This window comes from Ascaphus truei, chromosome 4 (genome assembly GCF_040206685.1).
Source record: "Ascaphus truei isolate aAscTru1 chromosome 4, aAscTru1.hap1, whole genome shotgun sequence".
NCBI classification, from domain to species: Eukaryota; Metazoa; Chordata; class Amphibia; order Anura; family Ascaphidae; genus Ascaphus; species Ascaphus truei.
The window spans coordinates 282,054,992-282,127,080 of NC_134486.1; the positions used below are offsets into that span (position 1 = coordinate 282,054,992).

Genomic DNA, 72,089 nt, shown 5'->3' on the forward strand with positions numbered 1-72,089 from the left:
ACATTGCGGTAACTATCGACCGATCTCCCTTCTAAATTCAGACTTAAAAAATTACTGCAAAATCCTAGCAAATAGGCTAAACACAATATTACCAAGCTTGATTCACAAAGAACAGGTGGGTTTCATATCTGGAAGACAAGCTTCGGATAATACTCGTAAAATTATAAATATTATTGACCATGTACATCTCTCGGGAACAAAGGCCATCCTGTTAAGTCTAGATGCAGAAAAAGCATTTGACAGGATTAAATGGTCCTTTTTAGATCAAACAATGATTACATTTGGTTTTAAGGGCTCATACTTGGTAGGGGTTTGAGCCCTATATAAAACACCAACAGCATTTGTGAAGCTCCGGGAGGAGACTCAAATCCCATAAAAATCAAGAATGGTACGAGACAGGGTTGCCCCTTGTCCCACTCCTTTTCGCTCTATCGATCGAACCCCTTGCGGCGACAATCAGGAGTAATATAAATATAAAAGGCATCAAAATTGGAGACAATGAGTACAACATTTCTCTATTCGCCGAAGATGTGATTCTGTCTCTGTCTTCTCCTCTGACATCCCTCCCGAATTTACAATTCCAATTAGAAAAATGTGGTAAGGTTTCGGGTTATAAAATCAATAAAGATAAGCCAGAGGCCCTGAACCTATCCCTTTCGCACCCTGAAGTAAAATTATTACAAATTAACTTTAGTTTTAAATGGAGCTACTCAGAAATCAAATATCTGGGAGTCAAATTATCTAATTCATACAAATCTTTACATAAATGTAACATTCCTTCCCTCTTTGCCAAAATTAAAGACGACCTAGAATGTTGGAACAGATACCAAATATCGTGGCTGGGGAGAGTAGCATCGGTTAAAATAAATATTCTCCCTAGACTCTTGTACTTCTTCCAAACTCTACCAGTCAATGTACCCTTCTCGGAACTCAAACATTTACAAAATAAAATTTTCCAATTTATATGGAGAAACAAAAGACCAAGAGTGGCAAGGTCGGTAATGTTAGCGTCTAAGGCCTAGGAGTACCAGATATTATTAAATACTACAGTGGCGGCCGCCTTTATCCTAATGCGGCCGCCACCGTGGGAATTTTAAAACCACGGAGGCGTGCGGCTTTTTTTCGACAGGTTTCCCGCGCCTCGGGCGCTTTCAATGATAAGCGCCATTAGCGCTTATCTGATGATGCGGCCGCCGCGCGGAAACTCCGATAGAAACGGAGAAAAGCCCCGCATTTATCCGGGTAAGTTGTAGAATAAAGGCGGCCGCCACAGTATTACTCAGCCCACTTAAAACAAGCGGTGGTTTGGTGTAACAATCCAGTGTCGTGTTGCTGGTTGGAGATTGAGTCCTCCTATGTCTCTCCCCTCACTCTCGCAGCGATACTTTGGTCCCGAGGGGGGTGAGGAGGTGGTTCCGGGCAAGACAGGCCTGGGAGCAATGAGGTGTACGTGGAAGATATGGACCAAAAACAAAGAAAAATATAAATTGACAACCTCTCCTTTCATATTGACTCCTATTGGATTTCCCTCCAGGTTGCACCACCAATGATTTTAAACATTTTAAAGAGGCCAATGTCCAAACGGTGGTGGATTTAATGGACAAAGGCTCAATAATATCATTTAAAGATCAGAAATTACACCCCCATCACTTTCCGCTATTTAGCTTTCTCCAGATCAGACATTTTATATTAGCTATATCCCAAAAAACAAAATTTACAGAACCAACAAAATTTGAAAAGTTATGTGCAAGTGGTATATATAAGAAGGGTCTGATATCGGAGATCTACTCAGGAATATCACTGCCAAAAGTAGCCGTCAATCATAGATATATGAAAAAATGGGCTGAGGACCTAAATACGGAAATAGATAAAGATGGCTGGGAGGATATCTGGGAATCGGCAGCCAAAACTTCAATTTGTACTACTATAAAAGAAAAAATATATAAAAAAATATTTCAATTGTACCTAACCCTGAGTAGGCTGAGCCAGATCTCCCCTGGCCTACCTGATCTTTGTTGGAGATGATGTGGCTAGAAAGGAGATCTGGTACATATCTGGTGGTTTTGTCCCCAGATCCAGGTTTTCTGGAACATGATTAGAACTATGATTCAAGATGTTACTGGGGAAAGCATAGAGATGGACCCGCTGTCCTTTCTACTAGCCAAACCCATAGAAGGACTCCTGACCCCTCAAAGGAAATTGGCGGCATTCATTCTCACTGCAGCACACTGCTCAATAGCAGCTGCATGGAAAAAACTGAAAGCCCCATCAAAGCAAACGGCTATCTGCAGAATTAAGGAGGTCAAAATGATGGAACTCCTCTGAGCCCTCCTAAGCCAGAAAACAGACCAGCATTATAAGGTCCGGGACGCATGGCCTGGGAACTAGAAAAAGAGAGCCTAGGAATCTATCTCAACCAAAGGTAAAACTTAATACCGGAACCGACGCTGGGGAGATAAATGGGACGAGCTCCTTCCCTTGTCTCCCTTTCCTTCCCCCCTCCCTTCTTACCCTTTCTTCTCCCTCTCACTTCTTCTGTTCTTTTCTCTCATTTCAAGTAATAAAGCGATTAAAGACTTTGAAAATATCCGCCTCCCGATTGGAAGCCTAGAAGTATCTAAATGTTCTAAAGCTAAGATGGAACTTATGTTGCCTTTAATGAAATGTCTTAAGACCTTATGACCAGATTATATGTTTAAATACAAAGAAAGATAGTTCTGTTGTTCGAACTAAATCTATGTACATTGTTCTTCCTGTTTCAAAGTCTTAGGGGGCTATGCACTAAGCTCCGTGCTTTTGCATCTGTTTGAAATAAAAAATCACGTCCGATACAAAGTGAAGCCGGAGACGCGATTCACTAAGGCCTTGAGGCCATTTTCTCTTGGACGGGCCAAAAACTTATGGCTTATCGTACGTGCAAGCTTATGGCTTATCGTACGTGCAAGCTTTTTCCCCCTGCTAGCGTTCTTAAACTTTACGTACGCAAGCTGATAGAAAAAAAAGACGCATGTAACAATTGCATGGAGATTTGCCATCTCCATGCAAGGCTGTTACAGGCGATCGTACACTAAATAAAATCATTTTAATAATAGTGTACATGAGCAGGGGGTCTCCGGAGCTGAACCGCGTTGGTTTCAGGTCCGGGGACCCCCTACTTCAGGAGATACAGTCCACGTTATGGGGTTCCGGTATCCCCTGCACTTTCAAGCTTCCGTGTCACGTGACCGGAACATTTACATTCTGCATGGGATACCGGCACCCCATAACGGGGCCTGTATCTCCTGAAGTAGGGGGTCCCCGAGGCTGAAACCAATGCAGTTCATCTCAGGAGACCCCCTGCACATCTACACTACTGTCAAAACACACATATCAATAAACAATAATTCCTTACCTGAGCGGCTATCTGCTATGGTAATGAAGCTGCATTAATGTACATTTTAATAATAGTGTGCTGGAGCAGGGGGTCCCCTGAGCTGAACCGCATTGATTTCTGCCTCCAAGGCCCCCTGCTTCCCGAGTTACAGGCCGGTATGGGGCATCGGAGGCAAACATCACCGCCATCTTTATAACGTCCAAGACGTGACGTGGGCTCTATAAAGATGGCAGAGAAACTGGCACCGATGCCCCAAACTGGGGCCTGTAACTCGGAAAGCAGGGGGTCTCTGAGCCACAAATCAGTGCGGTCCAGCTCAGGAGACCCCCTGCTCCCGCACACTATTAATAAAAATACATTAAAGCAGCTTCATTACCTTAGCGGCTATCTGCTAAGGCAATGAAGGGGTTAAGGCATAATAGTATGTTTATTGGGGACAATACATTGGTGTGTGTAATGTAATTTGTATTTAGTTACATGTTATTTTTAATGGCTTATTTCTGGTAGTTAGATTTGAATGATGGTGGTTACTTTCAATTAGAATTATTTTGGCAATGGTTTGGAATTAGGAATTGAATAGGGAATTGTATAATTGATTTGTATTGTATTGTAATTGGTTTAGGAAATTGATTAATTGATTGATGGTAAATGTTTTTATGTTGCTTACTTTCTATTTGATTTTGTGGATGGCATTGGTGGTTAGAGGACATTGTTCATAGTGTATTTTATTTTGAAATTGATTTTGCATAGTGTTACATAATACACAGATTAATTGCATCATGTACACACTCAATGCAATTGTGTGACATTTGATATACATTTGTCTAGCTGCTGGTTTAATTGTAAGATGCAATGTGGTGATTTTCACATTAAGATTTCATGTTTTTATTTATGCATGTTTTATGTGTTTCATAATGGGCAAATCATCTATTATCCATATCTGGATAAAAGTTATTTTGCACATTATTGTAATGTATGTGTTGGGGGGAGGGGCGGGTGGATTGATGTATTTAATGTATAGGTCAGGTTTATTTTTTTTACATACAGGGTTGGTTCCTTTTGGTCTGCGGGGGACCTCTGGAGACCACCTGAGGTCTCCTCGGGCTTTCCACGGGTACCAGGCTGGAGGTGTCCACGGGGGATACCTGCGGGGAAGAACCGGTGGCCCCACGTCTGTTGGGGGCACCACGGACCCGTAGGAACCACCCGTGGGCCCACAGAACCCCGTGGGAACCACCCGAGGCCCCTCAGACACCTGTGGGTCTGACCCGTGGCCCCCCAGACAGCTGCGGGCCTACCCGTGGAGACCCCATTGTGGCCCACGGTGACCCGCTGAGACCACCTGGTGGACCACGGCGCCTGGCGGGGACCACCCGTAGGCCTCCAGACCCTGTTTGAAAAATGGTTCTGGGCTACTTTGAGGTCTACGGACACCTGTCAGGGCCACCGGGGACTCCCGTGGGCCTGGGGTATTAACCCTTTATGTAAAATAATAAATCATGTATTTATGGGGAGGCACAGGGGGTGGGTTATGTATTGAATAAATATAATGATGTTTATTGTGGGGCTGTGTATTGTTTTTCTTGTGGGTACTGGGGTAGGCCTCCGCCTGGGTTAGTGGGTGAGGGTGGTTAGGCCTCATGGGATGGGTAATGGGGGAGGGTATTTAGGCCTCCCGAGTGGTGAGTGAGGGTGGGTTAACCCCTTAATGACTGTAGCGGTTAATGACCGCTACGGTGATTAAGGGGTTAGGGGACATTACATTGTCTATTTTTATTCTTGTGTATGTTTTGCCGCACTGGAGGGACATGGGCAGGATGAAGATGAGGATGAAGATGGCCTTCATTGTGGGTGCCTGGAAAAGGTAAGTGTAATATGTATTTACTGTATTTATTGTAATTTAAATGTATTTAAAATGGGCAAATGCATTATTATCCATATGTGGTTAATAGTAATTTTGCCCATTACTGTATTGTATGTGTTAGGGGGGTGTATTTAATTATAAATATTGTTTATTATTTTTGGAGGCACAACATTGGTACCGCAGGCCCGCGGGTACCCCGGGACTCCCGCGGGGACCCCCGCACTCCCGCGGGGTCAGCCGGGGACACACGCCAGCCTGTTGTATGGGTGTTGCGCATGCAAAAATGTAAACAAAGACATTTTTCAAAGTCCAGCTTTTTTATCACCTGCCTTGAGCTGGCGATCTTTTTTGAACGCAACTTTCGCGTACGATAACTTTGCGTAGCTTAGTGAATCCCGGAGAAGGGCAAAATTGAACACAAACAGGTTATCGTACGAGCAAAGTTTGACTTTGAAAAATTTCCAGGAAAAATTCAGTTTAAGAACGCAAAGTGCCTCTTTGCATGGCTTAGTGAATCATGTTCGGCGGAACATCACGTTCTAAGAGCACTTTGCGCTCTTAAAACGACTTAACGGAGCTTAGTGCATAGCCCCCTTAATGTGATACTACAAAAAAACAATAAAAACATTTGAAATAAAAAAATGTAATTGTTTACAAAATAGAATATCAGTGATGTAAATTAAAAAACACTATGCCACAAAAAAAATCATATGAATTTATTGATAAGCAGATAATACAATGCATAACAATATAAATGTACTGTACACGCAAAATCATAACAGTAGCACATATTTACTTTGATATTATGTTTATAACAAATTATATTTTTTAATTATACTGTTATGGATGAGGAAACAGAGTCAGATTTCTCTGCCACACCAAATCTGGAACTATTAGTAAGGGATGAGTAATTGGTTGAGGAGAGCCAAGATATTGAATCTGGGGAGGAGACCGTAGAACATGAATACGCTTGAGGCACTCAGAGAACTTGATGTCCCTGACCCCGATGATTCTACACCAGAACAAGAGGAGTTACTTGAGTGTGACAATCGTGAAGAACAGGATATTGAAGATCCTGTAAGAAGAGGAAGAGGGCAAGGACCCTCTACAACCAGGCCAAGAGGAAAATACATGTGCAGCTGCATTGTCTTCATTATAAACTGCAGAGGAAATGTTTTTCATGCATCAATAGGCTGTGGCAGACAAACAGCAGAAAACCAATAACACCATTTGTCAAGGACTGAAGAACATGACAGTCCTTTTCAAGGAACAACTGGAGACTCTAAAGGCTATTTCTAATAGTCTAACAATTATTTCTCACTCAATGTTACTGGCACAGACACAGCCAATGCCACAGGCACAGCCAATGGCACAGCCACGGGCACAAACACTGGCACTGGCACAGCCACTGGTACAAGTACAGGCAAGTACAAGCCAAGCTTCCAGTACTGTTGTTGTGGCACCATCAATGACAGAATGTGTGCCACCTATATGTGCGACCCCTAGCACTTCAATAACAGTATCTTCGACACCTACCAGTAAAACTGAGAGCAGCTCAAGAGCTACCACCCGGTCTCCAAAGAAAAGCGTAACCAAGAAAAACCATTAGGACATCACATTACATTGCAAAAAGTTACACTAACTATTGATTTGGACCATAGTATATACATCTCCATGTTGGACCCTTAAATTATACACTAAGCGTATACAAAAAAGTATGCTTACCTGGGTTTGTGGTTAGTTCAAATTCGTCAAAAATTAGGGACAAGGGAGTGCATGGTATGATACGACCCATAATAACAATCATCAATTCATCTTTCTTGATTTGACCATGTCATGCATAATGTATGTACAAATATCAGTTCTGCATTGAATTATATATAGTACATGTATGAGGGATATCTTTATTATAACTGTACGCACAGTGAAGTGTGACATGAATATACATATATAGCAGGGTTCCCCCCTTGGTCCCCTTACCTCCTTGAGTGCTGCGGGAGTGTGCACGCATCAGTGGTGGCATGAGGAGAGCATGGGCACCTGCAGAGAGTTGGTGGTAGGAGACCCAGTCGCTGGAGGTATTGTCGGTTCCTATAGCAGGGCGCCATGCATGCGCATTATTAGGTGCATGAGGCGGCCATTAGACAGAGAAGGCTCTGCTGGGACTACAGCCCACAGCATGCATAGGGGCAGGTAGTCAGGTGCCCAAGTATAGCCAATAGGGTTGCTGCTTTTCGCCTGGACCCAAGTTGATACTTTTGGTGCGCTGCAAGCCACGACAGTTGGAGCTGGGACACGGAAGGGGTAAGAGGTATGTGCATGTGTCTGTGGCACCTGCACTTGGCCAGATATTCCCTATTAGGCCCAAGCTAGGCCCCGACTACCCTGTGTAGCTTGTGGTTTCTGCAGGGACAGGCCCATAGATAGGGACACTGTCCCAGTAACCTAGCAATAGGGACAAAGACAAGAGCGGCTGCATTCTGTCTTCAGGTGTCTGGGACCAGACCCCTGTTCCATTAACAGAGACATTGCATTGTGGTACACTCCACGTGGGACCCACCCAATGTAGAGGTGGAGGCTTCACGGAGGACATATTGGATCTGTGGATCCCATCTACAGAATCTGTGTGCCCAGGTGTGGACGCACCCGGCAGGTACCCAATGTAGCACGTGCACCAACAAACACTATAGTGGGCAGCGCTGTGCCACACATTGGGTGGGGTATTGACTTTGTGGACACCAGGGTGATTAGGTGCCCAAGGGCCTCTTTCCATACTTTGGGGACTGTGACTGCAGGGATGAGAATGGAGTATTGGAGGATACGGCCATGCGTGGCTGCATTAGTAGATTTATATATAGTTATCATTATTGTTGCCTGCAGTAAAACTGTTATCTTTCATAAGTGTGGGTTTTATTGTATGTGGGTCCTGTAACGGGGTCATTCTACATCATAGAATCCCATACAGGTGGAGGCGCAACCGAATATCGATCCAGGTACACCCCAGGTTCCCAGCAGTGGAGGCCCAGGTCTCCTGCGAGCCACAGGTATTGTACCCCACACACAAACCGTAGCTACACATCTCCCAAGGGGTGGGGGAAAGTGCGCTACACATATTTGACACATTTCATACAAACATACTATACTTCAGTAGTGCTAAAGCTACATACTGATCAATGTGAAATTATGAACTGTGTATAAGAACATATTTCAGGTGCATAAATATGTGAACTAAACAACACTGCGATTCTCATGTCTGTTGAATGATCCTTATCATGCTGACATGAAAAAGATCAAGCGTTAGTACACACAGAGAAACATACTAATTAATTATTGTGAACATTTACAAATATTTTTTAGACATAATATTCTTTCCAATTAATGGGTGTCTCGTAGTTCGGCTACTGAATTATGTTGAATATGCAAGCTAAAGTGATGCAATACACTGACTGCAGCTGTATGTACGAGAAGATTACATGGACACTTCTTCCTTTGTATAATGATCTTGGACAGAGTTCTACACAAATTGTGAACATTTTGATACTTTTTTCAAAAAGCTGATTTTAATGAATAGTTTGCATTACTTTCCTCCATTCCATGAGAACACATGCCATTAGAAATGTTTTAAAAAAAGAGACCTCTGTTCAGTTACGCATATCTAATATATAGCGCAATTCAATACCGAACAGAGAAAAGAGCAACTGTATCAGAGATATATCCATATATCACTGACAAAGATCCATTTTATAAAAATACTACAAAGTATGATGTACTGTATGGCGAAATTTGATCCGACGGACTTTATCAAGCAATGATTGTTTTATTCGAAACCCACCGTCTCCCGAAAGAGGGGTGGCTGTTGGTCAGTGCATGAATCATGGATGCGTATATTTAATCATGAAAATTTAAGAAGAAGAGAGCGAATTTTCGGCAAAAACTACCATGATATAGGTGCCCACAGCGGTGTCAGTGTTCAGCATAATTGTTATTCTTTTCAACCGGAGTGCTTCAACCAATACCAGAACCATGACCGACCTAACTATTACGAGAACATGCATAATAAAGACATGGCTCCAACAGATGAAATGCACAAAGTAACTATCTGTATCCGCCTCAGTGCATGACACAATTTCCAAACAATTACGGAGCAAGCTACAGCCCGAACAAGCTGAACACACAGAACAACCAATTGATTGATTACAGCAGCTACCTCCGCAACACCCCTTACATGATAGCACAGAAAATGAATGCAATATAATGCATGTAACTATAACAAATTTACATTATAGAATCTGTGAATCACTTATTCCCGAATTACATGCATATGCAAAGCATTCATTACGCAAGCGCGTAACATAAGGGACAACAAGTTTAGTTTATAAACATTTCCGTGCCCCTTTTACCTCTTCTCCGTCATCTTTTAATATTACAGAGCTCGTGACGTGAAGAGCATCAGATGCCGGAACAGACTTCTGAAAGAAGGTAAGAGCCAGTTAATAATAGCCGTGGCAAGATTGGTAAATGTTCTGTGCAATGCCGCTGAAAATCAGACAACTTCCTGCGCATTAAATATATAGAAAGGAAATCACCACTCAAACCAAATATCTAGTAAACGCTATAGCGCCAAACAGGGGTGTATATGGGAGAAGAAGTACTAGAATACATATGTTGTATATCATCATAAGACATCACACATTATTCCATTGCAACATAGGGGTAATATGTAATGAGCCAGCACTAATCTGTGATTGCAAGTTTCTTTGGTACAGTAGCTACTCCTGCTACAAAAGTGTCTAATGTACCACTAAGTATACAGTACTTGATTGCGCTTTTTTACAGCCAAGTATTTATTAGTAAAGTGTTTGTGTGACGTAGCAGCGTACCATGCTCCAACCCAGTGGTATCATGTCCGGTCTCTCACCACCAGGATTTTATATATTCACATTGTAAATACACACCAGAGTTGCTAATTGTTAAATAAAATTGTATTATTTTTATTGTATAACATCCCTTGAGAGGTAGTTACTGTAATCAGTCTCCCTATTTGTCCTACTGTAGTCTAGTAATTTACTTTACTCTACACCAATTATAGGTTATTGGTATGAATAATTTATCAGTGCAACATTTTGGGATCTATCCTGAACTTCCTGCGCATCCCTTAAATGTCATTCCACAACGTTAATGTCCCTCGATTTTAAAAAAGGTCTCCATTTTGTATTTTCGCAGTTTAACAAATATGTAATATATGCAGCAATGCAGTACATATATTCATAATTATTTGTGTACTTTGCCTATGGATATTTATGATGTGTTTGAGCCGCTAATTCTGTATTAGTCACTTAGATAAATGGCAGGGAATGCTGCAGATTTACAGCTAATATGTAACATTATGACGGCTATTTCATGTTATGTACAGTAGCAGAGGGTATATAACATTGTTGCAGTGATAGGATGTGTGGCACAACAAATGTTTGTAGTACAGGCAGTTTGTGCATTTTTACTCATTGACAATTAATATATGGTTGTTATACTGTATAATGTATTCATGCCTAATAAATAACCTGATAGGAAAAAAAAAGATTTTTAAGATGTCCATAAATATTTTAAGCCGCAAACATTAACGTGTACTAGATAACAATTACAATACAAAACACGTATGATGTCTGTTTGTATGCAAATGCAATGTTTTCTTAAAGGTGTACATTTATACAGTAAGTAACATGACATCTACTTCTATCACAGATGCTTACATCTCCATTATACAGACAGAAGATCATGTGGATGGAAGTATCCAAACGCAGAACAAGTTACACCTTTTACATACTCTACACAAGCTGAAAACATGATTTAGACACTTTGCTACATAAACAAAACAGACATATGTCCAGTATCAGTGCAACAAGAAAAAGAACAGGTAGAAGATATATTCTTATTGGTATTTTCTTCTTAATGTCCCTTTAAATGTGAACTTTTTTTCAAACAATCATTTGAAGTATAATAACGTAGATTTGTGCACGCTTATTGAACTCTAAGACTAATTTATATAATGGGAGTTGCCAGGGATTAGGCATAATCTATTAGTGGGATTTATGGTATACTAGGGAAAGACAGTAATCCCTGAGGGTGTCAGACCTTTTCACCACCACACTAAGAAACTACCTAGAGTATAAGGCAATGGTAAGGTGATATTTTAGCACAAACAGAACTTCCAAGGAATAACTCATAATTTATTGAGGTAGAGGCTTCATAGGCGTGCATCCTTCTTTTAGTAGTATATATCCATGAAGAAATCCTCACAGGGGAGATAAGTGGAGCACAGCGATGAGGGGAAAAAAAACAGGGAAACGGCACACCAGGAAAAAATGAAGTCCAATTTATTCCATAGTGACAAAAAGAGACATCCAAAACAGGGGTCCCCTGTTTTGGATGTCTCTTTTTGTCACTATGGAATAAATTGGACTTCATTTTTTCCTGGTGTGCCGTTTACCTGTTTTTTTCCCCCTCATCGCTGTACTCCACTTATCTCCCCTGTGAGGATTTCTTCTTTGCTACATAAAGTTGTCACTAGTTCTATGAGTCACAGTATACTGTCCATGAGAATGTTATGTTACAGTACAGTATATGTCAAAGCAATTCTTATATTTTTCACAATTTTAGATCTTAAATGTATTTACCTAATTTATAATTAATTAGAAAAGCAAAAAAAAAGGTTGTGAACATGACAATAAAATGTTGAATTATATCGGTGTGCCATTTTTCAGATAGCTCATGATCAAGAAATTGGTACCTTTTGATGTTTTTTTAATGTATTTAATGTTGTTATATTCCATTTCTATTATATATTTATATACTTTTATTTTACTATGTATTTATATTATGCATTAATTGTATGCCCATTTGGCACTTTTTAGTAGATTGTGTGATTTAATATAGTGCAATACTGTTTATGCATATGTATTAATTTGGACAAGTGTGTTTTAATTAGATAGCCTATAGGAATAGGACTGCGGGTATTTACATCCCGTATTGGGTAGTAATCAGCCACTCCTGAGGAAGCTTGTCCACCAAGCACGGTGAAACGCGTAGAGTGTGGCTTTGAGGCTGAAATGCGTGAGAGAGAGAGAGAACCCGGCGGCATCCCGAGGTGTTCCCCACGTTTACAGAGGTGACGCGGTTAACGGAAGTGATGTCAAGGACCCAGACGGATGCAAAAGACATTATCGGCATGTGTTGCAGAACAACGGAGCGGTGAGATCGTGACTCACCACAACACCTTGTATATTGCTACTTTGCCTGTCTCCCATCTCCTTCTTGTAAGCCTCCAATTGTGAGTTTTAATTGTGTTATAAATCATTTGTGACCTGCACAATGGTCTGGTTTCTCTTTTTCCCAGACTGCTGAGAATTTCTACCCAGACCATCCAGCACTACGAAGAGTACTTGCTGGCACATTGCTCTTTATTTTCAGCTCTATTGTGAGTAGTTATTTTGGAGCCTCCCTTTTTACCGATTCCACTTACTGTTTGTAGCATATTGTGATTTCTTTCTTTTTTATGGCTGCAACATTGCTCTCCTGGTGTTTGGAGAGCTGCATACTGTATATTTAGACTTCTGGAACAGTCTATACGAGAGGGTTGAGTGACTTTGGTTTGCCTTTTAATTTATCACTTTTATTACCCCATTATTAACACTTCTGTGGTGGATTATATTGTAATATACTTTAATTTTAAGGTTGATATTTACATTTTGTTTCCACATATTTTTGTTTAATATATTTCACTGAGCACCTAGTGCAGGCCTGCACAACTTGTAAAGCGAGAAGGGCCAAACTGCTCCAAGAAAAACAGATTTGGGCCGCACGGGTAAAATCATCATCATCATCATCATCATCATCATCATCATCATCATCATCATCATCATCATCATCATCATCATCATCATCATCATCATATCTCCCCCAGCACCTCTCATCATTATCATCATCCTCATATCTCCTCCAGCACCCCTCATCAATCTCTCCCAGCACTCCTCATCATCCTCATATCTCCCCCAGCACTCATCTTCATATATCTCTCCCTGCACCCCTCATCATCAACCTTTGTGAGACTCACCCCCTATCTCACACCCCCATCTCTCCACCTCACCCATACACAATACTCCCCCTCCACATAACACACAATACCCCCCTGCAGACCACCACATCCCACCTCCCTGCACCTCACACCCTCTGCACCTCCCCCCCACTGCACCTCACCTCACATCACTCTCCCCTCTGAATCTCACATCACATCACTCCCTTGCACCTCACATCACCCCCCTGCACCTCACATAACCCCACTACACCTCCCCCTGCACCTCACCTCCCCCCCTGAACCTCACCTCACTCACTCCCCTGCACCTCACCCCCCTGCACCTCACCCCCCCCCACCTGACCTCACCTCACATCACTCTCCCCCTGCACCTCACCTCACATCACCCCACTGACACTGACACTCTGCCACTGCCACTGACACACTGCCACTGACACACTGCCACTCTGCCATACTGCCACTACCACTCTGCCACACTGACATTGACACACTGAAACTGACACTGACACACTGCCACTCTGACACACTGCCACTGACACACTGCCACTGCCACTGACACACTGCCACTGCCCCACTGACACACTGCCACTCTGACACACTGCCACTCTGACACACTGCCACTGCCACACTGCCACACTGCCACTCTGACACACTGCCACTCTGAAACACTGCCACTGACACACTGCCACTCTGACACACTGCCACTGCCACTCTGACACACTGCCACTCTGCCACACTGCCACTCTGACACACTGCCACACTGCCACACTGCCACACTGCCACTAGCTCTGAGGAGCAGCTGCAGGTGGGGGGGGGTGTCCTACCTTTCACTGTGGAGCATGGCTGGAGGGAGGGGGAGACATCTTGGTCCCTGGCAGCAGGCACCTCACTTCCTGCACTCACTAACAGGCTCCGCTGTCACTAACCCCGACCCCACCCAATGCAGTCAGACCGGACTCAGCTCTGTTCCTTCTCTCCTCTCTGCCTGCAGGGGATCGCATCAAACTGCTGCCGATCCTTCCCTAATAGACAGAGGGGATCCGGAGACCCCCTGCTTCATTACTGTGTTTTTTAAATTAAATTAAAATCACGCGATCACCTGTTAGAGCCGCGCAGGTAAAGTGACAGATTCTGTCTATTCTTACTGTGCCTCTCTTACAGGCTGATGAAGCCCAGTAGGATTCACACAGCGGGAGTCCCATTTAGAAGCGTGGACGTCCACTGTGCTAATCCTGATGGGCCATTACCCTCTGCCAAGCTCTGTGCCGTGGACAGTCAACTCTTTTCACTCTGTGCACCAGTACATGCTCTGCGGTTGCTGATGCATACAAGATGCTGCATCTGTAAATGTTCATTCTGCAATTCCAAATTCAAAAGGGATAAAAGCAGTAGAGGACTCTATGCGATCTACAATGCTATCAGAAGTGAGATGTAAGATTTTGCTAAAATTACTTGATATTGTACTAACTATAAACTACTACTTTGGAAATAATTTCTCTTTACAAATGTTTGTTATAGAAAATTAATTATTAAGAAAACCCATTTTTCAAGAGGTATAAAGGTATTTCACTGTGTATTTTTGTCACATTGGATGTCGTTATGTACTTCATTGTTTCTTGTCCCATCCTACTAATACAACTAAAGGGTTCCCATATAGCCAAATAATTAGTGGAAAATGAATTTCAGGGCATGATGATACATTTTATAAGCATGCAAATATCAGGATAAATTTGTAAAAAGGGGATACTCTAAAAATAAAATATTGGAATCTGTAGAGAAGGTCTCAAGAATAGAAAGATAAACTTTACCAACTCCAAAATGTAAAGAAGTTAATGAGAACGGAAGTCCATGTGTATATACCTACAATAGTCACTCATTGAAATTAAAAAACATTATTAAAAAAACATTGGCAAAACATTACAAAAAAAAGATAAATTTATTTCACATCTCTTTAGACTTGAATCATTTTCTCCTACAGTATAAACGGGCACAAAATATACGTGATAAGTTAGTAAAAGCAGTTTTAGGAATTATAACAACCCCTGTTGGAAGGGTACATACTCATGTCTACATTTTTGCCATTGCAACAGTGTAGCCAGGGGAGAAATATTACATCATCCCCTAAATTGAAAGATTATTGAATTTAGAGAATTCAACATCTGTGACAGCAGTTGGGTAATCTATACCCTTAAATGCCCATGTGGTATGATCTACTGTATGCTGGTCAAAATTCAAGAACGATGAGACTGCTTCCATACCAACATAAATAAGATATCAGGCAACAAAAGTGAATCCCTGGTTTCTAAACACTTCTCTGAAAAAAATGTGTCACAATTAAGATTTTTTTATTCTTGAACATGTCAAAGGACACAACAGAGGGGGAGATTGTAAAAAGTATCTGCTTGAAAGAAAAGCTTTTTGCATTTACCAATTGCAGTCTGTTTCTCCACAGGGAATGAATGAACATAACAACTTACTATAGGATGTTTTCTACATCTCTCTAGGATCTCTAATTTTTTGTAATCATCACTTCTATATCCAAATGTACAGTATTTACTAAAGTCCAAGTAGCACAAATAGACTTTTAGAAAAGTGCGGTGTAAAGAGAGAGAGAGAGAGAGAGAGAGAGGAGAGAGAGAGGAGAGAGAGAGAGAGAGAGAGAGAGAGAGAGAGGAGAGAGAGAGGAGAGAGAGGAGAGAGAGAGGAGAGACATGTTCAAGAATAAAAAATTCTTAATTGTGACACATTTTTTTCAGAGAAGTGTTTAGAAACCAGGGATTCAGTTTTGGTGCCTGATATCTTATTTATGTTGGTATGGAAGCAGTCTCATCGTTCATGAATTTTGACCAGCATACAGTAGATCATACCACATGGGCATTTAAGGGTATAGATTACCCAACTGCTGTCACAGATGTTGAATTCTCTAAATGCATTAATCTTTCAATTTAGGGGATTATTTAATATTTCTCCCCTGGCTACACTGTTGCAATGGCAACAATGTAGACATGAGTATGTACCCTTCCAACAGGGGTTGTTATAATTCCTAAACCATCGGGATTGGTTGTCTGTCTTCACATGCCTTAATACACTTTTCATATTTTGGAAGTGAGTGCTGTCTCTTTCTTTGCCTGACATAAGGAGGGTAAGATCTTTTGTTTTGTTTTTTATATATATATATATATATATATATATATATCAAAGGATTAGTAGCGCCAAAATGACAAGTGATAACTTGGAAATAAAAACAATCATATCAAAAATAAAACAGGTATAGCAGTGAATCATAAAAAATAAAAAGATGGCCACTGGATGCCAGTGCCCTTTGTTCCCCGCTGTTGGCGGCCCTGACTACCATAGTTTTAGTAGTTCTCTTGTGATGACTTCTGCTGATCTTTTTTTTTTTTTTAATGGTGGACTGGCCCTCTCATTGGTCTAAAATACATGGTGTTGCCTTGGGCCTCAGAGTCACTAGTATGGGCTAGTGGCGTAACTCCTCTTCCTGCTTTTGCATTGGCAAACTCCTGGTAAAAAACTGGAAGGCATGACAAAGAAGTCTCAGTGGGTGGTCGAACCCCGTAAATGGTGCAAGAACTCGAAAGACAAGATTCATGGCAATGTTGTCCCCAGGCTGTCACTTGACTGGTCATGTGACAGTGGGTAGGGGAGTGGGGAATGTGGATGGACTGGGCGCTTCCCAAATAGTGTTAAATTGGTGTAATTAGTGACACACCTTAGGTACACAAAATAAACCTTACACCACAAAGTGATATTAAAAATAATAGTGTACAAGTGCAGCTCAACTTCCTCTGGTGGGACAGTTCCAAGTCCTAGGATGTAGAATTTTCTTTTCTTGGGGTTGAGGAGGAGCGCAGGATAAGCTTGTGATATGTAAAAAAAAATAGAAATATATATAGTGCAGATGGTAGATCACTGCTCAAAAGATAATCAATATAGGAAATGAACTCACAAAAATCGATATACTCCTGACGAAGCAGTGTGCGAAACGCGTAGAGTTAGAGTTTTTGGAGAGAATTTGCTCACTGAAGGACTGGCAATCTATTGCTGACACCAGACCCATTTTGGCTTCTTGCCCTCACCCGTGACGCGAAACCAGAAGTGACGCGACGGCAGAGACTGATGCGGAACTACACTGTGAGGTGTAAGTGAAAGTGAAGCACCGGGCAGCAGCCTTACACTTCACCACCCTTCTATCGGCGGTTCTCTCCACCACCCATCTAATTTATGGAAAATGTGAGTTTCCTTAATATTTGTGACTAATACATATTTATAGTTTATACAGTATGCACTATTTGTGGTTTCTTTCACTTGCATATCATCCACTCCACTGAGAGGCATCCTGACCCCAGCTACACAAAGGGCTCCAGTCAGAGAGAGATGGATCTCTGACATGCAGTAACATAATACGATTTTTGTGAGTTCATTTCCTATATTGATTATCTTTTGAGCAGTGATCTACCATCTGCACTATATATATTTCAATTTTTTTACATATCACGAGCTTATCCTGCGCTCCTCCTCAACCTCAAGAAAAGAAAACTTGACTGGTCACCCAAACAATCTTGGGGTTATGGTGCCACAACCAGGGAAGGCCAAGGACTACTGGATTAGAGGGAGAGCAAATAACAAAGAATTAAAGTGTCTCCTTGTGAAGTGCCCCCAGCGACACCAGCAAAGGCTTAGTTTCAAGGGTGATGGTCCCAGGTATCAGAGGTCTTCCATCAATGGCCACAACCGCTACTGGGATCTCCCAAGTATGGAGAGGAAGGGAGTGGAGTTCCACGAATGTGTGATCAATGAAATTCCACGTGGCTCCTGAGTCCACAAAAGCCTGAGTGAAGATAGAGGCTGTTCCCCAGGAGAGCGAAACCGGCAGCAGGAGCCGTGCAGGTTGGGGTGGAGCAGGAATAGAAGAAATATCCAGAGAATATTCCTCTATCTTCACCGGGCACTGGAGTTTCCATGATTTAGGACAATTGATGTGCAAGATGACATTTGAGCCCACAATACAGGCACAGCCCCCTTTCAGATCTTCAAGTTCTCTCCTGCTCCGGTAATATGGTATCACCTAATTGCATTAGTTCCTTATCTAGGAGAAGTGCTGGAAGAGTAGTATTGAAGTGGGGAACAGGCCGAATTATTGGAGTTTTTGAAGGACAGTCTTGCTCGGTCTGCCATTCTCACATCCGGAGATCTATTCTGATACAGAGAGCAATCAATTCCTCTAGATATTTAGGGGTGTCCCGGCATGTCAGTTCATCCTTAAAATGCTCAGAAAACCCTTGCTAAAATGCTGTCAGCAGAACTTCATTGTTCCAGCCTGTCTCCGCAGCAAGGGTATGGAATTCAATGGCATTGTAAGAGATGTGTTCAGAGGTACGCAATGGAGACTGTTATAAGGTGAAATTAAAATAAGGCTTTATTGCCTGTTTCCCTTAAGTAGCACACCAAACATATGAAAACAACAAAACAACAAAAGCCTATCCCTGTGTAAGGGCTAACTTAATTCCCAGTCTCTATCTGTAGGCCTGGAGGGATAATCCCTTTACCACCGTATTCCCCAAAATCTCAAGAGATACCTTAATGCAGATGGCCCTTCATGTCAGTCTCTGGTAGGTTCCTGGGTCACTTGTGTCCAGGAATATGTCTCTGGTGTCTTGATCTCAGCACCCCTATATGCTCAAGTCAGTGTCTGTGTGTAGGCTTCGCTGCTTTCCTGTGTCAGCTCCCCATGGCAGCTCAGGAATCTCTGTCTGTCCTTCCTTGGTTCAGCCCCACGTGGGAGACTAAGGATTCTTCACTTCCTGTCTCAGAACATACTACTGTATTTCACAGAGCTGTGATTAGCATGTGGGGTTGATTGCACCAGGAATTAACCAGCACACTGCTGGATTAGAGGCAAGCCTGTTTAACAGGGATAAGACTCTGTTACATACCTCCCCTGTTTGTGGGAAGCTCGGGCTTACCATAGCCAAAGCCCATCCTTCTACTCTCATTCGAGATATCTCTGTGACTTGAATGAGAGTGGATGGAGGAAGAGAACCCTCAGTCCCACTGGGATTGGAGCCCTTTCTCCAGTTAATTTGTGTCTCCTCCCAAAGGTGCTTGAGATCAGCACTCCTCAGTTGCTCGAGGAGGACTTTTTCCAAGTATGGTCTTTTTACTGAGTGCACGGTCATGAGATTTCCCTTGCGTCGGGCGCTCCTCTTTTTGTAGGCAGACTGTATGTCTCCAGTTGCAGAGCGTTTCAGAGTAGCTCTTTGAGTTTTCCTCTCTTCAAGCTGTCCTTCTGCACTTTTTCCACTCCATGCAGTTGTCAGTTCAGCTTCTTTGGGATTGAGTTGTAATTCCACCTCCACTTCCAGAGAATGTCCCATCTTTTCAGCTTCATCCACTAAGAATTCTTCTGGTTTTGATTCCGCACGTATACCTTTTTTTGTTGCCTTTTGGGTGGCTGAAGGTTTAGCTAGTGCTTGTTTAGGCGGTTCAGACTTTGCAACCTTGTTTTTCAGATGAGCGGTGTTCCCAGCTCTCACTGTACCCTTTTCTTCAGGGGTTTTAGTTGCTGTGGGATACTGACGCTTGGGCAGGGTCAATACCTTTTCTTGTAGTACTGTAATCTCATCCACAAGAGATCCCTGTTTCTTGAGTGCATCCTGCAATTCTCCACTCAAGGGGTTCATCTCCTCACTGTACTTTCTCTGAGCTTGCTTCCATGTTTTCATTATATTGTGAAGCACTGTGAATTTCTTTGCTCGAGCCACAGTTACATGTCTCAGTTTCTGGACCTTCTTGTGCTCCCTCTTGTGCCGAGTCACCTGGACTCTAAGCTTGGCCTCTAGCGATGCTTTGGTGATGCTCAAGATAGCCTTCAGTTTCTTATGCTGTTTGTGGGGACATACTGGGTAATCAGACGTTCCTGCAGCACTCCTACTTCTTTAGCAGCCTGCAGGATTTTCTTCCTGCAGAGTTTGTTGCTTCTCCTCGGCATTCTGGAGGTGCGTACACAGACCTTGCAGTTGGTTCTGCAGTCGGTGCTCTGCTTCAAACTTTTCATCTTCCAAAAGTTTCTATATTTTTTCAAGCTCGTGCAGCTTTTCATTCTTTTCATTGACGTGGTCTGTCAAATCAGAATTTTCTTCTTTCAGTCTTAAATTGTCTCTTTTTGCAGTCTCTGTAATATTCAGGTCATCCTTGTAGTTCCCCTTCAATTTACGCTCTTTGGCTTTGAGACTCCTGGTCTTCTGCCGTGAGAATTCCATCTCTAGGTTGAGGGTCTGAAGCTCCTTCTGAGAGACTTTAAGATCCATATTAAGACTGAGGATAGTTTTTGAGAGATGTCCTGTTCCTTAGTGAGACTGTGAAGTTCCTTTTTAGAGACTTCCAGTTCTGTGCGGCAACTGCTGATCTCTTGGTGTGAGGCATCCAGTGCTGTGCGGAGAGTGTGAACCTCCTTCTGGGATATGTCCACCTCTGTCCGGACACTGTTGACCTCCTGGTGTGTGGCATTCAGTTCTATGCAGAGAGTGTGAACCTCATTGTGAGAGACTTCCACCTCTCTATGGCACTTGCGAACCTCTTGGTGTGAGGCATTCAGTTCTATGCGGAGAGTGGGGACCTCATTTTGAGAAACTTCCACCTCTTTATGGCACTTGCGAACCTCTTGCTGAAAGACTGTAATCTCCTTCAGTGCCTCCTCATACTTCTGCTTCAGATTAGCTATCATTCTATCAGATTGACTCTGCTTTTTATCCATGGCGGTAATAGTAGGGTTTGCAGTATCTAGCTCAGTCTTGGGATCGTTCAATTCTGTCTTGGCCAAAAAGAGAATTGTGAGCACATTCTTCTGTAGCTCCACGTTATTTTTCTGTATCTCTGCGTAATCATCTTTCTTCAGTTTCAATTGTTCATGGAGCATATCACAGTCATGCCTGGCAGTTTGCTGGACAGCTTCAGGGCTGGTCAAGGGATCATCACTCATTGGTTCCGGTTCCGCTTCCCTGGTATGGTTGGTTGAGGGTTTCTCACTATTAGCACCAGACAGAAACTTCTTTGGGGTACACGACTTCTGCCTTGGCCCTCTGGATATTCGGTCATCCACGGGACGAATTCTCCATGTTCTCTAGGCTGCAGGGCATCTATGTCCCTCTTTTTCTCTGCAGGATCTGCAGATGTGTCTGTTTCTTCCACTTTAAGTGAAGACCCGCTTTTCTTTTTCTTTTTCCGCCTTTTATTTTTGGATGACTCAGTCCCATCAGGGATATTGGGGTCTCCATCTTTATTTGAAACTTCAGCAGCTTCACTGTATCCGCCATGTTTCCTTTGCAGTTGCGTTAGGTGGTGTAAATATTCAGAGATCTGCTGATCCCGCCCTTGCTCCTGTCGATCACATTCATCATCATAGAGAGTGGTCTTTTTGGTTCGTACCGAGTTCAGGCACTCCCACCATTCTTGGGGTGTTTTGTGGGTGTGACTCGGTTCAGGTTCCCCGTAAGAGATGTCTTCCTCCTCATCGGACCAAAAGGGCCACTCTTCTGTGGGGTACCCAGCATGTACCTGGGTCTTCTTGTTGATTGACCCAGATTTGTTTTAGAATACTCGTCGGCACTACAGTAGTAACAGGAGTTAGGGTGGTGTTAGCATTGGTTCTGATCTGGAACTCAGTCACTGGAAGCTTTAAACATTTAGGGCCTCATGCAGTAAGCGTTGAAAAGGTATTTTTCGGCATTTTATAGCCAAAATTGGGTTTGAGATTCAGTAAGCGCCGATAAGTGCTTGATTTCGGCAGGTTTCGGAGCCGATAATTTTGTTATGGCCAGTCGGCTGCCGATAAGCCTGTTTTCGCCACTGATCGCCACTTTTTTAAATCGGCTGGATTCAATAAAAAAAATCAGCTTATCGGGGCTGATCGGCACTACGAAATTGAGATGTTATGGCCAATTTCTCCCGCCAACTAAAGTTGGCAGTTTGGAGGGGAGAACGATCGCTAAGGCTGCCGGAACGGTACTTAGAAAAAAAAAATCTTCTGTACATCAATGGAGTCAATGGAGCGGGGACGTATAACAGTATAGTACTGTTTACGTTTCATTGCTCACAATACAAACGTCATTTGCATTACAGTGTGGGGGCATTCCCTGCATTGTGTCACAGCTGACGTGTATTATTTGCATAACATTCTACTTTTACATGTTTTCAGCATTTGCGGGTCACATTACTCATCATGTGATGATGTGTCAAGGGAAAATACTATACTCAACTCTTAAAGGAGAACCTCACATCATATCACACATTTTATTGAACTGAGCGACAATTATTTACATGATGTTACACATGTCACACATGTCACACATACACCGTATATTCATGTTCCTTTACATTACACAATGCTTGTAATGTGTCACGCATCTTTAAACGTTCATGTACATCTGTCTTCTCATGTTTACATCTAGTTTTGGGTCCTCCCTATTTTCATGACGTCACTTATTGGACGCTCAATCACATTGCATGTTTACATTGTAACCGTAGCATTACAAGCACTTCAACCTAACTTATACACACATGTACAGTAATTCATCATTGGGACACCTTGTAAACTCATTCTATAGCAACTATCCTCATTACAGAAATGCATGCATATGCACACGACTATTCATTGTTGTCAACATGTCACAATAACATGGCTAATTACACATGTTACACCAAACTTTTCCCACGTCAATCTCAGCCTTTTTGTCTAATTACATGACTGACTGTTGCGTTCACAAGTGTTACATGCATTGCACATTACACTATTTATTTTCAAACAATCTTTGTACAAAGCTTCACGTCACATCATTGGCAAATATCATCATTCCCTGCAGAATACACACAACAAATACTTCTAAGAACAACTGCACACAGCTTGCCACAGAAGTACTTTATTATGTTAATGTAACACCTTGCATTTTACTATGTCACCTGCCATCATCACATACCTATTTAAAGGACGCCCATTACCTGCTCATTCACAGCTACTCATTTCAAAATGTTGCGATTGTTTAGGAGACGGAGGAACATTCTTTTCTATGACATGCTTGATGATCAAGAGAATGATATAGGGCAAGGGAGGGACAGACCGAGGGACAGTGACAGGGACAGTCACGCGGATACGACAGGGACAGGGAGAGGGACAGGCCGAGGGACAGGTAGAGGGACAGGAGATCAGAGGAGAAGACAGAGGAGACAAGTTGTGCCTCGTCCGCGTGTGTACAGGGAGAGAACCCTGTTAGATGGGATGAGTGAGGAGGAGATTGTAAGTCGCTATCGTTTGAGTTCAGCAGCAATCTTATCTCTTTATGAGGTGATAAGGGGAGATTTAGATTTTTTCACAGCCAGAGGTCGTGCAGTCCCTGGGCTTGTTAAAATGCTGTGCTCATTACATTATCTTGCTTCCGCGTCATACCAGACAACTGTGGGCATAGTGGGCGGGGTCTCGCAATCTACATTCTAGCGGGCCTTTACCCAGTTTCTCTATGCACTCAATAGACGCGCTAGGAATTATATTCATTTTCCTACAGAGGCGACAGAGTGGCTGGAACTCAGGACTGGCTTTTATAATATAGCAGGGATACCATGTGTGCTGGGTGCAATCGATTGCACATATGTTGCTTTGATTGCACCTAGTCAGAGTGAGCATGTGTACCGCAATCGTAAGCACTACCATTCACTCAATGTACAGGTGGTATGTGATGCGACGATGAGGATAATGCATGTGGTACCCAAATTCCCTGGTTCCAGTCACGATTCCTCTATCCTGAGGAACTCTTCAGTCTTCCATGCGTTCGAAGAGGGACATTTTGAACATGGTTGGCTGCTGGGTGAGTACACATTTACATGTTCTAACACAAAACACATTTTTATTTAGGAATGTTGGCATTGTACAATTTGATCACTAATGTCAGCTTATGTGTGCTCCATTCATTATAGGTGACTCAGGATACGGAATTAGGCCGTGGCTCTTGACTCCGGTGCTAAACCCTCAAACTGAAGCAGAGGAGAGGTACAATGCAGCCCATATATCTACAAGATCTGTTATAGAGAGGACATTTGGCCTACTCAAGACCAGATTTAGGTGTCTGGACAGAACTGGTGGGGCTCTTCTATACAAGCCTCAAAAAGTGTCTGATATTATCCTTGCCTGTTGCATTTTGCACAATGTTGCACTCAGGCACAATGTACAATCAGACCTAGCTGAGCCTTTGGTAGACGAGCATCCCACCCATGTAGCTGCTGAAAATGAACAAACAGCCAGTGGTGGCCAGACACGCCAGAATCTCATCAATTCATTTTTTTCTTGTAAGTAAAAACATATATGTTCCAAGTTCTACTTTTATAGTTAAATTATGTTATCTTAACAATAATGTTTTTTTATATACCCTTCTGGTAGGACACAGATGAATATGGGTTGCACACCTTTCTTTTCTCTGCTGTGTGCACAAAGGGATGTGGCACCGGTATGTTATTGTTGCACAGGTTATATAATCCCTCTTCAATTGTACTTTAGTTGTGTGTATGTGAATACAACTGGGGTAACAAAGCACTAATATTTTAGCATTGTGTTGTTCCTTATGCTAAGACAATACACATATTATGCCCATACTCATTCATGCTTCTAGTATGCTTACATACAATGTTATTGGTGCAGTGTAACATGTACATCCATATGATGTGTACACCAGGCTGATGTACATTTTGAATGTCATTAAATATACATGGTGTTGCACATTTAACACCAAATACACACTTTGCTGTGTTGTTTACGGTACTGAAGATGGCATGTCAATGTTTGCAATTTATATATTGTTCCTTTGCATTATAGGTATATCTCCAGTATGACTGATCATGGTATGTATATTTGCTGACATCTCTCATAAGATGTGCCTACCTCAATCTTCCTATAATTATTTGAAGTAAAAACCCAACATATTGGTTTAAACACAAATGTAACATACATGTACTTTCTGTATCATGTATATGCATTTAGCTACTCTTGAGGTTTCATGTGCATTGTATTAGAAAATGATTACTCCCATTTCATCACATTTTATGTATGTTTCCTTATAAATTCCATTAATGTAATATAGAGGTGTTTGGAGAAAAGGGGATAACTGTACTTATTTGTTTACTTACGGGAGATCATTCATCACGGATGAAATTGACTGATCATAACACTCCATGCATGAATGCCTGTAATCACAACAATGCGTACTACATCTTATATTTAGCAATGTAGGTGTTTATTAATGCTAGGAATTAATAGTCAACATTAATTTAAATTTGTGACATGTGTATGTATAAGTCACACGTGTGTGGATGTGTCCTACATGTACCAAGTGTAAAACTGTTAACAGAAACCACAATTTTGTCGCAAAGGTTACTGTCATTTAGCATTTATAATTTCCCAATATGACAATGTTGGTAATATTTTTGGAATGTCAATCATGTCACTTCATCATTATCATGATGATAATTATCAAGTATTCTCACAATTGTAACGTCAATCACGTGCACATTAGCATAGACACACTTTTTAAGACAACTGTTTGTGTCTGTATCAATTTGTGTAGGATCAATGTATAACACCGACAAATGATAACAGCAGCTTTATTATGGTAGCTTATATCATCATATTGACTGTACTATTTATTTTTAGAACGTTTAATAAACACAGTAAACTATAGTTAGTTAGGTTAATGAAATATACACAGAAACGTACTTCATTACATGATGTTGATGTCATATTCAGAACATCATGCATTGTAGGGGACCACAACATCTGGGCAATAACATTATTTGCTACAGTCCCAAACCATTTTATCAACATACCCATGTAACAAGAGATTTTTAACAATAAATGGCTAGTTGGTTGTAAGTGTCCTTTACATTGGGAGAAGGAGTGGCTCAGTGAGTAAAGACACACACTGGCACTGAGAGTTTGAAGCAGGGGAGTCTGGTTCAATTCCCGGTGTCGGCTCCTTGTGACCTTGGCCAAGTCACTTTATCTCCCTGTGCCTCAGGCGGCAAAAAATAAATTGTAAGTTCCACGGGCCAGGGACCTCAGCCTGAAAAATGTGTCTGTAAAGCGCTGCGTACAACTAGCAGCGCTATACATGAACATGCTCATATTATAATTATTATTATTGTTACATAGTTTCGACAGTCATACGTTCCATTACACAATAGAATACACAAATGTGTTAGCAGACTGGGAATGGTTGTTATATATAAAACACACCATGCCATAAAATGCTAGTAGTAATTAAAGAACACTCAATAAAAATTCATGAGGCACTCTTTTGCAACATCATTATGTTAATTAAGTGCTTATGCAATATAGGCATAAGGGTATCACATTTTTAATTGTTTGTTAATAAGCGCTGCAAGCAATATAAAATTAGTTCCATATGTAGTATAGTAGTCGGTGGCTCCTCCTCACAATCATCTCATATAAAGGTAGACTCTTCTGAAATCATACATTGATCCGATTGTATCTTCCCCGACATCTCTGAAATACAGCAAACACATGATGGTCAAAGATGGCACCTTACTATATATGTATCCGTGACAACGCGTTACACAGCTCTATATGATTGTGTACATACACACGTCACTCACTTATATGTTAGAAGTACAAGTGTACATCAGTATGTAATGTTTCTTTAAATTTGTAGCAGGCATAACTATGTATATGAAGTGAACGTTGGCTGTATACTAAAATGTGCGCGCACATCTTAGTGTGCGCACGCACTTCACGCTTGGGTCGACTAACTGTTAGCGCATGCGCAAAACAATGCGTACGTTGTGCGTTCAATACATGTTGAAAATACCAGTAAACATAAAATCTTTATTTCAACTACAATGAAGACGAAACTACATTCGTTCTGAACGAGTACATCTGTATTCTTTTTAAACAGACGTGTTTGCACAGAAAGCACGGCCGATAACAAAATGCGCAAATGCAATACGTGTGACGTCATGTTAAGCCAGCGTGAAACGCACGCTAACACTCCTCCCACTCAATTAACATTCGGCTAACGCCCAGTGTACGCCCCCACTGTATGACACACTGCAGTTACCGTTACTATAACAAAACAAGACAGCCAATAGGCTTTGAGGCGCGCACGTCGCTTGGGGGCGGGACTTACATCCGTAATCCTTTTTAAGGACGCCTTGGCCCATGACAAGGGTCCCACGTCATACGTGGTGGACCCGGTTTTTTATTTTGTAGATGTTGCATGATAACCAAACAGGTATGTGTTAGAGTTATGGTAAAATGTTGCTAATATGTTTAAAGGGATAGGAAAGTACGTATATTTATTCCATCAGCAATGTGTACTACTCTTTCAGGTTCTACTATATTGTATTAGGAAACAATTTGTTTGTGATCGCTACATGTTATGCAGTGTGCAATGTTACGCTGTATCCACGCATTGAAAGTGAAAATGGTGGTTACAAAAAAAAAAAATGTAAACGCAGAGTCAACGCATAACGTAACGTTTTTGGTAAATACATATATACCAGTTTAGATAGTACTATATATACATACACACACACATACACACACACATACTATACTATATATACATACACACACACATACACACACACACACACACACACACACACTGTGTGTGTGTGTGTGTGCATATATCCATACATACTACATATATATTAGTATAAATTCAGAGATGTTCTTGAAACAAGAACACATAAATGATTAAATGACAACATTACAATGGCCATCAAAGGTAAGTAATATTTAACACAAAATCCTACTGTACACGTACAAGAAAGATGTTTGCAGTTAAATAGGTGTTTTTTAAATTGCATGTGAATAATATGCACATGCAATGATTACATCAAGTAACACACCCAAATGCAATGTTTTGCTGCAAAGTCAATGGCAGCTTCTCTAAACTTAGCAACTGGCTCCTGGTGGACCATTACTGAATACACGATTCATACATCAATATTAATAACACTATTAATTAATTAGGACTGGTAAAATTTCCAGAAGTTCACGTGTACAAGAACATACTTGAAAGTTTGGAAACAACACAGTCTTCAGCATACATACAATATTAATTAGATAATCTGAAGTCAACAAAACAAGGCCAAAGACATATTTAGTGAATTATAACATTTATTTATTTTGTTCCTTTTGAGAGCGTGTAACAGGCCTGCTTGTTGTCTCTTGTATTTTCCTTTTTCGTTTTGAAACAACTTTAGCCACAACAGAGCCACTTTGAGTGGCCTCTGGCACTTCACGGGCAGGGCTTGTGGCCAGTGACTTACCTACAGGGCTTTTGGGCAGTGACTCACCTACAGGGCTTGTGGGCAGTGACTGTTCACCTACAGGGCTTTTGGGCAGTGACTGTTCACCCACAGGGCTTTTGGGCAGTGACTGTTCACCTACAGGGCTTTTGGGCAGTGACTGTTCACCTACAGGGCTTTTGGGCAGTGACTGTTCACCTACAGGGCTTTTGGGCAGTGACTGTTCACCTACAGGGCTTTTGGGCAGTGACTGTTCACCTACAGGGCTTTTGGGCAGTGACTGTTCACCTACAGGGCTTTTGGGCAGGGACTCACCTACAGGGCTTTTGGGCAGTGACTCACCGACAGGGCTTGTGCCCACTGACACATGTGAGCAAGTTGGTAGACACTGCACAAGTGATGGTTGGTCTGTTTCATGTGTGTCTTTTTTTGTTTGTGTCCAAAAACTGGTCAGTAGTAACTGCTTGTGGTGTTTTGTTTTTGACGCCTCCTTTGTAGGTGTCAGCTCCTGATTTTGTACATATGGCAGCGGTAGGATGTCGTCAGGAACCTGCACAGCAATGTCTGCTACTTGAGCGGTTACATTCGGACCTGGGGAATGAAGCTCAGATGCATGTGGTGAAAAATTACCAGCATGTAAAGATCCTGCCTGTGAGGTGTTGAAGTTTAAATGTGGTACAGTAGTCATTCTCAAGTAATTTGCTTGGGTTTGCTGAACAACTAATGCTTCGAATGAGGTGTTGATTTTTTGCAACTGTTTAGGCACTTCAATGAAGACTCTGTGGAGATGTGCCAATTGTGATATCGTTTCTTCCTGCAGTGCAATCATCCTTTCCAGCACTGTCATCAGATCAGAATGGCGTCGATTTTCTGCTTCCACAATTTTTCCCTCAGAAGCTACAATTGCATCGTATGTGGTAGTTGATGGACGATTTGGCGGTAAAACTGTTTCAATTGGAACCTCTTCATGCTCACTTGATTGTATTTCTGTGTCTATGGCGGTGGCATCATCATCATCATCTTCATCATCATGTTCTACAAATAAATGTACACATTATTAAATGGCATGTTAATCTCTGCTGTGTTACTATGTAATTATACTGTGTCATAAGTAACAACTAACATGTTTCCATACGTTTTATAACCTCACATTAAAAACTACCTTGACTTACGAATAATGTTTGGACTCAGTATGAAATATGAATGAATGAAAACTTGCTGTAAACTCACAACTCCTACATGATAGTTAACATAACTAACACAATACATGTTGCCTTACACTTCATTTTCACTGACACTAAGTAATCCTATTTAAAGAACATGTGCAAAACAAATAATGAACATGACAACATAACATATAGAAGTGCACATATTATATGGCCACCAACTCATACACTCACCTTCTAGGTGTGTTGAGCTGCATGACCCAGGTGAAGACACTTGTTCCCTCTCAGGTGACACATGTCCTCCAGGGGCAACTATATATAACAATAACATTAGTTTTACATTTACATGTGTAAATATTGAACAAACAGTTATTGTATGTTCAGTATTTATGAGTACCTAACAGCATCATTTCCTTAACTGAAAATGTGTGTGTGAAAGTGAACATAAATAGTTGCAATAACAATGTACATGCCTGTGTACTTAGAACGTTTGAGTTCCCTAACATACAACATACTATGTTTCTGCAGTAATGCGTGAGGATAAATAGATAAAAATTGTACATAAAAATCATATGTTGTGTAGTGATCTCAGTATCATAATGTACATAAGTATCATGAGATGAACATTCACAATGGTTATCATGAAGGTGGTCATATAGCAAAAAGTTTTGTTTTTGGTACAGGATATGTGTGGTACATTAATAGAAGATGTGGCACACCTGAATGTGGCTGTCACTCAACAAGACAAGACATGCAGTGTGTGATAATGTGTCGTTGATAGTAGTTCAACTATAGATATGAGTGAACTAATGTGTGACGTACGCTTTGATAACTAATGAGTTGTTGGGGCATTTAGTAGCTAGAGTTACGCTTTCAAATGAGTGTGATTAACTTCAGTTGTGCTAGTCATGTTGTAAGAACGGTATTCCCTTCCCCAAAAAGCCTAATCAGCCACACCTTTCAATGACTTCAAACAGGTGAAAATGGTATGAACTAAGTTGACCCTAAGATGAGCCTGTAATTTGTGTGTGTGCTGAACCCCACCCCCTCTGTTGAAGTGTATGCTGTGATGAGATATTAATTGCAGCTGCTTTAACACAATGGTAGAGGAGCAAAGTAGTCGTCTGCAGTGTTTAAGTTATGAACACAATGACATAACATATGCTACGTGTGCCTCATTATGCTGTCTGTATATGACATTAAGCAAAAATGGACCTTTTCATAAACAACTATAGATGTGTTAGTGCAAGTGATGTTTGTAGGCCGTTGCATGCAATATATTTGATGCATGTTTAAAATAGGCAGTAATGTCGTGTTTGTAGGAGTAAAATAAATAAAATACACAATAATATTCTACATATTTATGTTCTGTACCTGTAGCTAGTAATAATTTCTCATTATCATGTGTTACACATGTGTGCTACCCTGTTGTTCCCCATCTTCGTCCACCATAAATTGCTTCCAATGCAGCAAAGCATTGTGGGAATTGACATGCAAATGAGCACGCAATGCAACGTGGTATATTAGTTACTGCTTTTAGTAGGACTACAACAGATATGTCATATTGACACACACACACACACTATATATATATATATATATATATAGAGAAGAAATGACCTAGGCGCAAATAAGCCAGGAAAGAGACAAAGAGAAAAATATCATAGGGCAGTATGTCTGTTACTTTCAGAGTTAAGGTGGTAAGGTATACACTTACACTTAATCAGCCAAATAAAAGCCTTTAATCCACCACTGGGATTCAGGAACACTGCTGCTGGGATTTCTTTGCTGCTTGCATGGATCTCAGACTCTCCACGACTGCTGCTTGCTTCAGGGGTCACCTTTTCATCTGCAGCAGCTCATACACTACCGACACACTTTATTGAAGTGTGGTCGGTACCGCAAGCCGGGAAATCTCCCGGCTTGCTAGTGGCCGCCCCTCGGCGTGCCGCGCGTCATAGACGCGCGGTCACGCGTCATCGGGAGCGTGCGCCCCCTGCACGCGTGTCCAGGGGCTCCCCGAGGGAGCCCTGGTGTCCCGCGATCGCGGGACAGCGGCAGGGGGTTCCGGGGGACCCGGCGGACCCGGCAGCGGTAGGGAGAGCGCCCCGATCGGAGGGCGCTCTTCCGCTGCTTCGGCGCGCGCCCGTCATACTCGGGCGCGCGCCAGGCTACTGCTGCGGCACAGAACGGGCAAATGCTCGAATAAACTGTGCCGCAGCAGTATATATATGAGAGACAGAGAGAAACAGACATATACATATATAGATGTAGGTATGTTTATATTGGGAGGACACTATAAAAAGCTGCGTAAATATGCAAAATAACTGTAAACAACGACACGCCTAGTACAGTAATATTTCTCACCTGGTGGAAATTGTGAGGGATAAATTCCAATATCACGGTCACCAGCCAATCCCTCCACGACGACGGGAAGTAATTTTGCCCGAAGCAGCTCCTCCAATGGAGTTAATATCAGACGTTGTGGTGTCGGCCCACCTCCAGTGCCAGTAGCATGCACGCGTTGGTCTTGTATTTTCCTTTTTAATTTTGACCTAATATCGTCAAATCTCTTGTGACAATTCCGCTTGTCCCTGACATGATTCCCACACGCATTGACACCAATGACTATTGTGTCCCACATTTCTTTTCTGCTTGATGCACTTGTCCGCCCTTGAAAAACATATAAAATATATGAGGCCAATTAATAATAATAGAAGCACCAGTTTCCTACACTGCTAGCTGTTCCAAGAGATAGCAAACATGCTGTTTTAGGTGTAATATGTGAAGCACATGAGCATTCACTACTAAACCTATACATGTAAGCAAGCTTGCATTCATATTGTATGCAGTTATGGCAAATTGACCGCCTGTGTTTAGTTGTCCTTGTAACGCATGATAAAAAGCTGTGTTTCCACACTAATTAACATAGAAAGATATTGTGAAGCCATATTTGCATATGAACAAAACTCAGATGACCTAGGATCACATGTATTTGAATAATAAATGTAAATGTACACTTACCTAGTAAATGTCCATATATACTGTCATAGTGCTCCAGAATGCCAGTGACAAGAGCTGTATTTTCCTGGTCATTGAAGCGAGGATTACGTGGCTTCTCCACACGTTTCTTCCGAGCAGGTTTAGGGTCAGAGCTTGGCTGGTGCTGACTGGACTCTCCTTCTTCCAATGGAAGAGACTCCAAAAGCTGGCCACCAGCAAGCACGCCACCACCAGATACCCCATCAGCAACTGCGCCACCAGCAGCACTCCCAGCACCAGCACTCCCACTCCTAGCACCAGCACTCCCACTCCTAGCACCAGCACTCCCACTCCTAGCACCAGCACTCCCACTCCCAGCAACAGCACTCCCACTCCCAGCAACAGCACTCCCACTCCCAGCAACAGCACTCACACTCCCAGCAACAGCACTCCCACTCCCAGCACCAGCACTCCCACTCCTAGCACCAGCACTCCCACTCCTAGCACCAGCACTCCCACTCCCAGCAACAGCACTCCCACTCCCAGCAACAGCACTCCCACTCCCAGCAACAGCACTCCCACTCCCAGCACTCCCACTCCTAGCACCAGCACTCCCACTCCTAGCACCAGCACTCCCACTCCCAGCAACAGCACTCCCACTCCCAGCAACAGCACTCCCACTCCCAGCAACAGCACTCCCACTCCCAGCAACACCACTCGCAGCACCAGCAACATCACTCGCCTGAACAGTACGTTCACTCCGATGCGTACTCGCACGAGTAGCACTCCCACACCCACCAGCATCACTCTTCCCACGCTTTGCGGGCATACTTACAGCACTCACAAAAAACAGACAATAAATGTACAGCCAATCACACGAAACACTTCCACATATAAAACAAGACAAAGATGTAAACAAAACAACAAAGGACAAAGCTTTCCCAATACACAACAAGTCTCTCAGTCAATATGCAAATCTTAAATCACCAAGCTCTGTGCGTCTCTCTCTCTCTCACTCCCAACAACACAGAGAATGATTAACAGTACAAGTTGCCTTTAAATATGGCGCGCTATCCAATACATGCTTGGTTCGCCTGATTCAGCAAGATTTGTGATTGGGCAACCTAACAGCACCCCGCCACGCACGCCGATACACCTGTGTGTGATCGGCTAATCATCGTGAGAGTGGGCGGATTTGTTTTCGCCTTGATTTTGAATGTATTCGGCACTTACTGCATACGGAGAGGAAAAATCGCCAATAACATGACTAATCGGTAAGCTTGCCGATTTCACATAATCGTCGCTTACTGCATGAGGCCCTTAGTCTTGGTCCCAAATACCATTGTTACAGTCTTGTCAGTGTTTAAAAACAGTTTGTTTAGGGAAATCCAGTTTTCGGGTCTCAAAATGTCAGACTGAAGTATGTGTTCAAGGTCGGAGAGGCTATGGATGTTTCCATATAAGATTGTGTCAGCTGCATACAGTACATGTGTATTGAAGCTTCATTACAAGCTATGGGAAGATCATTGATGAACACTGAGAAGAGTAGGGACCCCAGAACAGAGCCTTGCGGGACACCACAGGTGATATCCAAGTGATTGGAGTTAGAGCCTGAGATGGACACATGTTGGGTTCTACCTGATAGGTAGAACTGAAACCAGTTTAAAGCATGGTTCCCTATTCCAGAGCACTGGAGTTTGTTAAGCAGGATAGCATGATCAACTGTGTCAAAAGCCTTTGCACAATCTAGGAATTATCTAGGGTTATATAGTAGGTGGTATAAGTGAATCCTAGCAAATACTGTACTCTCCATTACAATATACAATGTTCCCCACCCAGAAGAGCTTACAATACTGTATATACTTTTTTTTTGCCAAAGACACCAGAAGATAACTTATCTTAGTGTACAACATGGTACACTGTATAAAAACAAATGACAAAAAACAAAAGCAATACTGTCTGTAGGAGATATTTATGGAGAATAGGGAACCTACATACACCATCAAATAGCATAAATAAATGACTTCCAGTGATTTTATTTCTAAAATACACATAGTTACTTCATGCGAGTATCCAACAAAAACAACTATAATTTAGAGCCATATTTTCTAAGCTGTCCTGCCGTACGGCATATTAAAGTGACTGATATGTAAGGTGTCTTCCAGAGTCGGCAGGTGTCTTATGGCAGCAAACTGCTTGGTAAACATGGATTCAGTACAAAAATTGCAGCTTACAAACATGTCCTCAAAAAGAGTATACAGTATATCTAGTTGACAATGTATTACCTTGTTTTTGCTATAGTCCTTATATATATTTACAAGGTAGAAGAATCTAAGTGAATATAGTCTAAGACTAATATATACTAATAACACTTTGTATAATTGCACATGTGCCATGTCCACCAGGATACAGCAGCTGACACTGGGATTTGAACAGTGCACACACAATGCAGTGTTACCACTAAACTACTGTACTACATGCTTCTTTCCTTGTTACTAAAAACATATTTCTTACTTTGGATACTTTTCAATAAAAAAACATTGAAAACTGCTCAATCTGTTTCTTTAAATGTAATATTCATACATTTTACATTGATTATCATTACAGATGTACTTTGCTCTATCCTTTCTGACTATTAGGACTAACTATATGCAAACACTTACTATTTATAAGTGTGAGCCAGGCACAATCATACTGATTAGATACTGACATGAAAAGTGAAATGTTGCAGTAATTGCGTTCTCAAGTGATTTTCTCATAAGATTGAGCAGGCTTGGAAAAAATCTTTTTAACATACTTTCTTTGATGGAGGGTATATAATGAAAAAATACATGATGCTTAGAAACTGTACAATTAAAATTCTGATCACCAAGACACATTTTGATCACAGAAAATGAATTATTATCTGTAGATCCATCACTGCAGATTTTTATGGCACTGCTGTATAATAAGGTGAAGGCTGCAGTACACCTCAAACTGTTTTTGCAAGCTTCATATTGAGTATTAATTCTTTTGATTCAATAATGCAGCACATTTATGTGGAATTTATAATTACATCTACTACTCAATGAATACATACTGTAGTTGTCCTGTCCAGTGCTTTGTGTAAATATTAGTCACATTAGCAATTTCTTAATGGATCATTTAATTATAATAGATTAATCTTTATTAATGGAGCATGAAAATAAACTGATTAACCAATTTACTTAGGCTCACTTATATAGGGTAGACCATGAGACCATACCCACAATGCAAACAACCTAATTACGCATTATTATTATTATTGTTAAGATGATGTTTGTTTACTTCATTATTGTGTACTTTAAATGATGCAGCTTAATTACTGCCCACATTGTAGGTGCCATGTGAACATAAACAGGTAGATGTCTGTATAATAGAAGAGCACAACAGAACCCCATTCATGGTGTATTATGTATATTTAATCTTTCAGAATATAAAAGAAAGCATATGCACTCAAAATAAAAACAATTTATTGGTAGAGTGGCACACCAATGCCCTATGGACAGTCAATATGCTACTGCAAATCCAAAAACCAAGGAACCAAAAATAAAAGACATTCAATTTCAACTTTAAAAAACAAACAAAAAGCAAATAAAAGACTTTGCATTTCAATAAAAAAAACCTGCAAATAAAAGAAACAGCAAATAAAAGACATTACATTTCAATTAAAAAAAATGCCAATGCAAATGCCAACCTAAAAAAATAGACTATTAAATAAAATACAATCCACGTTTTTCTTACTTTTGATGTCTTCACCCTCCAAATCCGACTCCAGCAGCAAAAGCAGCAGCAGCAGCAACTTTTGGTCCACAACACAATGCTCCTCAACAGCCACGGTCCTCGGTAAATTCTTTAGTTCTTTCCTTCTTTCTTTTCTTCATCTGTAAACTGTAATCCAGCTGGGGTTCTTCTTTATCTTCATCTGTAAACAGTAATCCAATTACTCTTCAGCTTCTTGGCATCAAATGAGATGGGACAGGCCTTATATAAGGCCTGTGATGTCACATTTGACTGACATGGTTCCCAGCCAATCCTTTTTTTAAGGATGGACATCATCCAGGATGATGTCACATGCTCTTTAAAACAATGGCTGCTATCACATGGTACTAGAATCAATAGGATTGGGGGTCATCCTATTGGTTGTATTACCATGTGATGTGATGGCAGCCATTTTTTAAAAGAGAATGCGACACCATCCTGGATAGGGTAAGAAATGACTTTGTTTGAAAAGCTTGTTTTGCAGTATTTAAAATGATTTTGGATATGCTGCTATGCATAAATGTGTGTGTAATGTATTTTCTAATTAGATAGATGTCATTTTTGGTCTTGTATGGTGTACTTTAGGTGTATGGTGAGGCTTGCTTTTGTATATTGTATTCTTTTTGGCACTTATATTTTGGCTGATGGTAACTTGTTCTGTTTAACGATTGAAATAGTTAATTGTGTAATTGTTATGGATGGTATTTAAATTGTTTTTGGATGTGATTTATGAATGCTAATTGATGTATGGTAACTTGATTGGTTTAAATAGTATACAGTACTTGTTTGGATTTAATGGTATTTTGTTTGGAATATTGTATTGTTAACATTGATTTTCAGAGTGTACGTGGTGCATATATTGTATGCATCATGTACACAATGTAAATTCAATGTTTTGATTGGCATTTGATGCTTTAGATTGGAAGATGAGATTTGATTTGTTTCGGAAATAGGATTTTATTTGACTGTGGCTGATATGGAGAAGTGGTATTTTTATTAGAGCATGTTTTTGTTAACTCCTTACACATTTATTTGTATATTGGTTCATCATGTGTGTATATATATATATATATATATATATATATATATATATATATATATATATATATATATATATATATATATATATATATATATATATATATATATATATATATATATATATATATATATATATATATATAGCGAAGAGTGACCTAGGCGCACATGTGCAGGGGAAGAGAAGAAAAAGAGAGGAAATACATCATAGGGCAGTATATCAATACAAACGGATATAAATCGGTGAGATATGCACTTACACTAGTATGATCAATTAAAGCCTTTAATCCACTTAGGGACTCCCGAACTCAGCTCCTGTAGATCGTCTATTTCTTGGCTCCTGGGTCTTTGGAGGAGTTTGTCCTTAAGGATCCTTGCAGCAATCACCTTGTGTCTGTTTTAGCAGACTATACCTTGATATGGATCTCATACAAGAGGATGGGTAGGGAATAAAAGGAGAAACATATGTGTAAAACCTTTTAATAAAACATCTAAGGATAAAAAAAAAAGGTATTTAACTCACATTCTACGAGTTAAAAACGAGCAGTAGAGAGTGTTTAGCGAGTCTCTCACACTCGTGGTATAGAACGCCGACTTCCAGACCTCCTCACACCGGCGGGTGCTTCCTCATCAGATGATCCGGTCCTGCACGGCTCTCGCGAGATTTCCTTCTGTGGTATTCAGTAATACACTGCCAATGCTCCGTTCAGCTCTCGCTAGGAACAGTCTCTCGGCGTCACTCTCCCTGCTCCAATCACGCTGGCCCTACGCGTTTCTCCACTCGGGCTTCATCAGGGGATGCTATGGTTACCTTTTCCCCTCCCTGGGTATTTAAACATACCTCTATTGACCGATTGGCTGGTATTTAATTAGTTGGTATATAATTAATTAAACATTATACAGGCATATCAGGACTACATAGACACATCGTCAAAACTGGCCTGAAACAGTGTTTAATCTTTTTCAATAGCCATATACAAATAATACTTGCTATTTATAGAATGCAGGTATATAATCTCTAATTGGATATCCCTCCCATATTCCGGTATTAGGGAATTAAATGTGTACCCAATCTAAAGATGTTTTTGCACTCATACAAGTAATGACAGTTATTGTGTAATAGCAATTGAATTAGGTTGATATTACAAAGCTGATTTAATATATATATTACAGAACAGGCTGGATATCTTAGATATTCGATTGGTATTTATTATTATTATTTGTTGCCAAGATTTTTGACAGAAAATGAGATACATATAAATAGGCAACCCTGTGTTGCCAAATGACTAAACCAGAATTATATTATCTGTTACCATAATCTCTAGAGAAAAATTATTTTTATAATTATAATTGCTGGAATATATTCAATATTTTCAATATAAGAGAGATAATGATAGTAGATGATTTAAGTAATAGAGAGGATTCCATTTGTTGATTACATTAACATATATATAGTTTTTATTCGCCTTAATATATTCCCTTTAATATATTCACCCTACATCTTCTAATATTTAGAGCATATTGGATAATACCTATTGTGAAATACAATGATACAGCCTCTATTATCTAAAAAAGAAACGAAAAACCAGTGTAAATAATCCCTATAATCATAATTAATATTAAATAAGTAATCAATTGATTTAAATATAATTGATTGAACTTTATTATTCTCAAGGAGTGACTACCGTGATAGTGATGTAAATTAATATAAACTGTACTCTTAATTTTAATTTAATTTAAATCTACTTAGATTTGTGAACCATATAAATATATTATATATACATTATCTATAACCCATTTATACAACTAATATGTATTGGCCAATTTATGCATTCAATTCTAGGTTGGTACCAGATCTATATACCGTCACTCTAATCATAGACAACACTATGTGCAGGGGGTCTCCGGAGCTGAATCGCATTGGTTTCAGGTCCTGTGGCCCCCTGCTTCCTGAGATACAGACCCCTTTATGAGGTGCCGGTATATCTCTGCATTTAAAGGTCCCGATCAAGTGACCGCGGAATGTAAACAAAGCAGAGAGATACCGGCACCCCCTAAAGGGGCCTATATCTCGGGAAGCAGGGGGTCCCCGGACCTAAAACCATAGCGCTTCAGCTCCGGAGACCCTCTGCACATCTACACCATGAGTAAAACACCCATTTCAATAAAGACTCATACCTTACCTTTGCGGCTATCTGCTACTGTAACGAAGCAGCATGAATGTATTTTTAATAATAGTGTACAGTGAGCAGGGGGTCCCCTGAGCTGAACCGAGTTGCTGTGTGGACCAGGGACCCCCTGCTTCCCGAGTTACAGGCCCCGGAATGTGTCATCGGGTGGCAGTGTCGCCGCCATTTTTATAGCACCCCATTCGTGCCGTGTCCACTATAAATATGGTGGCGACACTGGCACCGGTGCCCCAAACCGGGGCCTGTAATTCGGGAAGCAGTGTGTCTATGAGCCACAAATCCATGCGGTTCAGCTCAGGGGACCCCCTGCTTCCGCACAATATTATTAAAAATTCATAAATGCTGCTTCATTACCATAGCGGATAGCCGCTAAGGCAATGAAGGGGTTAAGGCAGAATAGCATGTTTATTGGGGATATTTGCCCCCAATAAACATAGCAATAAACAACATACACCCACTGTATTTGAAATACATAAACAACAATAAATACATTAAATACATATAGTACTCACCACCCATTTCTGGCTGCCACGATGAAGGCCATCCTCCTCTTCATCCTGTCCATGTCCCCTCCGTTGATGTAATACAGACACAAGAATGAAAACATCCAATGTAATGTCCCCTAACCCCTTAATCACCATAGCGGTTATTAACCGCTACAGTCATTAAGGGGTTAACCCACCCTCACCCACCACTCGGGATGCCTACATACCCTCCCACACTAACCCCCCACCCCGTGAGGCGTAACCACCCTCACCCACTACCCACAAGGGAGGCCTACCCACATACCATTGGGGAACCCCCCCCCAACCCCAGTACCCACAATAAAATCAATACAGTGACAAACAATAAACATCATTATATTTATTAAATACATTACCCACCCCCTGTGCCCCCCCATAAATACAAGATTTATCCTTTTACAAACAGGGTTCATAACACAGCCCCACGCGAGTCCCCGGTGGGCTGGCGGGGCACCTGACAGACCTACAGGGTACCAGCAGCCCTTTTCAAACAGGTTCTGGAGGCCTGCTGGTGGGTCCCGCCAAGCGCCATGGCCCCCAGGTGGTCTCCTTGTGTCACCGTGGGCCACAATTGGGTCCCCACGGTAGGCCCAAGGATGTCTAGGAGCCCCGGGTCAGACCCACAGGTGTCTGCGGGGCCTCGGGTGGTTCCCACGGGGGTCTGGGGAACTCACGAGTGCTCATTACGGGTCCGAGGTACCCCCATGAATGTGGGACCACCGCTTCATCCCCGCACCTATGGGTCGGCGGGGCCCCCACGGATGTGGGACCACCGCTTCATCCCCGCAGACTACGGGTCCGCGGTGCCCCCACAGATGTGAGGCCACCGCTTCATCCTCGCATGTGTCACCACCAGCCTTATACCGGTCAGATACCCGAGGAGACCGTAGGTGGTCTCCAGAGGTCTCACGCAGAACCACGGAACAAACCCTGAATGTAAAAAAAATAAACTCCATCCCTACTCTGATTGGCTCTAGTATACCATGTGACAGAGGCTTGGGGGAGAACGGATGTGACGTCATTGAAAGCCTGTCACATGGTACTAGAGCCAATCAGAGTAGGGATAGACTTCCCACGCTCTGATTGGCTACCGTACCATGTGAGGACGGCCATGTTTCTTTTCATGACGTCATCTTAAAGGCAATTGAAGCAAAGTCATTCTGATTGGCTGTGATTTCATTGCTTTTAAGTGACGTCATGATTTTTTTTTATCGGCCAAAACACATGGTTTTCGCGGCCCAATTAGGGCCGTGGGAACCATGTCGAAAATGTGAAGTCATAGGCCTTTAAAAGCCTATGTCATCTCATTTTTAAGCCAGCCGCCGAGGAGGAAGGACCTCCTACAGAAGAAAGAAGACCAAGGCGTGGCCGAAGACGGGAAGAAGACCCCAGAAGAAGATAGAAGAAAGAAGAATACAGATGAAGATGGATTACAATTAGAAGACCTGTGGATTGATTTGGATTTTTAGTTTAATGTTTATTTTTTAAGGTTTTTTATTTTATGGGTTCCTGTGCCTGGTGGATTGGTTCGTGAGTAAGCTGTTCAACGGGAGTCGGTGGGTCAAGTAATGGTGAAACCCAATGTACTCGGGCAGAAAACAGTCACAAACCTCAATACACCCGGGTATACCCGAATTCGTGGGACTAGCCAAGCTCGAATAAAGTGTGTCGCCAGTGTATGCTGCTATGCATAAATGTGTGTATAATGTATTTTAAAATTAGATAGATGTAATCGTTGCTATTGTATGGTGTACTTGAGGTCAGGTTAGCCTTGGTTTTCAATTTTGTATTCTTGTTGGTACTTTTATTTTTTCACAGGCTAAATTGTTACACTGGCGACACACTTTATTCGAGCTCGGCTAGTCCCACGAATTCGGGTATACCCGGGTGTATTGAGGTTTGTGACTGTTTTCTGCCCGAGTGCATTGGGTTATTTTCCAGGCAGGGATTGAAGCATTTTATTCCCGCTGGCTGCAATACTGCACAGTATATATATATATACTGCATTACAATTCATGAATTTATGCCATCTGGTAGACACGCGAAGCATTGCAGCCTATTAAATCCTAATCATTATCATTTAACAGATCAGCTGCCCGTCAGCCAGGCATGAACCCAGGCTGGGAAGGCAAATGCAACGGGGCTTGTCAGAGGTGAGGAGCGGCGCATTCCAGGTATCTGCCAGGTACATACTGGGTATTTGCTCGAATAAAGTGTGTCGGTGCAGTATGTTAAAGGCTTGAATTACTTAATTGTTTAATTGTTAGGGATGGAATGTAAATTGTTTAGGGATGTCATTAATGAATGGTAATTGATTTATGTTTACTGGATTGGTTAAAATAGTATACTTGTTGGGAGGTATTTGCATTTTGCTTGCAATGTTATTGTTAACATTCATTTGCAGAATGTATATGGTGCACAGATTGTATGCATCATATATACAATGTAAATGCTATGTGTTGATTGGCATTTGAGGTTTTTGTTTGGCAGTTGATGATTGTGATCGTAAGTTCAGTTAGGATTATTAAAGGAAATTAATTTTATTGTAGTGTGTCTGTATGGAGAAGTGTTATTTGGAGTACAGCATGTTTTTGATTACCCTTCTACATTTATTTTTATATTGGTTCATCATGTGTGTGTGTGTGTATGTATATATATATATATATATATATACAGTGCTCGACAAACCCGGTCGCCTACTCGCCAGGCGCGACCGGAAATTGGCCGGTGGCCAGCTACTTTTTTCCCCTGCTCTGCGCAAATTTTGTTTTTTTTAAAATAAATAAATAAAAATATCCTCCTGGCTGATTGGCCAATTGGTCGTGACGCGAAATGGAGCCCTTCTCTGCAGGGGTAAGTAATGGCTGCTCCCTGTCTCCTGCCCGCGCTTCCCCCCTCATCCCCTCCAGTCTCCGCTACTGTCGGGCAGGAGATGACAGCAGGGGATTTCCCCCCTGTCCCACGGTTCCGCTCCTGTCCCTGTGGCTGCACGCGTGGGGCAGGAGATGACAGCGGGCGATGTCTCCCCCCCCTCCCTCCCCTGTCCCGCTTGCTCTCCGGTTCCGCTCCTGTCCCTGTGGCTGCACACGTGGGGCAGGAGATGACAGCGGGCGATGTCTCCCCCCCCTCCCTCCCCTGTCCCGCTTGCCCTCCGGTTCCGCTCCTGTCCCTGTGGCTGCTCGCGTGGGGCAGGAGATGACAGCGGGCAATGTTCCCCCCCCCCCCTCCCTCCCCTGTCCCGCTTGCCCTCCGGTTCCGCTCCTGTCCCTGTGGCTGCTCGCGTGGGGCAGGAGATGACAGCGGGCAATGTTCCCCCCCCCCTCCCTCCCCTGTCCCGCTTGCCCTCCGGTTCCGCTCCTGTCCCTGTGGCTGCTCGCGTGGGGCAGGAGATGACAGCGGGCGATGTTCTCCCCTCCCGTCCCGGTTGCCCCACGATCCCTGCTTTCCCCCAGTGCCCGTGGCTGCTCCCGATGCCAGCAGGGGTGTTCCCCTCGGTCCCCGTGGCTGTCTCCGCTTCCCCCTCCCACAAATGTAAAAATAAATAAATAACAAAAAAATATCCTCCTGGCTGATTGGCCAACTGGCCGTGACGTGGAATGGAGCCCTTCTCTGCAGGGGTAAGTAATGGCTGCTCCTCGCGCTCTCGGTCCCTGTCTCCTGCTCGCGCTTCCCCCCTCATCCCCTCAGTCTCCGCTCCTGTCCCTGTTGCTGCTCGCGCGGGGCAGGATATGACAGCGGGGGATTTCCACCCCGTCCCGCGTGTGCTCCGGTCCCGCTCCTGTCCCCGTGGCTGCTCGCCCGGGGCAGGAGATGATAGCGGGGAATGTCCCCCCCCCCCGAACCCGCTTCCCCTCTGGTCTCTGCTCCTGTCCCCGTGGCTGCTCGCGCGGGGCAGGCGATGACAGCACGGGATTTCCCCTCCTCAGGTTCCGCTCCAGTGGCTGCACGCGCGGGGCAGGGGTGTTCCCCTCGGTCCCCGTGGCTGTCTCCACTCCCCCCCGACCCCCCCCCCCCCCAACGAGAGAGAGTGTGAGTGTGTGTGTATGTGTGTGTGTGTGTGTATGTGTGTGTGTGTGTATGAGAGAGAGAGTGGTGTGTGTGTGTGTGTGTGTGTGTGTGTGTGTGTGTGTGTGTGTATATGAGAGAGAGAGAGACAGAGAGAGAGACAGAGAGAGAGAAAGAGAGAGAACGTGTAGGACACCAGAGGTACCCCCCCACTCCACCCACCCAGTCATCTCCCCACCCAGTCAGTCAGTCATCCCCCCACCCCACCCCACCCAGTCAGTCATCCCCCCACCCCACCCAGTCAGTCATCCCCCCACCCCACTAGTCAGTCAGTCATCCCCCCATCCCACCCAGTCAGTCAGTCATCCCCCCATCCCACCCAGTCAGTCAGTCATCCCCCCCACCCCACCCAGCCACTCAGTCAGTCATCCCCCCACCCCACCCAGTCAGTGAGTCATCCCCCCACCCCACCCAGTCAGTCATCCCCCCACCCAGTCAGTCAGTCATACCCGCACCCAGTCAGTTAGTCAATAGTCAGTCACTCCCCCCCCCACCCAGTCAGTCACCCCCCCCCCACCCAGTCAGTCACTCCCCCCCCCACCCAGTCAGTCACTCCCCCCCCACCCAGTCAGTCAAAAGTCAGTCATCCCACCCCCCTGCCCCCTGCCCAGTCACCCCACCCAGTCAGACAGTCAGTAATCCCCACCCAGTCAGACAGTCAGTAATCCCCACCCAGTCACAGTCAGTAATCCCCACCCAGTCAGACACCCCGTCACCCCATCACCCCACCCAGTTACCACATCCCCACACCCATTCACCCCATCCCCACACCCAGTCACCCCATCCCCCCACAGTCACCCTCTCTCCGTCTCTCACCCTCTCTCCGTCTCTCACCCTCTCTCTCTCCCTCCCTCCCTCTCCCCCTCCCTCCCTCCCTCTCCCCCTCCCTCCCTCCCTCTCCCCCTCCCTCCCTCCCTCTCCCCCTCCCTCCCTCCCTCTCCCCCTCCCTCCCTCTCCCCCTCCCTGTCTCTCTCTCACCCTCTCTCTGTCTCTCTCTCACTCTCTCTCACCCTCTCTCAGTCTCTCTCACCCTCTCTCAGTCTCTCTCTCACCCTCTCTCCGTCTCTCTCTCACCCTCTCTCCGTCTCTCTCTCACCCTCTCTCCGTCTCTCTCTCACCCTCTCTCATCCTCTCTCTCACCCTCTCTCCCACCCTCTGTCCGTCCCTCTCTCACCCTCTCTCCGTCTCTCTCACCCTCTCTCCGTCTCTCTCACCCTCTCTCCGTCTCTCTCTCTCACCTTCTCTCCGTCTCTCTCTCACCTTCTCTCCATCTCTCTCTCACCATCTCTCTCTCCGTTTCTCTCACCCTCTCTCCGTCTCTCTCACCCTCTCTCTGTCTCTCTCACCCTCTCTCTCACCCTCTCTCCTTTCTCTCTCACCCTCTCTCTCCGTCTCTCTCACCCTCTCTCTCCGTCTCTCTCACCCTCTCTCTCCGTCTCTCTCCGTCTCTCTCACCCTCTCTCTCCGTCTCTCTCACCCTCTCTCTCCGTCTCTCTCACCCTCTCTCTCCGTCTCTCTCACCCTCTCTCTCCGTCTCTCTCACCCTCTCTCTCCGTCTCTCACCCTCTCGCCGTCTCTCACCCTCTCTCTCTCCCTCCCTCCCTCTCCCCCTCCCTCCCTCCCTCTCCCCCTCCCTCCCTCTCCCCCTCCCTGTCTCTCTCTCACCCTCTCTCTGTCTCTCTCTCACTCTCTCTCACCCTCTCTCCGTCTCTCTCTCACCCTCTCTCCGTCTCTCTCTCACCCTCTCTCCGTCTCTCTCTCACCCTCTCTCCGTCTCTCTCTCACCCTCTCTCATCCTCTCTCTCACCCTCTCTCCCACCCTCTGTCCGTCCCTCTCTCACCCTCTCTCGGTCTCTCTCACCCTCTCTCCGTCTCTCTCACCCTCTCTCCGTCTCTCTCTCTCACCTTCTCTCCGTCTCTCTCTCACCTTCTCTCCATCTCTCTCTCACCATCTCTCTCTCCGTTTCTCTCACCCTCTCTCCGTCTCTCTCACCCTCTCTCTGTCTCTCTCACCCTCTCTCTCACCCTCTCTCCTTTCTCTCTCACCCTCTCTCTCCGTCTCTCTCCGTCTCTCTCACCCTCTCTCTCCGTCTCTCTCACCCTCTCTCTCCGTCTCTCTCCGTCTCTCTCACCCTCTCTCTCCGTCTCTCTCACCCTCTCTCTCCGTCTCTCTCACCCTCTCTCTCCGTCTCTCTCACCCTCTCTCTCACCCTCTCTCTCCGTCTCTCTCACCCTCTCTCACCCTCTCTCTCCGTCTCTCTCACCCTCTCTCTCCGTCTCTCTCACCCTCTCTCTCCGTCTCTCTCACCCTCTCTCTCCGTCTCTCTCACCCTCTCTCTCCGTCTCTCTCACCCTCTCTCTCCGTCTCTCTCACCCTCTCTCTCCGTCTCTCTCACCCTCTCTCTCCGTCTCTCTCACCCTCTCTCTCCGTCTCTTTCACCTTCTCTCTCCGTCTCTCTCACCCTCTCTCTCCGTCTCGCTCACCCTCTCTCTCCGTCTCGCTCACCCTCTCTCTCCGTCTCGCTCACCCTCTCTCTCCGTCTCGCTCACCCTCTCTCTCCGTCTCGCTCACCCTCTCTCTCCGTCTCGCTCACCCTCTCTCTCCGTCTCTCTCACCCTCTCTCTCCGTCTCTCTCACCCTCTCTCTCCGTCTCTCTCTCCGTCTCTCTCACCCTCTCTCTCCGTCTCTCTTACCCTCTCTCTGTCTCACCCTCTCTCTGTCTCACCCTCTCTCTGTCTCACCCTCTCTCTGTCTCACCCTCTCTCTGTCTCACCCTCTCTCTGTCTCACCCTCTCTCTGTCTCACCCTCTCTCTGTCTCACCCTCTCTCTGTCTCACCCTGTCTCTGTCTCACCCTGTCTCTGTCTCACCCTCTCTCTGTCTCACCCTGTCTCTGTCTCACCCTGTCTCTGTCTCACCCTCTCTCTGTCTCACCCTCTCTCTGTCTCACCCTGTCTCTGTCTCACCCTGTCTCTGTCTCACCCTGTCTCTGTCTCACCCTCTCTCTGTCTCACCCTCTCTCTGTCTCACCCTGTCTCTGTCTCACCCTGTCTCTGTCTCACCCTCTCTCTGTCTCACCCTCTCTCTGTCTCACCCTCTCTCTGTCTCACCCTCTCTCTGTCTCACTCTCTGTCTCACTCTCTCTCACAATCTGGATCTGGATATTTTATTTACCCTGTATATCTTAACTGCCCTATACAACACCGAAATAACCTATACTGCTTTCTTCCAGATCTGACTCAAGCTTCACACGGAAGACATCGGAACCCCCTCTAACCCAGAAGACAGGTAGGGAACACATCCCCTCCAACTTATAACATTGCGGGAATGAGGTACCTGGACATTGAGGGACTGCGGATCAGGTAAGATCCCAGGCGGGATTGCTGCTTTAAATATTGTGAAGCGGGGACGTCCAGACACTGGTTAAGGGGTTCAGGAAACTAGTCATTCACATCTGGCTTTTTTTTCTAGATTTGACATTTATATACACACACACACACACACACACACACACACACACACACACACGACTAATTGTAGTATAATGTAATACAATAAATAAACTTATGTCAAAAACGAATGTTCTTACTAGGAATTTATTAAATTTATTTCATTTATGGTTTTTTTTAAATGCGGGGCTGGGGGCGGGATTGGAGGCGGGGTTGGGGTGGGACTAGAGGCGGGGTTGGGGCGGGACTAGGTGGCGAGTAGATTTTTTGGTTCGGCGAGTAGATTTTTGGGTGATTTGTCAAGCACTGTATATATATATATATATATATATATATTTTTTTTATATATATATAGTTGCATGATGAAGCAACTGTACAAATTCATGGGTGAAGGGTGGGTATCGGGCCAGTGTGGCTTAACCCCTTAATTACCTTTGCAGTTATTATCCGCTAAGGTGTTTAAGGGGTTAATTGATATCTGAATGTAATTGCAATGTATTGGCTTTGTTTTGGCTATGTATTTTGTGGGCAAGACAAGGATGTTGCTGGCGACAGAGACTTCTTATTGATGAGGTCAGTAGTACTTTATTAATTTGAATATGCTAGTTAATGTTTTTAATAATGTGCAAATAATCTATTATCCCTATCTGGATAATAGTTATTTTGCACATTATTGTACTGTAGGTGTTGGGGGGGAGGGGGGGTGTATGTATTGAATGTATAGGCCAGGTTTATTTTTTTTACATTCAGGGTTTGTTCCGTGGTTCTGCGTGATACCTCTGGAGATCACCTACGGTCTCCTCGGGTATCTCACCGGTATCAGGCTGGTGGTTCCACGGGTGACACATGCGGGGATGAAGCGGTGGCCTCACATCTGTGGGGGCACCGCGGACCCGTAGTCTGCGGGGATGAAGCGGTGGTCCCACATCCGTGGGGGCACCGCCGACCCATAGGTGCGGGGATGAAGCGGTGGTCCCACATCTGTGGGGGCACCGTGGACCCGTAATGAGCACTCGTGAGTTCACCAGACCCCCGTGGGAACCACCCGAGGCCCCGCAGACACCTGTGGGTCTGACACGGGGCTCCCAGACATCCTTGGGCCTACCGTGGGGACCCAATTGTGGCCCACGGTGACACAAGGAGACCACCTGGGGGCCATGGCGCTTGGCGGGACCCACCAGCAGGCCTCCAGAACCTGTTTGAAAAGGGCTGCTGGTACCCTGTAGGTCTGTCAGGTGCCCCGCCAGCCCACCGGGGACTCGCATGGGGCTGTGTTATGAACCCTGTTTGTAAAAGGATAAATCTTGTATTTATGGGGGGGCACAGGGGGTGGGTAATGTATTTAATAAATATAATGATGTTTATTGTGTGTCACTGTATTGTTTTTATTGTGGGTACTGGGAGTGTGGGGGGGGGGGTTCCCCAATGGTATGTGTGTAGGCCTCTCTTGTGGGTAGTGGGTGAGGGTGGTTAGGCCTCACGGGGTGGGGGGTTAGTGTGGGAGGGTATGTAGGTGTCCCGAGTGGTGGGTGAGGGTGGGTTAACCCCTTAATGACTGTAGCGGTTAATAACCGCTATGGTGATTAAGGGGTTGGGGGACATTGCATTGGATGTTTTCATTCTTGTGTCTGTTTTGCAGCAGCGGAGGGGACATGGGCAGGATGAAGAGGAGGATGGCCTTCATCGTGGCAGCCAGAGATGGGTGAGTGCTATATGTATTTAATATATTTATTGCTGTTTATGTATTTAAAATGGGCACATTCACTATTATCCCTTTGTGGATAATAGTAATTGTGGCCATTACTATACTGTATGTGTTAAGGGGGGGGGGTATTTCTTTATAAGTATGTATGTGTTTAGACATTAATTTGGGGGGACACATAATTGATACTGCAGGCGTGCGGGTAACACCCGAGTGCCCCCGCCGGCCTATAGTTTCATTGATGTGCATACATGTGTATGTTAGGGGTTGTTGGGGTTATATATATATATATATATATATATATTTCTTTATTTATACAGAGATATTTATGTATTTAGATTTCTTTATTTATTTAGTGTGGGGCTGCTGTGTGTGATTATTTTCTATTGTGGGTAGTGGGGGTGGGTGAAGGGGGTATTAGCCCCAACGGTGGTTGTTTAGGGCTTGCGGGTGGGTAGCGGGAGGGCTTAACCCCTACATGACCATAGCAGTATTAACTGCTACGGTCGTGAAGGGGTTAAGTGTACCCGCAACCCCCCGCAAGCCCAAAACAAACAACAAGGGCCAAATAGCCCCTTCACCCACCCCCGCTACCCACAATAAAGCTGGCACGTGGGTTAACCCCTTCATTGCCTTAACGGTTAGCCGCTAAGGTAATGAAGTGGCCTTTAAATGCATTTTTCCTGCCTCGGATGCATGCCGGGGTCCTCCGGTGCGGGTATCAGCTCCGGAGACCCCCGGCATCAATCACAGACAGGAAAAAGGGCTGATTTTTTCTAAGTGTCGCCCTTGCCGATGCTTCTCCTCCACCAAGTTGCCATTTTAGTTGGCGGGCTGCATTCCCGATAAACTCTCCATTCTGGAGTGCCGATCAGCACCGAAAAGCTGATCGGGGCTACCTGAATTCCACCGAGTTCAAAAAGTGCCAATAAGTGGCTTATCGGCAGCCGGCTGCCGATAATTTTTTATCGGGAAGAAAAGTTGCCGATAATATCCACTTATCGGCGCTTACTGAATCGGGAGGGCAAAAAAATGCTGGAAAAAGCCTTATCGGCGCTTACTGCATAAGGCCCTAAATACCATATTAGATCTGCAAACATACTGTATGCTACATTCACTTTAATCACTAAAAACAATAGTATCGTTTATTAGATGTACTTCATAGCACATCACACTGTACAATAGGAGAGAGAAATGGCAAAGCACAACCGGAATCATCCAAAAAAAAAGAATTAGGAGGAAAGTGCGTTATCCATAAAAGTGTTTAATAGTCATGGAAGGAAAAAAGGCAAGGCATTACCCTACCAACATGTTTCGTGCTACACAGAGCACTTTATCAAGGCATACACATCCTATCCAGGGTGAACGCGCTTGCGCAGTAGCAACCCCTGGGCTCCCCGTGGTTCCCACAGTGAGCACGGCACGAGGGAGGAGGAGGGAAAAAGAGAGAATGAGAGAGGGACAGCAAGGGAAAGAAAGGAAGAAGAAGGAGGGGAGGGATGGGAGAACCAAGGGGGAAGGAGGGAGTGTGATGAAGAAGGGAAGGGGCACATGCGCACCAGCAGAACCACCACCACCAGACCAACATGGACGGGGTCCTTCACAATAACAATGATTAAATTAAAATAAACTTTATTCAAAAAATACATAATGACGAACACATTTACAAAACAGTAATTCCTATCTCTGATATATGAAAGGGTTTGGTGGTGGTGGTTCTGCTGGTGCGCATGCGCCCCTTCCCTTCCCTTCTTCATCACACCCCCTCCCTCCCCCTTGGTTCTCCCATCCCTCCCCTCCTTCTTCTTCCCTTCTTTCCCTTGCTGTCCCTCTCTCTTTTTCCCTCCTCTTCCCGCACCCTGGGCTCCTGTGCTTGTTCCCCTTTGCGCGCGGCAACGGGGAGGGATTGGGGGTTTATTCTTCCTTCCTCCCTCTTTGGGAGGTGTGCGTGCGCACCAGTAGAATGTGGTTGATGGCGCTGGTGCGTGCGCGCGTCCGGCACGCTCCCCCACTCCTTAGGCACCCTTCATGGTCACATGAGTAGGAAAGCCTTTTGCTGCCTCTGCGCAAGCGCGTGACAGTTCGGTTCTCTATCTGTTGGCCCAGGATTGCGTGTGGGAGGCGGTGGCTGCGTTTGTGGGCGCGTGCGCACGCTCTGTTGACCCCACACCAGAGTCTCATCAGCCAGATCATGGGGTGGCTCCTAGATATGCTTCAGGATTGGTAAGCCAATTACTTTTTAACCTTTAAATATGCTAATGATGATAGGATGTGTATGCCTTGATAAAGTGCTCTGTGTAGAACGAAACATGTTGGTAGGGTAATGCCTTGCCTTTTTTCCTTCCATGACTTTTAAACCCTTTTATGGATAACGCACTTTCCTCCTAATTCTCTTTTTTGGATGATTCCGGTTGTACTCTGCCATTTCTCTCTCTATTGCATTTTATCTCCAAGGACGGAGACCTTGAAGGTCTGACGGGATTAACATGGACGCCGCAGCAGATTCGTGAGTTTTTCCTGCTTGCTACATGGTTACATTATTCTGCTAAGGGATTAGGGTATTATCCATTGGGGTGATTATTAGACTTTGGGTTCCTGGACAACTTGTGTGCCATCTATGCCATCTATGCTGGTTTACCAACTAGGATACCACACCCAGTACCCTCCCTACAATCAAGATTACAACCCAGACCTCACACAGGATTCACCATCATTATTTAATTATTACTAAGGCTGTACACGGTTCTTGGCACCACGCATTATATTCCCCATCACACTATACAGTATGATGTATCTCTTGATGTTTTTCAGACATGTATCTATCTATCTATATTATGGATAACATACATGTCTGAAAAACATCAAGAGATACATCATACTGTACAGTGTGATGGGGAGTATAATGCGTATGTATATCAGCTGTCTGCTGATTCTAATGAGTCAGCCCCTGACGAAGCCTAACGGAGAAACGCGTAGGGCGTGGTGTACATTGAACATAGCAGACTCATTAGAATCAGCAGACAGCAGCAAGGAGGTGCCGGTGGCCGCCTGTCCCATTATTTGCCTGCAGGGAGATCGGCAGTGCAGAGGATCGAGGCCCTGCTCCCACAGCATACCGGACGAACTCTCGCGAGAGTGAGTGACGTCACCGCGCCATCACGTGGTACGGAGCGTCCCCTGGAGCCGTGGGTAATCACAGGAACACAGAGGACTCTTCGTGGGAACATAATAACAACACACAAAGTGCCACTGCGGACTGCACCTATAAGAAAGTACCGTGAGTACTATATACATTAGGAGCGGCGAAATAGACCTAATTAGGTTGAGAAAAACGGAGAAAGACACTCATTTAGAGACTGTGGAGCAATAGAGACACCAAGTGTGTTTGCTGCATATAACCAGGAGTATTTCACTTGTGGTCAATAACCCATATACCAAGGACTGCTGAAGAAATCTGCTAAGGGCTAATATCCTGTTTCTATGAGTGTGAGAAGCTCAGAATTCTCAAAAGTTTTATGTTATCTCACAGAATGTGAGTGTTTTACGTATAGTTATTTTTATCAATAATTTTAATAAATTGTGTTACACTATTTGCACTTTATCTCTCTTCCTGCATGGTAATCTGTGCTGGAGATCATAATTGCTGTGGATGCCCAGCTGTTCCAGATCCATCACATAATTGTTCCAGATCCCAGAGTGGATGCAAGGCTTGATTTTATCATCTATACTGTAAGTGCATATTATACCTTCTGGCGGTTTATTGAGTCTGAACATACTACCCTATGTTTTTTCTTTTTTTCTTGTCTCCATTTGCGCCTAGGTCATTCTTTGTGCACATTTCGTTACCAGCCTGTGGAGCGGTAGACCTTTTGGCTGCATATTGAGTCAGGGATAGTTAGACTGTAAGGGTATATACCCTCCATGATATGTGGTAATTATTCCATTTTCTAATTTCAGTGTGGTTGCGCTTATTGCATTTCTGTTTTTCGTAATATATATATATATATATATATATATATATTAGCTGAGAGACCCGGCGATGCCCGGGATGTAATGTTCCTGCTCCTCTCTCTCCTCTCTCCTCCCCCTCTTCCACCTCCCTCTCTTCCCCATCTCCCCTCTCTCTCTCTTCCCCCTCCCTCTCTCTCTCTCTTCCCCTGTCTCCCCCTCTCTGTTTGTCCCCCGTTCCCATCAATCCAGCTCCCCCCCTTTACAGGTCTGGTCCCCCCCCCAATTTACAGGTCCGGTCCCCCACCCCCTTTCCAGCTTCCCCCCTCCTTTACAGCTTCATGCAGTGTGTGTGTGTGTGTGTGTGTGTGCGTCAGTGTGTGTGTGCGTCAGTCAGTGTGTGTGTGTGCGCATCACTCAGTGTGTGTGTGTGTGCGTCAGTCAGTGTGTGTGTGCATCAGTTAGTGTGTGTGTGTGTGCGTCAGTCAGTGGGTGTGTGTGCGTCAGTCAGTGTGTGTGTGCACGCACGTCAGTCTGTGTATGCGTGTCAGTGTGTGTGTGCGCGTCAGCCAGTGTGTGTGTGTGTGTGCGCGTCAGTCAGTGTGTGTGTGCACGCGTCAGTCGATGTGTTTGTGTGTGTGCACGCGCATTCAGCTGTGTGTGTGTGTGCAGCAGTCAGTGTGTCTGTGTGCGTGTCAGTCAGTGTATGTGTTTGTCAGTCAGTCTGTCTGTGTGCGCGTCAGTCAGTGTGTGTGTTTGTCAGTCAGTCTGTGTTTGTGTGTCTGTCAGTATGTGTGTGTGTGTGTGTGTGTGTGTGTGTGTGTGTGTGTGTGTGTGTGTGTGTGTGTGTGTGTGTGTGTGTGTGTTTCAGACAGGCAGTTCGTGTTGCAGTTCGTGTGTCAGTCAGTTTGTTCTTGTGTGCCCCCCCCCCCTCTGCTTTTTCCTCTGCCCTGCTATGAAGGGGGAGTGGGGGGTAGTTGTTGATAGCTGCTCGCGCTCCCGGCTTCCCAGCCTGGCCGCTGGTCCGGGGGGGCAGCCAGGGGGGGAGGGGGTCAATACCTGCTGGCGCCACCTTGGCCATGGGGGGGGGGGTTGGGGGTGGATATAGCTGCTGGCGCCACCCAGCTTCCCGGCCCGGCCACGGGGGTGGGGGGGTTTGGTGATACCTGTTGCTGGCGCTCCCAGCAGTAATATGTGAGGCGGCGGCATGTGAGAGGCGGCGGCATCGGTTACTCGGCGGGAGGCGCCGGGAGTTTTGCAGGCGGGAGGCCGCATGTCGAGAGGTGAGGTGGAGGAGGGGGGCGTTTGAGGTGAGGCTGTGGCGCCGAGGAGCGGGCGCCGCTGGCCATGGGTAGCGGTGCAGAGGCTGGGGTTTGCTATGGGTGTGGGGGGGGGAATGTGGGAAGAGGTGAGGCGGCGGCGGCACCGAGGAGCGGGCAGTGTTGGTAGCTGTGTCGGCGTCGGGTGAGTGTGACCAGTGAGGCGTGCGAGGCGGGGCTGGTCCACGGACCAATCTGATTGGCCAGAGTGGGAGTGACAGACCAACTGACCAATCGGATTGGCCATTGGGACAGTACATACAACGTTTAAAAAAAAAATATATATATATATATATATATATTTGTATGTGACTTGTAACTTTTGTAATGAAATGGTTAAATGCCATACTCACAAAAAATAATTTGGGTACCACCATTAGACCTGCCTTTTAATTGTAGGCTATTCCAAGAAATAACGATATGATAATCCATGGTCTGGATTTGAGTAATAGCAGGTTGTTGTGTGACCTAATTTTCATAACGTTAATTCCATGCGTTAACATTAACTGAGGTTTGTGGATATGCGCAGTTAGATGAAAGGTTTATTAGCCTATGATTTGCAAATTAATAAGTCTGAAGTTCTGTGGTTAAATCGAGGGCATCGCAATACTACTAACCTTTGTGGATATGCATTACGAGTAGCAGAACGTTAAATAGGGGTAACGTCACAATAATTTGTTTAATGGATATCCATGGGTCTACCCCCATGACTGCTGCCTGTTGTGCTGCTCTGGAATCACTGTGCCTTACTGCTATCAAGTGTGTAGTATGAAGAGTACAGTATACAAGCATTGCAGTTGTGGGTTTCTTTTCCTTTTTATAGGTATCCATTTTCCTTTTACAGCATTTAGACTTTGGATTACAAAATTGGTATTATAATTTAGTTGAAGATTTTGTATTCAAAATGTAATGTAATACATGATTCTTTCCCATTGTTATAATTGTATTTACTACATGATATCTTTATAGTTTTAAAAGCCAGCAAAATATAAGTTTCCATACCAGTCCAGCATAAAGAAGCACTAAGAAGCAAGTCTTGCAAATAGTGTTAAATAGTAACATTAATACTAGCTAATTGTTGTTTATAATAACATATCTACAACATTTTTTCTCTTCAAATGTCACACAGTGTTGTTGTAAAGTATAATACATTTCAAGTTTACATTAAATGTATCTTTAATAGATCAGGAACATTGTGCTAAAATTCTTCTGATGATAATGTCTTATGATGAAACCAGTATGAAAGAAAGGTTTATTTTAAGGCTCATTTATATTTGGACTGTAATTTGATATATTTCTTGAATTTAAAATAACTTGGGATATCAATGCACATGAGAAGATCAGTACCAATGTGGAACTGATCCTTTACTGCAGCAACAGCCAGCTCATGTATTAATCTCCTGATGCATAGTAAGGATATAATCCATGAAAATCTAAGAAGCTTGAAAGGGCTGAGTTAGAATTTGATCCTTAATGTTTATATTAAATGGAACACGGTATGTTTCAACAATGTGCACTGAATCTTAGCCAATATTTTCAATATTCACTACAATCCAGGTATTACTGACATATAAAGTAATTGAGTTTTAAAAACTTTTTTTAACTCCACAACTTTTAAAGTCATTATTGCAGAGGAAAAAATCAAAATAAGTGTGTTACAGTATGTATAACATGGTAACTTGCAATAAACAAAAACCCAATGGTTGAGATATTTTTTTTTAATGAAGTTAAATTGCTTTCAGTCATCTTTTATCTCCATTATAGAGACAATAGATTTGTTTATAATGTACAGAACATATAAACATAGTGTGTACAGCATGAGTTAAAAAAAAATGTTTTTTACAAACTAGTCTGTCTATACATTTCATTTATACATACGTATAAAGTATGTAAGTAGCCCGATCAACTTCCCCAGGAGCCAAGGGTTACTAAGGGAAAACAATCATATGGAAAGCTGCTCGCTGCACAGAATAAAGCAATTTCCTTGGAGCCGCGGTAAATTGACTTTATTACTATCGCTCCAAAGATGAAACGTTGAGCTACATCTGTATATTATTAAAATGTTCATCTGTCCCACTATTGAATATTGAATTGAAATTTCAAGCATCACAGTGAGAAAATACAGATGAAAAAATTGTTCCATGTACATATGGATATGTATATACATTATGATGCCATATACCTTTTCAGACCTGTGCGTTGTTACACGAAACTTGCATCAGGTTAATTGGGTGACATCACTTCACCCTTATCCAGAGAGGTCTGTTTTCCTTCATAGGGACTCATAAACTAATTTTGTGCAAATCTTTAGATTAATTAGACTATAGCTTGTGCAAAGTTTTATTTAATCAATGTGCTCGCTAAATAAATAGCCAAGCTTTGATACAGGGTACTCTGCTTATAGCGCTGGAGAGGTTTTTTAGTTAATATCCTCATGGAGCATGCAACAAGATTCACTATCTGAATGCTCACCTTAAACCAGAGCGGTGAAATCTTGCTGCAATAATAGAACTCATGCTGATTATAAACACATACTGCTGCGGCCGAGTTTATTCGAGCATTTGCCTGTTCTCGGCCGCAACAGTAACCTGGCGCGCGCCGTAGGGTGCCGGGCGTGCGCCGAAGCCTAGGAGGAGAGGCCCGCCGATCGGGGCTTCCCCCTCTCCTCACCGGGTCCGCCGGGTCCCCCGGAACGTCCCGCCGCCGTCCTCACATCCGCGCGACACCAGGGCTCCCTCGGGGAGCCCTGGGCACGCGTACAGGCGGCACAGGCACCCGATGACGTGTGACCGCGCATCGGTGATGCGCGGCACGCTGAGGGAGTGCGGCTCACAAGCCGGGACATATCCCGGCTTGCGGAATGAGCCGTACTCAAATAAAGTGTGCCGCCTGTGTACAGATGCAGCGGCCGCTATTCGAACATTTTTCGAAATGAAGTTCGAGAATGTCCCGAGATTCTCTCAAAATTTGCTGCGGCAGACTAATGGGTCCCTGCCATGTGAGTAAGAGGCGCGTAGAAAGAGGCTGAATCAGTCACTCTAACTGAGCGCCTCTTACAGGCGATCGCGGGGGTTTTGTATTGTAGCAGGGGGTCTCCGGCGCTGAACCGCATTGATTTCAGGTCCGGGGAGCCCCTGCTTCCTGAGATACAAGCCCCGTTATGGGGTGCCGGTATCTTCTACAGTATGCATGGAAATATCTCACATCAAGTGATTGGGACATTTACATGCATAGGAGATACCGGCAACCCATAACGGGGCCTGTATCTTGGGAAGAAGGGGGTCCCCGGACCTGAAACCAATGCGGTTCTGCTCCGGGGAGCCCCTGCTCATCTACAATAGTCATAAATTTAAATTAAAATATGTAGTAAGCACCAATACACAACCCCACCCCCTGTGCCCCCACATAAAACCAATATTTATTTTTATAGACACAGGATTAATACCACAGGCCAGCGGGGGTCCCTAGGTGGTCCACACAGGTGTCTGCAGGGCCCAAAGTGCACCCCAGGGTGGTGCCACGAGTGTCTGGGGGCCATCGGGTGGTCCCAGGTGGTCCTGTGGGTGTCAGGGGGTTCTCTGGTCATCCCCACGGGTGTCTGAGGGCCCTTGGGCTGTTCCCACGGGTGTCTGGGGGCCCTTGGGTTTTCCCCGGGGGTCCCCACAGCTGTGAATTACAATAAAACTTTGGTCTTATGTGGTGCCTACTCACAGTTAGGTAGGTTTATATGGGCACATCCAGAACCATGGCAGTATGTTCTTATATGTTGGAGTAAGGTAGTTTGTACCTCAATATAGAAAAGAGAGAAGGACATTGCGCAGATCAAAAAATAAAAACTTTGTGTAAAAAAGGTTTAAGAATCGCACGAACAGTGTGTATGATATTAAAAAGCATTTAGACACAACAGTGTATAGTGCACGAAGTCGTGAACGCTCTCACCACCATAGTATCCTCAGGTGTCGCTGGTGGTCCGGAGTGGCATTTCAGCCCTGCCGGCGTCTCTTTTGGTCTCCGCAATGTCACTTACTTTACCCCCAGTGTCACTTCCGGTTTTGGGTTTTCAGCTTGATAACGCGTTTACGGGTACTGTATCCGTTGGGAGGCTAACACTCTACGTGTTTCGCTATCAGTAAGCTTCATCAGGATTTTACCTCCTCCCCATACACTCTGATATTTATAGTAGCACCAATTACTGATGATTACAATCCAGATCTGCGCTAATACATTACAATAGAGTCAAAATATAGAGACAACATATAGATTTTGACATGAGCAGAACCATTTGAATGAGAGACTTGCTGCATAAGGACATATTGCATTAGAATCCTATATTGATTTATTTTGGTTGAAAAAGAAGAGAAAGTGGGCATTTTACAAATAATTGCAATTTCATCTCTAATGATGTTTTGTTTTATACAGATTAAGATACCATAGTTGTGTGGATTTACAACCTGCATAGAATAGAGGTGTAAGCTAAATACAATACTCCATACAATAAGAGTATAAGTTGTGGAACAATATAAATAAGTGTCAAATACGAAATACAAGTTTACTTTATTATAAATGTGAATTTATAAGACTCACAAAAAGTAATGGGTAGCTATTTACCTTAATAAAAAAGTGTTTTTGCTTTACTGAAACAAATCTATTTATGTATAATGAACAACTTGTCTGTCAACTATATAGTACACAGACAATGGGTGTATGAGGTTACATTGAGACCTCAAATAGGAACTAGGTGAGATGTACTTGAATCAATTAATTCTTTTTTGGTTATGCCAATACTGGTATTTAATCATAAATTGTGTGTTCTATATGGGCGTCACTAATTATATTCATATCTTAAATGTTACCCTGCCTAATTACAAAAAGGGAATTTGACCTATTTCTAATTGCATTGCATGAATACATTACAGAATATATTCTGGGAGATAATCTTATATTCTAATGATTTGGAGATTCAATATTAGAAGCAAATGAAGATATGCAAATCTCATCCACATGGCTTTAGACACATTAATATTCACAGATTATTTACATAAATTATGGTTTCAGCAAACCTGGTGGTATGGAGACATACTACACAGAAGTTATACTCGATAATAGATACCCCATATACGGCGTCACAAATAAAGAGGGAAAGAAGAGACATACTGTATGGGTTAAATATGCAATGTTAAAGTTATTAATAAGAGAAAAACTAATTTGTGTTATGTACAAATATATACATGTGTATGTACCGTATAAGCATGTGTATATATCTGCTTATCCCTATGTTACCATGTCAAGAGTATAGTTAATGGTTGGGGTGAAACAGATGGTCTCCTTTGTCTTTATATGTAATCATTATGTGGATATCAGATCTTATTTTCTGTGTTCCTACCTAGTATAGATTTGGGCAAGGAATGGTTAAGGTTAACTTGATATTTATTTAAATTCATACTTTTTACCTTGAACGAAGGGGATTCATCTTCCACCCCACATACAATTATGTCAAGAAAGGAAAGCTCATAATTTGATTTCCATATTGAGACCATTAGGAGTGAGAGTTTTTAATTTGTAAATCCAAAAAGTCTCCCTTTTTCTCAGTTCTATGTCTCTATCTCCTCCCCTCCAATGTTGCATAACCTGTTCAATTACCGTGATTTTAAGACGTCTTGAATCTCCCTGATGGTGGGATGTGAAATGATTAGATAAGCTATGTGTAGCAATTTTTCTTTTTATATTACTCAGATGTTCTATGATCCTTGTTTTAATGGGCCTTGTGTTCTTTCCCGTGTATTGTTGGCCACAGGGGCATTCAAATAAATACACCACATGATCTGACCTACCAAGTGATGTGCGTGTCTATAGTGTATGTATCTCCTGTCACATTCAATTTGAACTTAAATGTATCTTTTGTCCTAGCCTTTGCGCTGTGACAGCCAACCTTTGTTGGCTCTTTTTGTCCTCAGCACGCTGGGGGCCAATTTGTCTTTAAATTATGGGCCTTTTTAAAGATAATATTAGGCTTGTCTGGGACATTATCCCTTAGATTAAGATCATTTTTCAAAATATCACAGTGTTTATTAATAATACTTTTAATCCTTGATGTTTCCCTGTTGTAGCCTGTCAAGAAGGAATACCAAATCTCCATTTTTTTCTCTTCTCTTATCCCTTGTTATCAACAGATCCCTTCTTTCCAATTGATCACATCTGTTAAAGGCTTCCACTATTGTTTCTTTTTTTATATTAAGTTTTTAAAAACCTGTTCTGAATTATATTTGATTGTTCCAAAAATACATTTCTATCCAAACAGTCCCTCTTTATTTGCTGGAACTGTCTGACTGGGACAATGTCCATCCACCTTGGAAGATGGCAGCTTGACCTCAATATGTAGTTGTTGGTATCTACTATTTTTTTTAAAGTTCTTAGTTTTTAATGTTTTGCCTTCCACGTAGATTGTCATTTCTAGAAAATCCAACTCTGTCTTGCTGGCATGCAATGAAACATCACGTAAAGAAATATTTCAAGCTGGCGAAGAAATAAGAGCTTATTAAGGGGATCAACAGTTAAAGGGAAAACACTCTAGCTGGCCAAATGTGCAACAATTATATAAATCACATTAGCAATGTTTTGCCCGTTGTTTTAGAACGTACTGACTTGGCTACAAGAATGTACTGTATGTATTTTGTAACTAAACTTATAATGTTTATATTCCATATTCCCATTTTCATTGCAGCAGGCTGCAGTACGATAAGAACCGACAAGAAGCATGAGGTATTGATACAGGTGTTGTGTCTTAGGTGTGCAGTATACATATTTATTTTAAGATATATACTAATCTCTATTTCTAAACATATTAAACACTTAATATATAATTATATCATTGTTAGGTAATGATATAGCACAACACCGACAGGAAGCCAAAGCTTCTGGCCAAAAATGGTTTGTTCTTGCCTAAGCATTAGGCGATTGTCATTCTTTCACATAACTAAGCACAATGAATGGTACCGCACAATCGCTAACAACAGTACTAGCTAAAATGTATTACATTGAGTGTACACTAATACCCCCTCTTCCATAATTGGCATTCACATTAAATGAAATTCATTTGAACATCTGAAGTACTTGCCTAATCCTTCGGTGATTATTGAGTCATAATTTCCCAGCATTTAGCACTTTTTAATTTCTCCAACTGAAACTTTAACTTAAACTTCAACTGTTTCATTTTTAGGACAGGTGTACAGATATTAAATTGAGTGCACACTTTAATTTACAATCCCATGTCTACTGACTAAGCGTCTCAAGTACAGAGATATACAGGTACAAATGTATATTTATATACATTTTTAATATCTAGTTATTATTATACAGTGTTCTAGCTAAGATTTTCAGGTATTACTTTGAGTGTACACTTTAATTTACAACCCATATCTACTTACTAAACTTCTTAAGCACATAGAAATACAGGTACAAATGTATATTTATTGAAACTTTTAAATTTTAGTTATTATTATACAGTGTAAATGAACTGTTAAATTAGCATTCACAGGAATTTAAATTCATTTGAAAATCTGGCATGAAATTGTGAAATATGGTGTAATAATACAAAAATAATATTAGGGTTCAGAATAACAAGGGACTTTTATTGTATACAAGTGTATGCAGGGAGACAGCTTTGAAAAAAGCTCTCTGACAATATGTACCGGAGTGTTCACCACAAACAAGGCGTGACTGCGAGGCCGAGGTTGGGGATTTGATATAACACCAAACCACAGCCGCGTGGGCGTGTCTGAAGTGTAGATTGGTCGAGGTAGCCGGGTCGGGGTAGGAGAGGTCTGTATGGTCAGTAATACTTGCCGAAGTTGGTGTTGGAGAGTAGGGGATCGTAGGAGGTACTTAGCCATGGCCTGGATTGGAGAGAGGCGGATCATCGTGGTACTTTGCCGAGGTCAGTATTGGAGAAGTGCGGATGGTGGTATGTAGCCGAGATCAGGAGAACAGAAGAGCGGGGTCTGGAATAGTAACCAAGGTCAGGAACAAAGAACAAGGAGCAGGACAAAACTGTGGAGGCAAGACAGCAGTGAACACTTCGCTAGCAGGAATGTTTATGATCAGCCAAATTGTCAGTGTGGCAGCTGAGCATATACAGGGAGATTGTCCAATGAGGAGGATGCATAATCCTGAGTAAGATGGACTGTGGTTGACTGCTGGAAACAGCACAGGTGAATACTCAGGCAGAATGTTCTGCGCATGTGTGCGAGTGCTGCTCATAATATATTAATTAAAACTGTAAAATTAAGGCCACATCCTCCGTGTACATTTTTAACTCTGGGCTGTAGATACATTTTTACACAAGTTTCACTGGTTGGTGGAGTGATTGTTGTTTCTAGTATAATTTATATAAAATCCACCTACTGGAACTTCATTTAACAGTAACACTCGATTTAGTGGTTCAGTAAAATTCCCTGAAAACAAATTTAAATTGATACTCCCATTCCTTAATTCGACATCAGTGTAAGGCATCCCTACCTAGGGAGCCGTTTGTGTATATGGTATGTATCCGCACACCCAGCAGGATTAATTTACTCCAGATGTGTTATATATGTATCTGCAAACATCTACAAATGCATTATCCTTTTCCCAATGTATTAGATGCAAGTCCCTCTGGTATCTTTTAGGACCACTAGAGTGTGGCAGAGTAACATTGGTTGTATTCCCTTGTGACCCATTAACTTGGGTCCCATTCTGTGAGAGTGTATGTTTGTCTGTAGAATAAAGGGCAAACAGAGTAATGCGCAATAAAAATATGGAAAAACAAATCATCCCGACTACCCCCTTATCATCAGTACGCCAGCGTATTTTGCCTAACGGGGTAGATATAACTAAATACAACTAGAAATAGTGAGCAAAAAATAAAAATAGAATCTATAACAAATTAAAGTTCAGTTTGTTCGCTGCTTGAGGTCTGAAATTTCCCCAGACCTTTCTCCCAAGATGGTTAGTGGTCAGGGATTATTATGCCCGTCAAAACACTAACTTGGAGATGGGAGGTGCTGGAACCAGTTTCACATGGGTGACATTCAGAAGTATTTGAAACTGACTTTTCCACCTGGGTTGAAGAGCGTTCTTTCACTGAAACTGTTTGAACATTACCCAATCGCCTTCATTTAGATGATGCTGCTTGGCATTCTCCTTGGTGGATTGAGTGGCCTGCACCTGGGAATGGAGAGACTTAAGAAATGTCATTAATTTTACACAATAGACACTGACCCCATTAGTCCCCAGTTAGTTCCTCTGAACTACTGATAGTCATAAATCTTCCTGTAACTGTCTCATAGGGAGACAATTTATACCTAGGAATAAATTACTGTATTCATTTCTTTACCATTGTCTTAGCATCTGCATATAGACAGGAATATCCCCTCTTTTGTTCATATGCAAACCATATGCCATGTGAACAAGCAATTATGCCATTAAAAACAAAGCAAAATTAGATTTATATATGTACAGTATATTATACAGCAATTTTGACAATAGCTACTGCTTATGGTATTTAAAATGGGACCCCTTGGAGAGAAAATAGTGAAAAGTTATAAAATTCATCACATATTCAGTTACATTTACTGCAGACAAATGATTTTGTATATGACTCCACACTAATTTCCTGTACTGTATTCTTTGTGAAGCACCGAGCACACTTCCAGTGCTATACAGATAAAGACACTCAGTATTATTCTTTTTGATTAATTAAATAATTTCAGATCCTGCTGCTCATTCTGGGCGTATAGCCAGCCTGGGCGTTCCGCCAAATGACCTTGGGCCCGACAGATAACGGCTTTTCAGTATTCAAACATACACTGTTAAATATTGAGCAGCTTAGAGTTTAAAAGGGAGCTTCTGCCTCATCCCAATACAGACTACATTTTCCATGGCATCGCAAAAATAAAAACAATGGGACATTGTAAAGGGGCCAGATACATTCTTGACATATAATTCAAACAGTTTGCTTGTGAGCTTTTACCAGCATCTTAAAAAAATATTCCCAAACGGGGGCGTGGCCAGTAGCCGAACTGGGAAGCAGCACAGCAAGAGAGCTCCGTGAGGCACCAGTAAAAAAACGAACAATAACACCCCTAAAATCACCCCAAAAGTGGTGAAAAAGTGCCCCACGAGTGGGGGAGACTCACCCGCACCCCGTGAGGCCCCGTGGCAGCGAACCAAGCGAGCAACAAGCGCTCGGGAGAGCCGGAGTCCCAGAGCCCCCACAGCCGAGATTTTCAAGATGGCCACCGGACGGAACTGAAGGAGCCCTGCAGTGGCGGCACTCAGCCTGAACGGCGAGGTAGGAGACAAAATGGGGGGGGGGGGGCCAGCATAACAACAACCAAAACCAACTGACCCAACAAGTGTGGGAGAGGGAGGGCAGCCACTGCATAATAGCTAGGCTGGGGAAATGTGGTGCAGAGGTCATATAAGTCTGCACACTTAAGGAGAGCTGGCAGAAGTGAGTCTGCCCCCCCTAGCCCTCACACCAGACCCACCTAAGAGCAACTCCAGCCAAGAGTGCAGGTACCCGTGGGTGCCCCCCCCCACACCTCCCTCCCAACAAGTGTCCACAGCAAACAAACATGAAACCCCAAAGCAAAAAATTAAAAAATATAATATAATGTCGTCACCAAGTATGGCTGGGTAAACATGGAGCTTTGCAGCCCCGCCAGCATTTAACCACTGAATAACACCCTTCTGGCCCGAAAATCATCACCAAATTCAGCTCGCAGAATAGACCTAACGACAGAGAATGTCTAAGCAAAAAAAACGGCAACCCCAGGGGTCTCTAAATACTTCTCACCGCCTCAGAAGAGAGCTGAGGAGTCCGGCGAAAAACAAGATGGCGCCAGAGCACATGATGCAGCGCTGACTGCAGACACCCGGCAGCAACTGAGCGTGAGCCCGGGGTCTGAGGAACCAATTACCAGAGCATACATGGAGGAGGACTTTAGTGCAATGCACTCCAAACTACACATATCCTTACAAGCGGATATCAAAGAGGCCGTCAGGGATATCAGGCAAGATATTGCGAGCCTGACGACGAGAGCAACGGGGACGGAAAATAAAATGGAGGATTCCCTCACAAGGCAGACTGCAGCAGAGGAAGAAATCATACGATTAGGAGAGGAGATACTAACCCTCAAAGAAGGTCTAGAAGACCAAGAAAACAGAGACAGACGGCAGAACTTGCGCGTTCGTAATGTCCCTGAAACAATATCACCAGAGAATATCGACCTTACCTAATCGAACTATTCACTATGATTTGCGGAGATATAGCTGAAAAGGACCTCGAGATTGACAGAGCCCATCGGGCCCTGGGGCCGAAATCGGATGATCCGAAACGCAGACGCGATATCATCGTGAGGATGCATAGCTTTTCTGCTAATGAACGGATCATAGCGGCCTGCAGAGAGAGGGAATCTATAGTCTTCCATGAAGAAACACTGCTGATGTTCAACGATCTTTCACGCCTAACCATCATCCGCCGCAAGGAACTGAAGCCCCTTACAACTCTAATGCGGGAGAAAGCGATAAAATACCGCTGGGGGTTCCCTTTTAAATAGATTGCCAGCAAGGGGGGAAGATTCCTAACTATACACCACCCAGAGGATATGGACCCATTTGCCCGTGCGTTGGGCCTGACTCCCCCTCCATCATGGTCGACCGAACTGCTGAACCACGGCCCCAGTGAGAGCAGAGGAGGCCCAGAATGGGCGTCTGTGAAAATAGCCGCCCATCAGCAGAATCAAAAAAGATAGCCATCTGCGGTCCCCGATGAGACTCGACTTTAAAGAATGGAGATGCCACTAACTTCCTAGATGCTCTGGTACCTGCTGACCCGCGGACCCCGGAGATGCAGCCCATGCGCTTCTTCGCAGCTGTGGATGTCCGAACAGTCGCTGAGGGTGGAATGCGTTCTTTGTTCCTGCAACCAATTGCACCAGCACGCCTGTTGAAAGAAGCGGGAGCCCCGTTGGGCCCCTGCCGTTGGGTTTTTCTTTTGGGTGGGTGGAGGGCCCGCTTGAGTGAAGACTTCACCTGGTAGCCAGATCTGCATACGAGGACCATCTCACCACCCCGGAGAGAGAGCCAAACCAGTCTCAGGAGCGGACGCATTGCAGGGTTTGTTGGGTGGGGGACAGGGGGTGGGGGACAGGGGGCTATCACTGCTTTATGCCTCGCCGTTCTCGATCCACAGATTCCCCCCCCCCCCCCCCCGCTCGGCCCAAGGCCCATTAAAGGTGAACCTGAGTAGAGGCCCTGGACCCCCTAGCAATCCTGAGGCGAATGCCCCAAGCTTAGATCCAGGGCTCATGTTTAAAATCTGTAGCTGTCCCTTCCCCCTCCCCCCACCCTATATGTTAAAAAACATATGCCCCCTTGACTAAGACCTACAATTCCTCAACGAGATGTCTACCCCCTATGATAAGCCACGATAGGCTAAAATCCAGAGTGAGTCCCCCTCAGCAGAGAAACCAATAGGACCAGATTTTGCCAACGTTTACATTCAGGACTATGGTTACAACAATGTTGAAGTTGTACACACTGTCTGTATATGCATGCACATGTACAGGGAACACAGGATGTACAAACTCGGTTCCCCTGCTCCCTGCCCCCCTCATCTCCCCACCCCCCTCCCCTGTACCCCCCACCTCCCTCCCCTGTCCCCGGTTCCCCCCAACCCTCCCTTGTTCCCCCCTCCCCCCCCAGAGGTTAGAACCATAGAATGTCACCATGTGTCTACTAACTACTGTACCCTGCTATGGGCATGAAAACGCAGCAGTAATTTAAAGATGCAGGTTGCTGTTCAATTACACTTACCTCATACGTATCCATAAAACATGATGATATACTGTGGAAACCAGTTGTTAACACTGCATCCATAAATGTTTTTGCACCATCTTAACCTGATATATTGAAAGGTACTATCAAGAAATGTTTTAAATGGCTGAAAATATATGTGAATCCCGCTCCCTTGGCCTTCTACCAATGGATGAGCCTCCCTAAGCCTCCCCCTCCCTCCCCCTCCATCCCGCCCTCCCCCTTAACCCCCCCTCCCACACACCCCTCCCCCTCAAACCCTCCCTCCCACACTCCCCTCCCCAGCACCAGCACCCCCTCCACATTCCCCCCCATCCCCCTGCCCCCCCCTCTTTCCCCTCCACCCCCTCCTTCCCCTCCACCCCCCCCCCCCTCCTTCCTCTCCACCCCCCCTTTTTTTTTCTCTAACTATCAGAATCAGAGTTCAGAGAAACCAGAATTCTTGGCACCTTGAACCCCCATGTTCGGATAAAATCGGCTGCGCTGAGGAACGTGGGTCCTGAGGTTTCCAAGCTCAGTAATTTAAAGCAGAGATACAAAGCTCTCCAAATTGCCCAGTCAGTCTCACAGGAATTCCCCGAAATCCTAAACACAAGTTCTACAGTTTACAACCCCAGAAGGGTGCAAAGTTACGTAATGTATAGTTAGGGGCCCATGTTTCCCCCGTTCCCAAAGGTGTCGGCACCGGACTCACCCCCCGAGGGCCTTCAGCCCAATAACCGATTAATAGTTACAACGGTTGTAACTCTTCAGGCCATATCAAGGCCTAGTTTATTCTCTCTATCACCTGCTGGTACTGTCCCAGCAGGCCCCTCCTTCCCCTTCCTTCCCCTCTTCTGCACCTACCCCCTAGCCCTGGTCGGTTAAGTAAGACTCACCTCCACGAGCGTCTTGACAGTGCTAATACCCTTCCTAAGAACAGACAAAACATTAAAAGCAAACCCCATGGCTAACCAATCAGCTATCAAACTGGTCTCTCTGAACGTAAAAGGTTTACAAAATAATCGGAAGAGAAGGCTAGCTCTTCAAGAACTGAAGAGCTTAAGGGGAGATATTGTATTCCTCCAGGAGACACACTTCACGTCCCAGGATTCGCCCAAAACTTTTCAAAATGCATTCCCAATGAGTTATTACTCGTCATTTAGTAGTAAAAAAAGAGGAGTAGCAATTTTAATTCACCAAGGCACTCCATTCAATCTAACAAAAATAACAACGGACCCAGAGGGTAGATTTCTAGTGGTGTTTGGATCTCTGGCTGTCTCACCGGTCGCTCTGATCAACCTTTATGTGCCAAATGAAAACCAAACCGTGTTCTTAAAAAAAGTATTAGAAGGGGTGGACCCTGAATACTTGTCCTCAATAATATTAGGAGGAGACCTAAATATGGTATTAAACCCCATTGAAGATAAATCATTCAACCCGGGCTGCTTGCCCTCCGCCCAATCACATAGAACTGGGAAAAAAATTAAAGAAATAATTAAAGAGTTCTCTCTCATGGATATATGGAGAATCCACCACCAAGGACAGAAGGACTTCACCTATTACTCCCCCCCCCTCACCAGACGTACTCACGTATCGACTATTTTCTTGCTACCAAGAACATTCTAGAGGCCGCCACTAACTCGGACATCGGACCGATAACTTGGTCGGACCATGCCCCAGTTACCTTGACACTTTCAATATCATTTACAAAAACGGTCACTTACAATTGGAAATTGAATGACTCCCTATTAAATGATATCAAAGTAGAGCAAGGAATCAAAAAAGCCCTCAATATTAATTGTGGTTCTGTGTCATCCCCAACAATTTTGTGGGAAGCACATAAGGCCACAATTAGAGGTAAAATAATCTCAATTGCCTCCCACAAAAAGAAAGTTAAAATGGAGAGGAAAAAATATTAATAGACAAAATTCTCGATTTGGAAAAACAACATAAAGCAAACCCCTCAAAAAATATATATAATCATCTGACTACTAATAGAACTGAGCTTAAACAAATTCAATTGGAAAATGTAGAAAAAGCCCTTAAAGCTGCAGTTCAGTCTTTTTTTTTTTTTTAATTAATTTTTTTACTTCAATAGTTTCATGTGGGCAATCTCTAATTACTTAAAGAACTGTATAGCTGCCGGTCAATTCGTTCTCCATGTATTGATCGGCAAAATTTGGTGACATCATTAGAGAAGGGATATGTTTTTCATCTGCTTCTGTCTGTCAGTGGAAGCTCATGAATATTCATGAGCACTCCTGCACTGACATGTGCTAGAGGGAGGGCAGGGCTGACAAAGGGGTGTGCCAGAGCTTGTGACAGGACATGAAGGGGCAGTGCCTTAGCAAATGCTTGTTAAAATCGAATACAAGAAAATTGGTCTTTCAAAGTTGTTTTTTTAAAAACAGAAAATGCTAAAAGTATTTTTTCTTACTACAGAACTGATTTTTTTTTAAAAACACACATGCAGGATATTGACCGAACTGCAGCTTTAAATGGACTAACCAAAAATATTACGATAAAGGCAACAAGGCCGACAAACTTCTGGCTAGCAAGTTAAGAGGAGTGCAAAAAAGATCCAAAATAACGGCGATCAAGAATACGTCTGGTGAGGTAATATATAACGAAAGAAAAATAGCCGAAGAATTCACCAAATTCTATACCAAATTATATAATCTAAGGGCACAGGGTAGCGATCCAGAGCCCAATAGATTAGAGGTAATCACAAACTACCTTGATGATTGCAACCTTCCCACACTAACAGACGAAGAAAACTCCGCCCTTAACTCCAAAATCTCAAAAGCAGAATTGACAGCAGTGGTGAAAACACTGAAAACCTCCAAAGCCCCTGGCCCAGACGGGTTCACTAATGCCTATTATAATAAGTTTTTACCCATACTATCCACACACCTACTGAATATGTTTAACTCATTCATGGAGGGAAACCCAAATCCCTCGTCAATGTCACTGGCAAACATTGCTATTATACATAAGGAAGGGAAAGACCCTATGCAATGTGGAAGTTACAGACCAATTTCCCTCCTGAATAACGATCTTAAACTTTATAGCAAGATCCTGGCTAACAGGCTAAATCCAATACTACCTAGGTTAATAAATCTGGACCAAGTGGGGTTTGTCTCGGGGCGTCAAGCCTCGGACAATACTCGCAAAATAATCAATATAATTGATCATGTACACCTCACAGGCACCAAGGCAATGCTCCTGAGCTTAGATGCAGAGAAGGCATTTGATAAAATTGATTGGCTATTTCTCAATACCACAATGGAAAAATTTGGCTTTAATGAATCCTATTTAACAGGGGTCCGCGCCCTATACCAAAATCCATCGGCCCTCGTAAGATTGCCAGGTTTGGAACACCGTAAGATTCCAAATAAAAAATGGTACAAGACAGGGTTGCCCACTATCCCCCCTCCTCTTTGCACTCACTATCGAGCCTCTGGCGTCAAAAATACGAAACAATATAAATATCCAAGGCATAGAAATAGGAAAAACAAATGACAAGATCTCGCTTTTTGCGTACGATATTATCTTGTCATTATCCAGACCCCAAACTTCCCTTCCCAACCTTCAAAGGGAACTAGGAGATTTCGGCAAAATATCTGGATACAAGATAAATAGTGATAAGTCTGAAGCCCTTAACCTTAGACTTTCAGAATCAGAAGTGAAATTGCTCAAATTGAATTTCAGTTATAGATGGAGTTCTGCATACATTAAATATTTGAGAGTGAATGTATCAAAGAACTACCAATCCTTATATCAGTATAATTACGGCTCTGTTTGGCAAAATCAAGAGAGACCTGGATAAATGGGAAGGTTACCAGATTTCTTGGATCGGAAGAATGATTTCGATAAAGATGAACATACTCCCTAGATTATTATATTTTTTTCAAACTCTCCCGGTCCACGTTCCTGGTTCTGAACTAAAGAACATCCAAAACAGATTCTTCAATTTCATTTGGCAGGGCAAAAGATCCAGGGTAGCCAGGACGGTACTGTTGGCATCTAGAGCGAGGGGAGGTATGGGTGTCCCAGACATCTCCAAATATTACCAGGCAGCCCAACTTAAACAAGCGGCCGTATGGAACGCTGACCATGAACAACGATGCTGGCTCAAAATAGAGTCAGACTATGCCAAAATGCCTTCTCTGCAAGCATGCCTATGGAGCCTGGAGAGAGGAGATAGGCATCTCAACAAATTCAAACTGGGAGTGATGAGCCATACCTGGGAGGTCTGGCTGAAAGCCAAGACTAAGTACAGACTTGCGTCCCCCAGCTCACAACTTACACCAATTTTTAATAACCCCAAATTCCCCCCCGGATGCGCTTCCAAGTTATACGACCAATTTAAATCAAAGGGGATCAGGGTGATCAGAGACATTCTGCGCCTGGGGAAACTCTTGAGCTACCAAAATT

The 72,089-nt window shown here is 43.5% G+C and overlaps 1 protein-coding gene across 1 annotated transcript; it reads right to left on the minus strand.

Moving 5' to 3' along the window:
• Nucleotides 1-17,974: 17,974 nt before the first annotated feature.
• On the minus strand, nucleotides 17,975-54,771 carry LOC142492379 (uncharacterized). The gene is made up of 4 exons (XM_075595026.1): nucleotides 54,663-54,771; nucleotides 30,054-30,131; nucleotides 29,174-29,688; nucleotides 17,975-18,292 (listed from the first exon to the last, which is right to left on the minus strand). Exons 1-4 carry the CDS (start codon nucleotides 54,769-54,771, stop codon nucleotides 17,975-17,977), a joined length of 1,020 nt encoding a protein of 339 aa, XP_075451141.1.
• Between the last annotated feature and the right edge of the window lie 17,318 nt (nucleotides 54,772-72,089).

Bases quoted from the DNA above. Each gene is read 5' to 3' on its own strand.
- LOC142492379 (XM_075595026.1), bottom strand. From the start codon at position 54,771: ATGCGGCCTCCCGCCTGCAAAACTCCCGGCGCCTCCCGCCGAGTAACC. The intron at 29,689-30,053 runs GTGAGTGTATGA...ATTTATTTGTAG, and splicing joins CAGCTCAACACACCTAGAAG to AACATGATGATGAAGATGAT. The intron at 18,293-29,173 runs GTACAAAATCAG...TGGAAACTCCAG, and splicing joins ACATCCTACCGCTGCCATAT to TGCCCGGTGAAGATAGAGGA.